The sequence below is a fragment of the Triticum aestivum genome, chromosome 6A (assembly GCF_018294505.1).
Source record: "Triticum aestivum cultivar Chinese Spring chromosome 6A, IWGSC CS RefSeq v2.1, whole genome shotgun sequence".
NCBI lineage: Eukaryota > Viridiplantae > Streptophyta > Magnoliopsida > Poales > Poaceae > Triticum > Triticum aestivum.
In genome coordinates, this window is record NC_057809.1 from 52926304 (window position 1) to 52998392 (window position 72089).

General features: G+C 42.9%; 1 protein-coding gene and 1 non-coding gene across 2 annotated transcripts; both read left to right on the plus strand.

The window, feature by feature from the left end:
* The first annotated feature begins 13480 nt into the window (after nucleotides 1-13480).
* Nucleotides 13481-13567, plus strand: TRNAS-GGA (transfer RNA serine (anticodon GGA)). Its single transcript has one exon. It is a non-coding gene; the product is annotated as a tRNA-Ser (tRNA).
* A 10571-nt stretch (nucleotides 13568-24138) lies between these two features.
* On the plus strand, nucleotides 24139-25380 carry LOC123130241 (peroxidase 5-like). Its single transcript, XM_044550186.1, has 2 exons — nucleotides 24139-24389; nucleotides 24482-25380. The coding sequence occupies exons 1-2, from the start codon at nucleotides 24156-24158 to the stop codon at nucleotides 25238-25240; spliced, it is 993 nt and encodes a 330-aa protein (XP_044406121.1). The 5' UTR covers nucleotides 24139-24155; the 3' UTR covers nucleotides 25241-25380.
* The last annotated feature ends 46709 nt before the right edge of the window (nucleotides 25381-72089 follow it).

Below are 72089 nucleotides of genomic sequence, written 5' to 3' on the forward strand. Positions count from 1 at the left end.
CTCGAGAATAGTCTTATTCATCCCTTGCATATTATAGTTCATCACGAAGCTCTTGTAGCTTGGTGGCAGTGATTGGAGAATTCTGTCAATGACGCAATCATCTGCAAGATTAACTCCCATCTGAATCAAGTGATTATTATACCCAGACATTTTGAGTATATGCTCACTGACAGAACTGTTCTCCTCCATCTTACAGCTATAGAACTTATTGGAGACTTCATATCTCTCAATCCGGGCATTTGCTTGAAATATTAACTTCAACTCCTGGAACATCTCATATGCTCCATGACGTTCAAAAACATCGTTGAAGTCCCGATTCTAAGCCGTAAAGCATGGCACACTGAACTATCGAGTAGTCATCAGCTTTGCTCTGCCAGACATTCATAACATCTGGTGTTGCTCCAACAGCAGGCCTGGCACCCAGCGGTGCTTCCAGGATGTAATTCTTCTGTGCAGCAATAAGGATAATCCTCAAGTTACGGACCCAGTCCGTGTAATTGCTACCATCATCTTTCAACTTTGCTTTCTCAAGGAACGCATTAAAATTCAACGGAACAACAGCACGGGCCATCTATCTACAATCAAATATACATAAGCAAGATACTATCAGGTACTAAGTTCATGATAAATTTAAGTTCAATTAATCAAATTACTTAAAGAACTCCCACTTAGATAGACATCCCTCTAATCCTCTAAGTGATCACGTGATCCAAATCAACTAAACCATGTCCGATCATCACGTGAGATGGAGTAGTTTCATTGGTGAACATCACTATGTTGATCATATCTACTATATGATTCACGCTCGACCTTTCGGTCTCCGTGTTCCGAGGACATATCTGCATATGCTTGCCTCATCAAGTATAACCTGAGTATTCCGCGTGTGCAACTGTTTTGCACCCGTTGTATTTGAACGTAGAGCCTATCACACCCGATCATCACGTGGTGTCTCAGCACGAAGAACTTTCGCAATGGTGCATACTCAGGGAGAACACTTCTTGATAATTAGTGAGAGATCATCTTAAAATGCTACCGTCAATCAAAGCAAGATAAGATGCATAAAAGATAAACATCACATGCAATCAATATAAGTGATATGATATGGCTATCATCATCTTGTGCTTGTGATCTCCATCTCCGAAGCACCGTCGTGATCACCATCGTCACCGGCGCGACACCTTGATCTCCATCGTAGCATCGTTGTCGTCTCGCCAATCTTATGCTTCCACGACTATCACTACCGCTTAGTGATAAAGTAAAGCATTACAGCGTGATTGCATTGCATACAATAAAGCGACAACCATATGGCTCCTGCCAGTTGCCGATAACTCCGTTACAAAACATGATCATCTCATACAATAAAATTTAGCATCATGTCTTGACCATATCACATCACAACATGCCCTGCAAAAACAAGTTAGACGTCCTCTACTTTGTTGTTGCAAGTTTTACGTGGCTGCTACGGGCTTAAGCAAGAACCAATCTTACCTACGCATCAAAACCACAACGATAGTTTGTCAAGTTGATGCTGTTTTAACCTTCGCAAGGACCGGACGTAGTCACACTCGGTTCAACTAAAGTTGGAGAAAATGTTACCCGCAAGCCACCTATGTGCAAAGCACGTCGGGAGAACCGGTCTCGCGTAAGCGTACGCGTAATGTCGGTCCGGGCCGCTTCGTCCAACAATATCGCCGAACCAAAGTATGACATGCTGGTAAGTAGTATGACTTATATCGCCCACAACTCACTTGTGTTTTACTCGTGCATATAACATCAACACATAAAACCTAGGCTCGGATGCCACTGTTGGGGAACGTAGTAATTTCAAAAAAATTCCTACGCACACGCAAGATCATGGTGATGCATAGCAACGAGAGGGGAGAGTGTGATCTACGTACCCTTGTAGATCGACAACGGAAGCGTTTGGTTGATGTAGTCATACGTCTCCACGGCCCGACCGATCAAGCACCGAAACTACGGCACCTCCGAGTTATAGCACACGTTCAGCTCGATGACGATCCCCGGACTCTGATCCAGCAAAGTGTCGGGGAAGAGTTCCATCAGCACGACGGCATGGTGACGATCTTGATGTACTACTGTCGCAGGGCTTCGCCTAAGCACCGCTACAATATTATCGAGGACTATGGTGGAAGGGGGCGCCGCACACGGCTAAGAATATGATCACGTGGATCAACTTGTGTGTCTCTGGGGTGCCCCTGTCTCCGTATATAAAGGTTCAAAGGGGGGAGGCCGGCCGGCCATCATAGGGCGCGCCAGGAGGAGTCCTACTCCCTCCGGGAGTAGGACTTCTCCCCCAATCCTAGTTGGAATAGGATTCGGGAGGTGGAAAAGAGAGAGAGAGAGAGAGAGAGAGAGAGAGAGAGAGAGAAGGAGGGGGGCACCGACCCCCTCTCTCCTTGTCCTATTCGGACTAGGGGGGAGGGGCGCGCGGCCCAGCCCTGGCTGCCTCTCCTCTTCTTCCACTAAGGCCCACTAAGGCCCATATAGCTCCCGGGGGGTTCCGGTAACCTCCCGGTACTCCGGTAAAATCCCGATTTCACCCGGAACACTTCCGGTATCCAAACATAGGCTTCCAATATATCAATCTTTATGTATCGACCATTTCGAGACTCCTCGTCATGTCCGTGATCTCATCCGGGACTCCGAACAACCTTCGGTACATCAAAACGTATAAACTCATAATATAACTGTCATCGAAACCTTAAGCGTGCGGACCCTACGGGTTCGAGAACAATGTAGACATGACCGAGATATGTCTCCGGTCAATAACCAATAGCAGGACCTGGATGCCCATATTGGCTCCTACATATTCTACGAAGATCTTTATTGGTCAGACCGCATAACAACATACGTTGTTCCCTTTGTCATCGGTATGTTACTTGCCCGAGATTCGATCGTCGGTATCCAATACCTAGTTCAATCTCGTTATCGGCAAGTCTCTTTACTCGTTCCGTAATACATCATCCCGCAACTAACTCATTAGTTGCAATGCTTGCAAGGCTTAAGTGATGTGCATTACCGAGAGGGCCCTGAGATACCTCTCCGACGATCGGAGTGACAAATCCTAATCTCGAAATACGTCAACCCAACATGTACCTTTGGGACACCTGTAGAGCACCTTTATAGTCACCCAGTTACGTTGTGACATTTGGTTGCACACAAAGTGTTCCTCCGGCACACGGGAGTTGCATAATCTCATAGTCATAGGAACATGTATAAGTCATGAAGAAAGCAATAGCAACATACTAAACGATCGGGTGCTAAGCTAATGGAATGGGTCATGTCAATCAGATCATTCAACTAATGATGTGATCCCGTTAATCAAATGACAACTCTTTGTCCATGGTTAGGAAACATAACCATCTTTGATTAACGAGCTAGTCAAGTAGAGGCATATTAGTGACACTCTGTTTGTCTATGTATTCACACATGTATTATGTTTCCGGTTAATACAATTCTAGCATGAATAATAAACTTTTATCATGATATAAGGAAATAAATAATAACTTTATTATTACCTCTAGGGAATATTTCCTTCAGGAAGAAACATCATAGGATCCAAATATAATAGCAAAGCTCGCGATACATCAAGATCGTATCACCTCAAGAACACGAGAGAGAGAGAGAGATCAAACACATAGCTACTGGTACATACTCTCAGCCCCGAGGGAGAACTACTCCCTCCTCGTCATGGAGAGCACCGGGATGATGAAGATGGCCGCCGGAGAGGGGTTGCCCCCTCTGTCAGGGTGCCGAAACGGGTCTAGATTGGCTTTCGGTGGCTACGGAGGCTTCTGGCGGCGGAACTCCCGATCTATTGTGCTCTCGGATGTTTTTAGGTATATGGAGATATATAGGCCGAAGAAGTATGTCAGGGGAGCCACGAGGGGCCCACGAGGGTGGAGGGCGCGCCCAGGGGGGTGGGCGCACCCCCCTGCCTCGTGGCCTCCTCGTTGATCCCTTGACGTGCACTCCAAGTCTTCTGGGCCTCTTATGATCCAAAAATAAGTTCCGTGAAGTTTCAGGTCAATTGGACTCCGTTTGATTTTCCTTTTCTGTGATATTCTAAAACAAGGAAAAAACAAAAACTGGCACTGGGCTCTAGGTTAATAGGTTAGTCCCAAAAATAATATAAAAGTGTCTAATAAAGCCCATAAACATCCAAAACAGATAATATAATAGCATGGAACAATCAAAAATTATAGATACGTTGGAGACGTATCAGCATCCCCAAACTTAATTCCTACTCGTCCTCGAGTAGGTAAAGGATAAAAATAGAATTTTTGATGTGGAATGCTACCTAACATATTTCTCATGTATTTCTCTTTATTGTAGCAAGAATATTCAGATCCATAAGATTCAAGACAAAAGTTCATATTGACATAAAAATAATAATACTTCAAGCATACTAACTAAGCAATCATCTCTTCTCAAAATAACATGGCTAAAGAAAGCTATCCATACAAAATCATATAGTCTGGCTATGCTCCATCTTCACCACATAAAGTATTTAAATCATGCACAACCCCGATGACAAGCCAAGCAATTGTTTCATACTTTTGATGTTCTCAAACTTTTTCAATCTTCACGCAATACATGAGCATGAGCCATGGACATAGCACTATAGATGGAATAGAATGGTGGTTGTGGAGAAGACAAAAATGAGAAGATAGTCTCACATCAACTAGGCATATCAACGGGCTATGGAGATGACCATTAATAGATATCAATGTGAGTGCGTAGGGATTGCCATGCAACGAATGCACTAGAGCTATAAATGTATGAAAGCTCAACAAAAGAAACTAAGTGGGTGTGCATCCAACTCGCTTTCTCACGAAGACCTAGGGCATTTTGAGGAAGCCCATCATTGGAATATACAAGCCAAGTTCTATAATGAAAGATTCCCACTAGTATATGAAAGTGACAACATAGGAGACTCTCTATCATGAAGATCATGGTGCTACTTTGAAGCACAAGTGTGGTAAAAGGATAGTAGCATTGTCCCTTCTCTCTTTTTATCTCATTTTTTTATTTGGGCCTTTCTCCCTTTTTTATGGCCTCTTTTTTTGGGCTTCTTTGGCCTCTTATTTATTTATTTATTTTCGTCCGGAGTCTCATCCCGACTTGTGGGGGAATCATAGTCTCCATCATCCTTTCCTCAATGGGACAATGCTCTAATAATGATGATCATCACACTTTTATTTACTTACAACTCATGAATTACAACTCGATTCTTAGAACAAAATATGACTCTATATGAATGCCTCCGGCGGTGTACCGGGATGTGCAATGATGCATGAGTGACATGTATGAAAGAATTATGAACGGTGGCTTTGCCACAAATACGATGTCAACTATATGATCATGCAAAGCAATATGACAATGATGGAGCGTGTCATAATAAACAGAAGGGTGGAAAGTTGCATGGCAATATATCTCGGAATGGCTATGAAAATGCCATAATAGGTAGGTATGGTGGCTGTTTTGAGGAAGGTATATGGTGGGTGTATGATACCAGCGAAAGGTGCGCGGTATTAGATAGGCTAGCAATGGTGGAAGGGTGAGAGTGCGTATAATCCATGGACTCATCATTAGTCATAAAGAACTCATATACTTATTGCAAAAATCTATTAGTTATCGAAACAAAGTACTACACGCATGCTCCTAGGGGATAGATTGGTAGAAAAAGACCATCACTCGTCCCCGACCGCCACTCATAAGGAAGACAATCAATAAATAAATCATGCTCTGACTTCATCACTTTACGGTTCACCATACGTGCATGCTACGGGAATCACAAACTTCAACACAAGTATTTCTCAAATTCACAACTACTCAACTAGCATGACTCTAATATCACCATCTTCATATCTCAAAACAATCATCAAGTATCAAACTTCTCATAGTATTCAACACACTCATAAGAGAATTTATTATTCTTGAATACCTAGCATATTAGGATTATTTAAGCAAATTACCATGCTATTTAAGACTCAAAATAATCTAAGTGAAGCATGAGAGATCAATAGTTTCTATAAAACAAATCTACCACCATGCTCTAAAAGATATAAGTGAAGCACTAGAGCAAATGACAAACTACTCCGAAAGATATAAGTGATGATCAATGAGTAGTCGAATAATTATGCAACTATGTGAAGACTCTCTAACATTTAATAATTTCAGATCTTGGTATTTTATTCAAACAGCAAGCAAAGCAAAATAAAATGACATTCTAAGAATAGCAAATATCATGTGAAGAAGAAAAAACTTGGATCAACCGATACTAACCGATAGTTGTTGAAGAAGAAAGGTGGGATGCCAACCGGGGCATCCCCAAGCTTAGACGCTTGAGACTTCTTGAGATATTATCTTGGGGTGCCTTGGGCATCCCCAAGCTTGAGCCTTTGTGTCTCCTTAATTCCTCTCATATCACGGTCTTCCTAAATCTCAAAAGCTTCATCCACACAAAACTCAACAAGGACTCGTGAGATAAGTTAGTATAGACCATTGCAAAAACCTTATCGTACTCTACTGTAGAAAATCACTAAAATTATTATTCAACATTGCATACTAAATGCCTCTGCATATTTAATAGTCCTATCCTCAAATAGAATCATTAAAGAAGCAAACATATGCAAACAATGCAAACATAACAGCAATCTGCCTAAACAGGACAGTCTGTAAAGAATGCAGCAACATCCATACTTCCCTAGCTCCAAAAATTATGAAAGAAAATTCCCACTGTAGTAAATTTATCAGATCTTAACATGCAAAAGGTTTCAACATTTTATCACATTCTGACTTTTCTAGGGAATTATTGCAACATCGGTAAACTTTCTGTTTTCAAACAACAACGTGTATACTTCTAACATAGGCATAGTAAAGGCTATCAATGCCACTTTTATTGAAATAAAAGATGCAAAACATTGTTCTAAATAACAGCAAGCAAATCTTAACAAAATAAATTGACGCCCCAAGCAAAACACATATCATGTGGTGAATAAAAATATAGCTCCAAGTAAAGTTACCGATGAACGAAGACGAAAGAGGGGATGCCTTCCGGGGCATCCCCAGTCTTAGGCTCTTGGCTATACTTGAATATTACCTTGGGGTGCCTTGGGCATACCCAAGCTTAGGCTCTTGCCACTCCTTATTCCATAGTCCATCGAATCCTTACGCAAAATTTCAAAACTTCACAACACAAAACTTAACAGAAAACTCGTAAGCTCAGTTAGTATAAGAAAATAAATCACCACTTCAAGGTACTGTAATGAACTTATTATTTATTTATATTGGTGTTAAACCTACTGTATTCCAACTTCTCTATGGTTTATAAACTATTTTACTAGCCATAGATTCATCAAAATAAGTAAACAACACATGAAAAACAGAATCTGTCAAAAACAGAACAGTCTGTAGTAATCTGGATCAAACGTATACTTCTGGAACTCATAAAATTCTCAAATAAATTGATGGACGTGAGGAATTTATCTATTAATCATCTGCAAAAATAATTAACTCAATAGCACTCTCCAATAAAAACTAGCAGCAATTCTCGTGAGTGCTAAAGTTTCTGTTTTTTACAGCATGATCGTAAAGACTTTCCCCAAGTCTTCCCAAAGGTTCTACTTGGCACAAACACTAATTAAAAGCATAAAACCACATCTAAACAGAGGCTAGATGGATTATTTATTACTAAATAGGAACAAAAAGCAAGGAACAAAAATAAAATTGGGTTGCCTCCCAACAAGCGCTATCGTTCAACGCCCCTAACTAGGCATGATGATTTCAATGATGCTCACATAAAGGATAAGAATTGAAACATAAAGAGGGCATCATGAAGAATTTGACTAGCACATTTAAGCCTAACCCACTTCCTATGCATAGGGATTTTGTGAGCAAACAACTTATGGGAACAATAATTAAATAGCATATGAAGGTAAAGCAAGCAAAACTTCAAAACTTTAAGCACATAGAGAGGAAACTTGATATTATTGCAAGTCCTACAAGCATATGTTCCTCCCTCATAATAATTTTCAGTAGCATCATGAATGAATTCAACAATATAACCAACACCTAAAGCATTCTTTTCATGATCCACAAGCATAGAATTTTTATTACTCTCCACATAAGCAAAATTCTTCTCATGAATAGTAGTGGGAGCAAACTCAACAAAATAACTATCATGTGAGGCATAATCCAATTGAAAGTTAAAATCATGATGACAAGTTTCATGGATATCATTATTATTTATAGCATACAAGTCATCACAATAATCGTCATAGATAGGGGGCATGCTCTCATCATAATAAATTTTCTCATCAAAACTTGGGGGACAAAAAATATCATCTTCATCAAACATAGCTTGCCCAAGCTTGTGGCTTTGCATATCATTAGCATCATGGATATTCAAGGAATTCATACTAAAAACATTGAAATCATGCTCATCATTCAAATATTTAGTGCCAAACATTTTATAGATTTCTTCTTCTAGCACTTGAGCACAATTATCCTTTCCATCATACTCATGAAAGATATTAAAAAGGTGAAGCGTATGAGACAATCTCAATTCTGTATTTTTGTAGTTTTCTTTTATAAACTAAACTAGTGCTAAAACAAGAAACAAAAAGATTCAATTGCAAGATCTAAAGATATACCTTCAAGCACCCACCTCCCCGACAACGGCGCCAGAAAAGAGCTTGATGTCTACTACACAACCTTCTTCTTATAGACGTTGTTGGGCCTCCAAGTGCAGAGGTTTGTAGGACAGTAGCAAATTTCCCTCAAGTGGATGACCTAAGGTTTATCAATCCGTAGGAGGCGTAGGATGAAGATGGTCTCTCTCAAGCAACCCTGCAACCAAATAACAAAGAGTCTCTTGTGTCCCCAACACACCCAATATAATGGTAAATTGTATAGGTGCACTAGTTCGGCGAAGAGATGGTGATACAAGTGGTATATGGATGATAGATATGAGTATTTGTACAAAACGGACAATCTTTTTCAAAGTATCGGGGTTTCATAGGGAAACTCGTCTGTTATAAAGGGATTTCATTTTTTAAAACTTAATTTAACTCCATACTTTTTCTGTGTTCAAAATGCACCATTCAAAGCCACATCATCAATTTTCAACCCTTTCTGACTTTATTTGTTATTTTTCATGCATTTACTGATTATTTTGAGCTATAAGACCATGAAATTGAAAAGCACTACAAATGACCTCTGAAAAGGTTGAAAGTTGGCATGGTATCATCATTTCACCCACATAGCATGTGCAAGAAAGTAGAGAGGCTTACGGCAAAAACTGGATGCACTTCGTGTACAAAACGGACAATCTTTTTCGAAGTATCGGGGTTTCATACGGAAACTCGTCTGTTATAAAGGGATTTCATTTTTTTAAACTTATTTGAACTCCATACTTTTTCTGTGTTCAAAATGCACCATTCAAAGCCACATCATCAATTTTCAACCCTTTCTGACTTTATTTGTTATTTTTCATGCATTTACTGATTATTTTGAGCTATAAGACCCTGAAATTGAAAAGCACTACAAATGAACTCTGAAAAGGTTGAAAGTTGGCATGGTATCATCATTTCACCCACATAGCATGTGCAAGAAATTAGAGAGGCTTACGGCAAAAATTGGATGCACTTCGTGTACAAAACAGACAATCTCTTTGAAAGTATCAGGGTTTCATACGGAAACTCGTCTGTTACAAACGGATTTCATTTTTTTAACTTATTTCAACTCCATACTTTTTCTGTATTCAAAATGCACCATTCAAAGCCACATCATCAATTTTCAACCCTTTCTGACTTCATTTGTTATTTTTCATGCATTTACTAATTATTTTGAGCTATAAGACCCTGAAATTGAAAAGCACTACAAATGAACTCTGAAAAGGTTGAAAGTTGGCATGGTATCATCATTTCACCCACATAGCATGTGCAAGAAATTAGAGAGGCTTACGGCAAAAACTGGATGCACTTCGTGTACAAAATGGACAATCTCTTTTGAAGTATCAGGGTTTCATACGGAAACTCGTCTGTTACAAACGGATTTCATTTTTTAACTTATTTCAACTCCATACTTTTTATGTGTTCAAAATGCACCATTCAAAGCCACATCATCAATTTTCAACCATTTCTAACTTTATTTGTTATTTTTCATGCATTTACTGATTATTTTGAGCTATAAGACCCTGAAATTGAAAAGTACTACAAATGAACTCTAAAAAGGTTGAAAGTTGGCATGGTATCATCATTTCACCCACGTAGCATGTGCAAGAAATTAGAGAGGCTTACGGCAAAAACTGGATGCACTTCGTGTACAAAATGTACCGTTCAAAGCCACATCATCAATTTAGTATATATAGCTCTCATGAATAGATAAGTGACCAAATTAATAGAAGTTCATCATCACATTAAAAAAAAGTACATACATAGTTCTCATTGAACAACATATAGCTCTCCAAAGCATCTAGTTAAACCATACATTAAAACTATGTAAAACCTTTCAATGCAACATCAAATGCGATCATAATCACAACCAAGGTAAAAATTGATCCAACGGCATAATGATACCAAGCCTCGGTATGAATGGCATATTTTCTAATCTTTCTAATCTTCAACTGCATTGTATCCATCTTGATCCTGTGATCATCGACGACATCCACAACATGCAACTCCAATATCATCTTCTCCTCCTCAATTTTTTTTATTTTTTCCTTCAAGTAATTGTTTTCTTCTTCAACTAAATTTAACCTCTCGACAATAGGGTCGGTTGGAATTTCCGGTTCAACTACCTCCTACATAAATAAAATCTATGTCAACTTGATGGGCATAATTGTCATAAACAATAAATGAACCAAATAGTTATAAAAGATAATATATACCACATCTGAATCATAGCCAGGACGAGGGCCGACGGGGGCGGATGCCAAAACCATCGCACTATATAATAACAAGCAATAATAAAAGTAAGAAAATTAGACAAGTATCTATCTAAAGTTAGATTTTTTTTCTTTCGGAAGAAGATAAGAGGCTCACCACAATGGTGCAGGCGACGAGATCGGCGCGGGCGATCGACGGCGGTGAGACGGGAACGGGACGTGACGGACCGCTAAACCTAGACAAATCTCAGGGAAAATGGAGCTTGGAGGTCGAGCTTCGAGAGGAGAAAGCTTAACTAGCATGGCTTGGGCATTTTATCGAACACCTCATGTGCATAGGAGGTGAGCTAGAGCACCCAAATGCCCTCTCCTCGCCAGCCAGAAAAAACAGAGCACTGTGGAGTGCTCTGCTGCGGCGACGGGGTATATATAGGCAACTCATTTGCCCTGGTTCGAGGCTGGAACCGGGACTAAAGCCCAGCCTTCTGTCCCGATTCGAGCCAAGAACCGGGACCAATGTTTGTGGGCCAGGAGTGAGGCCCATTGGTCCCGGTTCGTGCCTAGAACTGGGACAAATGGGTCCATATGAACCGGGACCAATGCCCACGAGGCCCCGGCCGGCCCCCTGGGCTCACGAACCGGGACGAATGCATCCATTGGTCCCGGTTTGTGGAAGAACCGGGACTAATGGGCTGGCCAGGCCCGAACGAAAGCCCCTTCTTCTACTAGTGTCCCAACATGTAGGAGGCGTCCATGATGGATGGAGTAATCAATGTATGATTGGTCGAAGGGTTATAGTATGTAGCATTGTTGTAGCTTTCATACGCCAACAACTCCATACTATCGGGTGGAGTCGAAAACGAAGATGAAGGAATGTTCCGATCTGATGGTGTGAATTCCCCATGGTTGTGCTAGTTGTTGGTGATAATTTCATCGATACCTGACAATAATACACTAGTCACATGTAATTTTTTGTCTTGGAAGCGTCACCTTGGTCACTAATCACCATGGTATCTTGGACATGATTTGAGAATAGAGACACAATTTACCCAATATCGCCCCCTTGGTTGTGGCTAATAGCATGTAACGCCCTCGGACTAGCTATCGGGTATAAGGCCACTACCACCCAAGATCTATATTGGCCCTGCAGATCAACAATTGTCTTTTCTACGTGTTTTGTCGTCACTCATGTGCACCCGGGATCATTTCCAGTCAATCACCCATCCTCAAATAACCTAGGCCATGCACACTTAACTTGGATGTTCTTTGGAGATGAGCTTCTGAAAAATAAGGTGTGTCTTGTTGATATGATTTCTCTATCAATCATATTAATCTGAATGTTATAGTGCCCCCTCCCCATTATATGATGTCCTCGTCGACCCAACAAGAACGCTTTCTCTTAACACATGTCTATGTACACCAGTGCCGCACATGCACATGTGACATGTCGTGTTCCACAACGACCCACATGTGCCATATAGATGTCTGTGTCACTAGCCCACACACACTCGAGTAAGTGCAAGGGTCCGCTCTAATACCATTATGTAACATCCTTGGGCTGGCTGGCGGGTATAAGGCCAATATGGCTAGCCCTCACCTTGGATCTAGATTGTCCCCATAGACTAACTCTAGTCTTTCCTGGGCACTCCCTCCTCACTCATGCGCACTTTGGATTTTCAGTTGATCACCCATTCTTAAATTATCCAAGCCCAAGAACACTTAACCCGGAGGTTCTTTCAAGATGAGCTTCTCGAAATGAAGGTGCATATCTCAAGTACACACGACAATCCAAATCTAAGGACATAGCATACACATTGCAACTGACAACGAAAATCATTCTCGATATGCCTCAAGTTGGGTTTGTCCAACCTCATGTTCATAACTTGTCTTCACTTTATTGATTCGACATATCCATGTATGACATGCGAAACATGGTCACCAACCAGTATATGCGCTAGTATAATATTCATATGTGTCCTCGCTGTTGGGTTTCGTAGTAATTTCAAATTTTTCCTACGCACACGCAAGATCATGTGATGCATAGCAATGAGGGGAGAGTATTGTCTACGTACCCAACGCAGACCGACTGCGGAAGTGATGACACGACGTAGAGGAAGTAGTCGTACGTCTTCTCGATCCAACCGATCAAGCATCGAAACTACGGCACCTCCGAGTTCGAGCACACGTTCAGCTCGATGACGATCCCCGGACTCCAATCCAGCAAAGTGTCAGGGAAGAGTTTCGTCAGCACGACGGCGTGGTGACGATCTTGATGAACTACAGCAGCAGGGCTTCGCCTAAACTCCGTTACAGTATTATCGAGGAATATGGTGGCAGGGGGCACCGTTGCATAACGTGTATACGCCACGCCATACAATCGAAATAGAAACATGGGACGATTCCAGAATTTTGAATAGATCCGTGGGGATGAGAGAAGTTGTTGTTGAGAAATATGAAATTGGAAAGGAAGTCAAACTCCCTATGGAACCTGTGATCGGTTGTACCTGTACTTTAGTGATACGAAAACTCGCTATTCACTCAGTTTCTGGTCAATAATAAGATTATGTAGGAGAGATGGCCGAGTGGTTCAAGGCGTAGCATTGGAACTGCTATGTAGGCTTTTGTTTACCGAGGGTTCGAATCCCTCTCTTTCCGTTTCTGTTAATTCACCAACGTTACCGACCACAATGAAATTTCTAGTAAGAGGAAAATCCGTTGGTGTGATCATGTTTTGCTTGTGAGATAATTTTAGTCAACGGGTCTGTCACATACAGATCTGTAAGTATTTTGCGAATTTCTATGTCAACAATGCTCTGCACGGAGCTATTCTAGCTAATTGCTCCCACTTTCAATATGTATCCAGATTGAGACTTAGAATCATCTGGATCAGTGTCAAAAACTTGCATCGACGTAACCCTTTACGACGAACCTTTTTGTCACGTCCATAATCGAGAAACATATCCTTATTCCACTAAGGATAATTTTGACCGCTGTCCAGTGATCTACTCCTAGATCACTATTGTACTCCCTTGCCAAACTCAGTGGTAGGGCATACAATAGATCTGGTATACATCATGGCATATTTTATAGAACCTAAGACTGAGGCATAGGGAATGACTTTCATTCTCTTTCTATCTTCTGTCGTGGTCAGGCTTTGAGTTTTACTCAACTTCACACCTTGTAACATAGGCAAGAAACCTTTTTCTTTGACTGTTCCATTTTGAACTACTTCAAAATCTTGTCAAGGTATGTACTCATTGAAAACTTATCAAGTGTCTTGATCTATCTCTATAGATCTTGATACTTAATATGTAAGCAGCTTCACCGAGGTCTTTCTTTGAAAAACTCCTTTCAAACACTCCTTTATGCTTTGCAGAATAATTCTACATTATTTCCGATCAATAATATGTCATTCACATATACTTATCAGAAATGTTGTAGTGCTCCCACTCACTTTCTTGTAAATACAGGCTTCACCGCAAGTCTGTATAAAACCATATACTTTGATCAACTCATCAAAGCGTATATTCCAACTCCGAGATGCTTGCACCAGTCCACAGATGGATCGCTGGAGCTTGCATATTTTGTTAGCACCTTTAGGATTGACAAAACCTTCTGGTTGTATCATATACAACTCTTCTTTAATAAATCCATTAAGGAATGCAGTTTTGTTTATCCATTTGCCGGATTTCATAAAATGCGGCAATTGCTAACATGATTCTGACAGACTTAAGCATAGATACGAGTGAGAAACTCTCATCGTAGTCAATACCTTGAACTTGCCGAAAACCTTTTTGCGACAAGTTGAGCTTTGTAGACAGTAACATTACCATCAGCGTCAGTCTTCTTCTTAAAGATCCATTTATTCTCAATTGCTTGCCGATCATCGGGCAAGTCAACCAAAGTCCATACTTTGTTCTCATACATGGATCCCATCTCAGATTTCATGGCTTCAAGCCACTTTGCGGAATCTGGGCTCACCATCGCTTCTTCATAGTTCGTAGGGTCATCATGATCTAGTAGCATGACCTCCAGAACAGGATTACCGTACCACTCTGGTGCGGATCTTACTCTGGTTGATCTACGAGGTTCAGTAGTATCTTGATCTGAAGTTTCATGATCATTATCATTGGCTTCCTCACTAACTGGTGTAGGTGTCACTGAAACAGTTTTCTGTGATGAACTACTTTCCAGTAAAGGAGCAGGTACAGTTACCTTGTCAAGTTCTACTTTCCTCCCACTCACTTCTTTCGAGAGAAACTCCTTCTCTAGAAATGATCCATTCTTAGCAACGAATGTCTTGCCTTCGGATCTGTGATAGAAGGTGTACCCAACAGTTTCCTTTGGGTATCATATGAATACATATTTCTCCGATTTGGGTTCGAGCTTATCAGGTTGAAGCTTTTTCACATAAGCATCGCAGCCCCAAACTTTAAGAAACGACAACTTTGGTTTCTTGCCAAAACACAGTTCATAAGGCGTCGTCTCAACGGATTTTGATGGTGCCCTATTTAACGTGAATGCAGCTGTCTTTAATGCATAACCCCAAAACGATAGTGGTAAATCGGTAAGAAACATCATAGGTTGCACCATATCCAATAAAGTACAATTATGACGTTCGGACACACCATTGTGGTGTTCCAGGTGGCATGAGTAGTGAAACTATTTCACATTGTTTTTTTAACTGAAGGCCAAACCCGTAACTCAAATACTCTTCTCTATGATCAGATCGTAGAAACTTTATTTTCTTGTTACGATGATTTTTCACTTCACTCTGAAATTCTTTGAACTTTTCAAATGTTTCAGACTTGTGTTTCATTAAGTAGATATACTCATATCTGTTCAAATCATCTGTGAAGATCAGAAAATAATGATACTTGCCATGAGCATCAACACTCATTGGATTGCATACATCGGTATGTATTATTTCCAATAAGTCAGTAGCACGTTCCATTGTTCTGGAGAACGGAGTTTTAGTCATCTTGCCCAAAAGGCACGGTTCGCAAGCATCAAATGATTCATAACCAAGTGATTCCGAAAATCCATCTTTATGGAGTATCTTCATGCGCTTTACACTGATATGACCCAAACGGCAGTGCCACAAATAAGTTGCACTATCATTATTAACTTTGCATCTTTTGGTTTCAATATTATGAATATGTGTATCACTACGATCGAGATCCAATGAACCATTTTTCATTGGGTGTGTAACCATATAAGGTTTTATTCATGTAAACAGAACAACAGTTTATTCTCTTACTTAAATGAATAACCGTATTGCAATAAACATGATCAAATCATATTCATGCTCAACGCCAACACCAAATAACACTTATTTAGTTTCAACACTAATCCCGAAAGTATAGGGAGTGTGCGATGATGATCATATTAATCTTGGAACTACCTCCAACACTCATCGTCATTTCCCCTTCAACTAGTCTTTGTTTATTCTGCAACTCCCGTTTCGAGTTACTAATATTAGCAACTGAACTAGTACCTAATACTAAGGGGTTTGCTATAAACACTAGTAAAGTACACATCAATAACATGTATATCAAATATACTTATGTTCACTTTGCCATCCTTCTTATCCGCCAATCACTTGGGGTAGTTCCGCTTCCAGTGACCAATCCCTTTGTAGCACTTAGTCTCAGGCTTAGGACCAGACTTGGGCTTCTTCACTTGAGCAGCAACTCGCTTGCCGTTCTTCTTGAAGTTCCCCTTCTTCCCTTTGCCCTTTTCTTGAAACTAGTGGTCTTGTCTACCATCAACACTTGATGTTTTTCTTGATTTCTACCTTCGTCGATTTTAGCATCACGAAGAGCTCGGGAATTGTTTACGTCATCCCTTGCATTATAGTTCATCACGAAGTTCTACTAACTTGGTGGTGGTGACTAGAGAATTCTGTCAATCACTATCTTATCTGGAAGATAATCTCCCACTTGATTCAAGCGATTGAAGTACCCAGACAATCTAAGTACATGCTCACTAGTTGAGCGATTCTCCTCCATCTTTTAGCTATAGAACTTGTTGGAGACTTCATATCTCTCAACTCGGGTATTTGCTTGAAATATTAACTTCAACTCCAGGAACATCTCATATGGTCCATGACGTTCAAAACGTCTTTGAAGTCCCGATTCTAAGCCGTTTAAGCATGGTGCACTAAACTATCAAGTAGTCATCATATTGAGCCAGCCAAACGTTCATAACGTCTGCATCTGCTCCTGCAATAGGTCTGTCACCTAGCGGTGCATCAAGGACATAATTCTTCTGTGCAGCAATGAGGATAAACCTCAGATCACGGATCCAATCCGCATCATTGCTACTAATATTTTTCAACACAATTTTTCTCTTAGGAACATATCAAAATAAACACAGGGAAGCAACAACGCGAGCTATTGATCTACAACATAATTTGCAAAATACTATCAGGACTAAGTTCATGACAAATTTAAGTTCAATTAATCATATTATTTAAGAACTCCCACTTAGATAGACATCCCTCTAATCCTCTAAGTGATTACGTGATCCAAATCAACTAAACCATGACCGATCATCACGTGAGATGGAGTAGTTTTCAATGGTGAACATCGTTATGTTGATCATATCTACTATATGATTCACGCTCGACCTTTCGGTCTCCGTGTTCCGAGGCCATATCTGCATATGCTAGGCTCGTCAAGTTTAACCTGAGTATTCTGCGTGTGCAAAAACTGGCTTGCACCCGTTGTAGATGGACGTAGAGCTTATCACACCCGATCATCACGTGGTGTCTGGGCACGACGAACTTTGGCAACGGTGCATACTCAGGGAGAACACTTCTTGATAATTTAGTGAGAGATCATCTTATAATGCTACCGTCAATCAAAGCAAGATAAGATGCATAAAAAGATAAACATCACATGCAATCAATATAAGTGATATGATATGGTCATCATCATCTTGTGCTTGTGATCTCCATCTCCGAAGCACCGTCATGATCACCATCAACACCGGCGCGACACCTGGATCTCCATCGTAGCATCGTTGTCATCTCGCCAATCTTATGCTTCCACGACTATCACTACCGTTTAGTAATAAAGTAAAGCATTACATCGCGATTGCATTGCATACAATAAAGCGACAACCATATGGCTCCTGCCAGTTGCCGATAACTTGGTTACAAAACATGATCATCTCATACAATAAAATTCAGCATCATGCCTTGACCATATCACATCACAACATGCCCTGCAAAAACAAGTTAGACGTCCTCTACTTTGTTGTTGCATGTTTTACGTGGCTGCTACGGGCTTAAGTAAGAACCAGTCTCACCTACGCATCAAAACCACAACGATAGTTTGTCAAATAGACTCCGTTTTAACCTTCGCAAGGACCGGGCGTAGCCATACTTGGTTCAACTAAAGTTGGAGAGACAGTCTCCCGCAAGCCATCTCTGTGCAAAGCACGTCGAGGAAACCGGTCTCGCGTAAGCGTACGCGTAAGGTTGGTCCGGGTCGTCTCGTCCAACAATACCGCCGAACCAAAGTATGACATGCTGGTAGGCAGTATGACTTGTATCGTCCACAACTCACTTGTGTTCTACTCGTGCATATAACATCAACATAAATAACCTAGGCTCTGATACCACTGTTGGGTTTCGTAGTAATTTCAAAATTTTCCTACGCACACGCAAGATCATGTGATGCATAGCAACGAGGGGAGAGTATTGTCTACGTACCCAACGCAGACCGACTGCGGAAGTGATGACACGACGTAGAGGAAGTAGTCGTACGTCTTCTCGATCCAACCGATCAAGCACCGAAACTACGGCACCTCCGAGTTCGAGCACACGTTCAGCTCGATGACGATCCCCGGACTCCGATCCAGCAAAGTGTCGGGGAAGAGTTTCGTCAGCACGACGGCGTGGTGACGATCTTGATGAACTACAGCAGCAGGGCTTCGCCTAAACTCCGCTACAGTATTATCGAGGAATATGGTGGCAGGGGGCACCGCACACGGCTAAGGAATAGATCACGTGGATCAACTTGTGTCAACTTGTGTGTTTAGAGGTGCCCCTGCCTCCGTATATAAAGGAGGAGAGGAGGGGAGGCTGGCCGGCCAAGGGGGGGGAGGCGCAGGAGAGTCCTACTCCCTCTGGGAGTAGGATTCCCCCTCCAATCCTAGTCCAACTAGGATTCCTCGGAGGGGAAAAGAGGAGGAGGGGGCCGGCCACCTCTCCTAGTCCTAATAGGACTAGGGGAAGGGGGGGCGCGCAGCCCATATAGGGCAACCCCTTCTCTTTTCCACTAAGGCCCACTATGGCCCAAATAGCTCCCGGGGGGTTCCGGTAACCCTCCCAGTATTCCGGTAAAATCCCGATTTCACCCGGAACACTTCCGATATCCAAATATAGGCTTCCAATATATCAATCTTTACGTCTCGACCATTTCGAGACTCCTCGTCATGTCCGTTATCACATCCGGGACTCCGAACAACCTTCGGTACATCAAAATGCATAAACTCATAATATAACTGTCATCGTAACCTTAAGCGTGCGGACCCTACGGGTTCGAGAACAATGTAGACATGACCGAGACACGTCTCTGGTCAATAACCAATAGCGGGACCTGGATGCCCATATTGGCTCCTACATATTCTACGAAGATCTTTATCGGTCAGACCGCATAACAACATACGTTGTTCCCTTTGTCATCGGTATGTTACTTGCCCGAGATTCGATCGTCGGTATCCAATACCTAGTTCAATCTCGTTACCGGCAAGTCTCTTTACTCGTTCCGTAATACATCATCTCACAACTAACATATTAGTTGTAATGCTTGCAAGGCTTATGTGATGTGTATTACCGAGAGGGCCCAGAGATACCTTTCCGACAATCGGAGTGACAAATCCTAATCTCGAAATACGCCAACTCAACATCGACCATTGGAGACACCTGTAGTACTCCTTTGTAATCACCCAGTTACGTTGTGACGTTTGGTAGTACCCAAAGTGGTCCTCCGGCAAACGGGAGTTGCATAATCTCATAGTCATAGGAACATGTATAAGTCATGAAGAAAGCAATAGCAACATACTAAACGATCATGTGCTAAGCTAATGGAATGGGTCATGTCAATCAGATCATTCAACTAATGATGTGACCTCGTTAATCAAATAACAACTCATTGTTCATGGTTAGGAAACATAACCATCTTTGATTAACGAGCTAGTCAAGTAGAGGCATACTAGTGACACTTTGTTTGTCTATGTATTCACACATGTATTATGTTTCCGGTTAATACAATTCTAGCATGAATAATAAACATTTATCATGAAATAAGGAAATAAATAATAACTTTATTATTGCCTCTAGGGCATATTTCCTTCACTCGCATCATGAATTTCAACTAGGGCCCAATTTAGAATAATCATTCAAGTATATTAAAGTTTCACAAACAAGTCACATACTTGCCAATCAATGCAAATGGAATTATTCAAGGAAAACTTAATAATTTATTGATATAATGAAATATAATTGTCACTAATAATTGCATCTATGGCATATTTCTAACAATTTTTACATGTTCGCCACAGCTATGCACACTTTCTTAGTTCACACATGATACTAGGGGTTTATTTGGTTTTTGCCTATGGTGGCCATGCCAGCCATCAGCTCGCCAAAAACGTGGTGCGGGATTCCGTTGGTAGGCTATTGCAAATAAATTTGACATGGAATGAACGAGAGAAGTGATGGGCATATGGTGCTAATTAATTGTAGCTCATGCAAACAATCACCGATGCTCACATGAACGCCAATTCTTTGGCTGGGCAGTTCTAGGATGCAATCCAAACAACCCTTAAGTAGGGATGAAAACGGCGCAGAAATGAACGGAACTGGGTTCTACCATATTTGTTTTGTATTTTTTTTACAGAAGTGGAAATGAATACAAAAACCCCGGAAACGAATACGGAAACATACACTACCGGAAACAAACACGGAGCGAATACAGAGCAGACACGGAAACAAAACTGTGTGTTGACCGGAACTTAAAACCCCCTTGAATCATAGAGAAATACAGACAAAAAATAAACAAATTGATGGAATTCTTAACATGGCTACAAAATGATATGGTTGTGTTCGTAACATATGGTAGTATTGTAGTAGTACATGACAATTCCGTATAGAGTCTAGCTGAGTATGTGTGTGGCAGTAAAAATTGGTACTCAAATGATACATTCTGCTCATTCTACTCATTCTACTCATTGTGTCATTGTGTGTTGTTTTGTAGTTGGGCTGCAAAGCATCCATGGGCCTATAGTAGAAACAGAAATTCCATATTAACAGAAACGGAAAGTTTCATTTCCACGTGTGTTCTACCGGAAAACGCCATTCCAATTTTGTTTGGGTTTCCGCATAAAAAATTCCATTTCCATTTCCATTTTCATATTTCCTCTCCGTTTCCATATTTCCTCCGGAAAAGCGGAAACTTTCCACTCCATTTTCATCCCTACCCTTAAGACAAAAGCATTCTTGATACTGAGGTCCAGACTTAGGATGCTCTTCTCATGGATGCCAACTTCATAAAGCAAATTCAGGAGGTATCCGAGCACCACATGGTCTTGGGCAAGCCAAATCGTGTATAACGAATTATGGATTTTTTTCTCAATTTTTATCACCCTCATGACCTCAAGGGTTGTGGATGCACTAGTGTAGTCTCATCGATATAACCAGCGAGCTAAGCACCGCGGATGAGAAGAAGGCCTTGAGTCTTCCAAAGAACGTAGTTGTCATGCGTGAGCTTCTAAAAGATGGTCAGCTCGAGGGTTTGAGAGGTTGAGGTAGATGAGTTGATGACGCCATGGTTAAATGTGGATGGAAGAGGCAAACTCCGATATCATGAAAAATTTATTGAAACATATCTACACCCTATTGGATGTCATGTTGATATATATTTGTTGGGCATAATCATGTGGGGTTACATGGTTGTTGCTTTAAACCTCAACCTCTTATAGACACATGCAACTTGTTACATGTGCAATGCACAAACTCTATGAAGCTCGGAAATCAACTCTCAAACAACACTATTAACCCGAAGTCCTCTAATGATGTTGTTACCACTCGCTCTGAGGTTGCACCGCTATATATACATCTATACCTCTAGCGTTGGTAAACTGTAGAAGGACAAGAACGTTGAAAATGTCTCAAACGTCTCAAGAGTAGACACATCACACTAACTCGGAAGCGAGAAGGACAATGGGCCCGCGAGCATGAGATCCAAGGTAGACATCTAAAGAGGACCACAAGGTTCCACAATATTGGCATGTCCGCTAGTGGAACAAAGATGAATATAGCTTAACATATATCGACACACCCAACACGAGTGTCAACTCCTAAAAAATACCCTATGGAAGCTTGTTGCTAACCACCAAGTTTTTGTACCATTGATGTAGCATTTGGCGTCTCGGAAAGAACCTCTTCATTGATGTCTCAAAGAACGTAGCTAGCCAGTTGCTGGTGAACCCGAAAAACCTCACTGCGAGAGGAGTACATAATCGAGGAAGGGCCTCATCGCTTCCTCCCATGCTAGCAAGGAAGGAGGGACGAATGGATGAGGGAGTGGGGTGTGGTGATGGAGATTTGGGAGTGTGAGAGTGATAGTCCGGAGCAGTACCTGTGTGCCTCCAAGGATTTTCTCACAAGCAAAAGAGACAACTCCCACAATATACATGTTTTTTTAGTGAAAAGCTTCAGATTTGTAATAAAAGTTCACAAGGAATACAAAACATCTCAAATACACAATAAAATTACATTGATGTCTATAGACTATTGTATGACCACTACTGCCGTTAGAACCTTTGAATAGATCTAATGACCATCAAAGCGGCTGTACTTCTCGATCCTCCTTCCTGGTGGGTTGAGCACCATGGCACTTTCATCTCTGCAGGTTTCAATTCACGACTCGCTGCTGGATCTGGAGCAGACGGAGGTTTGGTGGTATAGGATGGGGACTGGAGGAACTTTGGTCGGCTGGTTCGGCCTGACATCGACGACGTCCCTCGACGCCGTTACCCTCTCTGAAGGCGAAGTCGAGGTCCCTCCTATCCACCTTCGAACCCCTCCCGGACGAAAGTCCAAAATTCCGTCTGGATTGGGCGGCGGCGGCGTCTTGCGCGTCGTACCCTTCATGGAGGCGCCGTCTTGGGAGGCTCAGGTGTTCGAGGAAGAGTTGCTGTGGGTGGTGGGTTCCGCGTAGCTCCAGCATCGGCGACGGTGTGGAGGTTGGCAGGAGGAGCGGCGTTGTATCTACCGCGTCGATGACGACGAGTATTGGCGGTATGGTGCAGTTAGATCTCGACGACGGATGTGTCTGATGGATGAGCGCAGGGCGGTGGTGCCGTTTGGTACCGTGACGGCGCCGCCGACAGGCCTAACAAAGTCGATGCATCAGTACATGCTCTGAAGATGGATCGGTGGAAGACTGTGACGACAACCTATATATGAGAGTGTGTCGGACCGATCTGTGCCCCAGACCCGGTATGTGGCTTGGATGGGGCCTCCGGATTTAGATGTTAGGCTTACGTAAGAGGTCAGGGTATTCGGCTCAGTATTTCTGCATCCCTTCATCAAGTTGTTAGGAGTAGCGACACATGTTGCCAAGATAACGGATTCACATATATTGATGCAATACTTTGTAAGGCCTTTGTGAATAATTGATAAAATTATTGCATGCATCTCCCAAATACAGAGGCCAAGGGTCCTCCTTATTTTCTAAAGAAAAAAGAAAAGAAAGATGAGTCCATAGCCTCCCCACGGTGAAGTATGGTGGGAAAGAGTTTGCCCTATCCGCGGAGGGAAAACACGTCCACTTCGTCCCAAGGCTGATCTACCCAACGGTAGCCGGCAGGGCGGTAGATACTGCAGTAAACGTGGCACAACTGTCAATGGCGCAACGACTAGTAATGTCAGTTTGACCCGACAAACTGCGCGGAACACTAGCACTAGAAGAGCTCGCAGCACAGAAATGCAAATAAACAATGAGATTACAGCTTTGACTCACTGATTAGTGTAGCTTGTGGACGCCCTTCCACGCGAATCCATAGGTCAACTCTGTTCTTCTCGTCGCTCCATGCACATCTACTACCAGCTCAGTGCTCCGGTTCACCCTGTTGCCGTTGGTCCCGGGAGATCGACGCGTATAAATAACCGCCATGGCCACACTGTCCTCTATGAGCTCACAGAAATCAAAACATCGAACTCAGAGACATGAGCGGAGGACGCGTCCTTCACTGGGGATCTCCTTCCCATCTCCTTCTGGCCTTGGCATGGGCAGTGCTTTTCGTCCCATTGTCTGACGCGCAGCTGGAGGTCGGGTTTTACGACTACACCTGCCCGAGAGCGGAGCAGCTCGTCCGCACCGTCGTCCGCGCCGCCATCCGCCGCGACCCCGGCATCGGCGCCGGGCTCGTGCGCCTCTTCTTCCACGACTGCTTCGTCAGGGTCAGCATCTCTCTGGCTTATCCGTCATGTATATTCGGTGTCAAGAGCTTAATGCCAACGTTATCGCCCTGTTTTTTTGGTGCACTGTACAGGGGTGTGATGCGTCCGTGCTCCTGGACGCGGTCCCTGGCAGCGACGACGCCGTGGAGAAGGCGTCGCAGGCGAACAGCCCGAGCCTCAGGGGCTACGGCGTCATCGAGCGCGCCAAGCGCGTGGTCGAGCGGCGGTGCCGGCGCACCGTATCCTGCGCCGACATCGTGGCCTTCGCCGCGCGCGACGCCAGCGGCCTCCTGGGGGGCATCGACTACGACGTGCCGGCGGGGCGGCGCGACGGCCGCGTCTCCAACGCGTCGGAGGTGCTCAACAGCCTGCCCCCGCCCTTCTCCAACGCCTCGCGTCTCGTCGACAGCTTCGCCGCCAAGGGCCTCACGGCCGACGACATGGTCACGCTCTCCGGCGCGCACTCCTTCGGCCGCACCCACTGCTCCGCCATTGCCTTCCGGCTCTACCCGCTGGTCGCGGCGGACATGGACGCCGCCTACGGCAGGTCCCTCCGGACGCGGTGCCCGGCGGCGACGGGGCGCCGGGACCGGGTGGTGCACCTGGACCCGGTCACGGGGCTCCGGCTCGACAACCAGTACTACAGGAACGTGCAGACGCGCGAGGTGCCGTTCACGTCGGACGTGACGCTGCTGACGCGGGATGACACGGCGGCGCTCGTAGACCTCTACGCGCGCAACAGGACGGTGTGGATGTCGCGGTTCGCGGCCGCGATGGTGAAGATGGGCAACCTCGACGTGCTCACCGGCACCCAAGGAGAGATCAGGAGGTTTTGCAACAGAGTTAACTAGTGCATTCGATCTGCAGCTGCTTCGGTGAATAGTGACCTGCTGCAACCATGGAAGTAAACTGCTAGTAGTTCATCTACAATATTTTCATTCTATTTATATATATTTATTCAAACGATTCATTATAGTAATGCCTTTTGGTGCTCGGGCTCCATGGAGCTGTTAATTCTAAAAAATGTTTCAATTATTCAAAAATCTGAAGAAAAAATCCACATTATTACAAATGTACTCCCTCTGCCCAGAAATATTTGTCAGAGAAATGGATGTATCTAGACATATTTTAATTCAAATAATTCTGCATGGAGGGAGTAGTATATATTAACAACAAAGTCCTCACAAGGATCTATTCCTCATCGATTGGGATTACAACCATGGATTGATGAAGTTCTAACCATTATAGGGGAGGAGAAAAACAATATAGGAGGAAGAGACACAAACATAGGAGGCCGAAGCAGTGGCGTGGAGCCAGGAAAATCCTATCAGGGCGGCCAAGTGCTCTTAAAACTGATTGGGAAGGGCCAACTAATTGAAAAGTTGATTTTGAGCAGCAAATCTTCACTAATTGTACATTGTTCATTAGCAAAAATGCAGCAAATCCAGTTCCTAGCCAAGTTGTTCGTAGAAATCCCTTGTGTATTTGTAGTCCTCTCGAGGCCTCATTGCAGCCCAAGCCTAGCAGCACATGTCCCATCCCAGGCGAGAGTAGGTTGGTCGCTAACAGTATATTGTATGTGTGTAAATTTTCATGACGATATACAATATACGATATACTATATGTGTGTAAATTTTCCTTATCAGTCGAGCGGGGTTGAGGCGCTCGAGGATGTGCTCTTGCTCGAGGCGGAGCGCATCCGTTTCTAGCTCGGACCTCGGAGATCCTCATCACCTTAAACCCTAAATCCTAAACAAACAAAAAAGAAAAATGTATCAAAAAAAGAGAAAGATGAAGTATGACTTGCCGCAACTCGCACTGCCCAAATGGTATCAAACTAAGGCTCAAAAGAGTGAAAAGCAGAAAAAGATAAGGCCTCACTTAAACAAAGGCACAGACTCATATCAGCCCAACTCAAATAAAAATTTAGGAAGCCTAAAAATGATTGAAAACTACTCAAAGAAGAAAACGGGGGCGAAGCAGGGGAGCTCCTATTCCAGACCCACGTGCGAATATAGGTGTTGCCGCAAGCTGGCGCACCCCACCCCACCCCCGCGTGTTTTGATCGTTGCCCTGTGGGTCGCCCCATTTAAAGGTAGTCGTGGGTGTTGGGGCGCTGATTTTGGGAAGCTTCCAACTGTTTTTTTGTTTGTTTCAGGTCCATCTGCTTTATTTGTTTTTTTCTGTTTTCCTATTTCTTTATTTTTTTCCTTTTCAAATGCGTGAACTTTTTTTGGGTTTTTAAAACTATTTTCATTCCCATTTTTTTGCTAATCTTTGAATTTGCTTCCAAAATCGATGATTGTTTTTAAATTTCTGAACTTTTTCCAAAATCTATGAACATTTTTCAAATTTCATGAATTTTTCATAAAATTTCAAGAAAGTTTCTTCTTAATTTCCATAAGTTTTTATTATTTTTTGCAAATTTTAAAAAATATACGATTTTTTTCTTCAAATTTGATGAACTTTCTTCAAATTCGTGAACCATTTTTTTTCAAAATCTATGAACTGTTTTCAAAATTGATGAAATTTTTTCACCTACATGGACTTTTTTCAACATACATGAACTCGTTTCAAATTGCATGAACCTCTTCTCATCTTCGTGATTTTTTTGCAAAATCTATGAATATTTTTTAAAAATCATTAACATTTTTTTTCTATATCTACGAACTTTTTTCAAATTTCATGATATTTTTCAATTTTTGAACATTCTTCATTTCATAATTTTTTGCAATCTCTGGACATTTTTTAAATCAATTTTATTTTCATTTTTAAGAACAAAAAATTTAAAATGGTCTACAGTTGACCGGTCAACAGTTTTCAGCTCAATGGTTGACCGGCAAATGATTGACTGATCGGCTTTCTATCGAGCGAAACCGAGAGAGGTGCGACCCCTTTTGATCGAGAGTTTTTGGGTCACAACCATGCGTAACTAGCCTGGAGCTGCGAGGAGCATTTTTGAAACCGAAGGCGCCAAAGAGGAACACTCTTAACTCACACCCCTCGCTCGCCTAGGCGCGACTTTGGGCTGGCCCATGTGGGGGCAAGGTGCCCCTGATTTTTCCTTTCTTTTTGTTTCCTTCTTGTTTTTTTTTGCTGCATTAGAAAATGTTCATGATTTCAAATAAAATCAATTTCGAAATCTTCATGAATTTAACTAGTGCTTACGATCTACTGCTGCTTCGACGAATAGCGACCTGCTGCAACTGTGGAAGTAAACTGCTAGTAGTTTATCAGCTACAAGATTTTTTTATTTATATATGTTTATTCAAACAATTCATTATAGTACCTATATGCCTTATGGTGCTCGGGGTCCATGGAGCTGTTACTTTTAGAAATTCAAAAAACGTTTTACTTATTCAAAATTCTGAAAAAAATCACATTATTAGGGATGTAGTATATGTTTACAGCACACTCCTCACAAGGATCTATTCCTCACCAATAGGGATTATAGCCATGGATTGATCAAGTTCTGACCATTATATGGGAGGAGAACATGAGAGGAAGAAGATACAGAAATAGATGAGGTCAAAGTCGTCCAGTTCCTAGCCAAGTTGTTAGTAAAATCTCCTGTGTATTTATAGTCCTCTCGAGGCCTCATTGCAGCCCAAGTCCAGCAGCATATGGCCCATTCCAGGCAAGCGTAGGTTGGTCGCAAACCGTATGCTACATGTGTGTAAATTTTCATGATGAAATCCATTGACAGACGCTACACAGAATAACTGATGATTTTGAATACAGTGAACAATATGTGCACTGTTCACTATATAAAAGCAATGGGTTTCACAATTTTGTGTAGCTCGTGAATCATTGTACTTTTCTATACTGCTATATAGTGTATCAATTTTGAAATTTTGAGTTATACGCCTGCCGTTGATTGACGTTGATCCAATGGTCTAGGTGGCTGGGATTCGCATCTATAATAACCTAATTGTACCTAGCCGTGTCTATATTTTTCTAGCACCAGAAACACGTTAGTGTGATTAATCCACACAACAAACGCACAACAACACCTCAGATGTGCACGTGGCCTCATGGATGCCCCTCACACCATATTATTCACAACATATTGACTAAAAAGAGAAAAATCAGACCCAACAAGATCTTGCCCATATTGAATGGGATTATCAGTCGGCGCATGAACGAGACGAAAGGATGGGCAAGGCTCTACTGAACAAAACCCGGTGTGGGACATTTTATGGAATCTAAAAATCCCAAGAAAGATTAAGGTGTTCCTATGGAAGGCTCTACATGGTACAATCCCGGGAAAGGCGATTCTTGCATCACGACACATACTCGTCTCGCCGCAATGTCCTATTGTCAGTCGGGTCCGGAAAATATGTGTCATCTATTATTTACTTGCAAGCGTGCACGGAGTGTTTGGTCTGCTCTAGGACTCCTTATTGTCATTGAGGATGCACTAATTTCAGGCTTATCAGGGTCAGTAGTACTTGAGCATATTATCTGTAACCCGAACAGGAAGTCACCAGGTTTGGGTATGTTAGGACTACAGGAGTCAGTTGCCGTTGCATGTTGGTATATATGGTGGCAAAGGAGGGAGGCGCTGTGGCGGATCCTCCCCGGAAGGCCTTTGCGATTTAGGCACTTATTTCAAATTTTGGAGTTGTCTCCTATTCCAGCAAACCACGTGAAATATTGTGGGAAAAGCCAAGCCGAGGATGCTATAAACTAAATGTTGATGCTACTTTCCATCAAGACGGTACGGGTGTTGTTGGCGCTGTTATAGGTAACAGCGCAGGTGAGGCTGTTGTAGGAGCAGCCAACCTTATTAAGATGATCTTAGATGCTGCCTCGGCGGAGGCCCTCGCCCTGCTAAAAGGTCTAGAGCTAGTTGAGAAGTTGGGCTATACCCATATCACATGTGAGTCTGATTGTTTGGAGTTAATCAACGCATGCAATGGGAAGATGGAGTCTTTGGTCCTTATGTTGCAACCTTAGCTGACTGTTTTGTAAGAGCTAAGATGATCAATGAAGTTACTTTCAAACACAGCCCGAGGGAAGCCAATCGAGTTGCTCACCATCTAGCTAAGCACTCTTATGATACTCAATCTTCTTTTGAATGGGATGGAGATCCACCCAATTTCATTCTTCCTTATGTAATAAATGATGTAACTCTTTTGGCTGAGAAATAAAATACCGAGAGGCTTTCCCTTAAAAAAGATCTTGCCCACATGTTGTTCCTACGAAGTTGTGTCGTGTAATTGAAATACTAACTTACATGGAAAGGTTTTCAGAACTTTTTGAATCTATTGAATTGCGATATTTGAATGTTTCGATGAAAAGGCTCCATGTAGCTCGAGCACCAAAACAATGCACTCGTACTATAGTTGTTTTAATATTGCAGGCACAACACAGTAGGGTGCCAAAGTTTCTTTTCTCCTCCATCCACCAGTAGCACGCCAAAAGCAAAACTCGTTTCCGCCTTTGAGCTTTCGTCTTAGCGGAGCAAACTTATAAAAACTCAGGAGCTTATAAAAGTTGCGTCCATGAAGTTAGTGATGTAGATCAGAAGATCCCAGCGTCCGCAATCTGTGTAACAAATCATTGCCTCGAATGTAAAACCGACAAAGAGGGCGTGTATAACACCTTAGGTCCCACCATATGGAGTAGCCAAACACAACTCTCACACGCCCCCAATGGGGCCGAAACTACCCAACCTTTGTGATTCAAAACTAGAGTTGGAGAATAAAGACGTACCACCGTGCCATCCACTCTGCATGACAACGCCAACAAGACAAAACTCTAGAAGAAAACCCCAAACTCAGAGAACTAGATTTAGGAACACACCACCCGGCCTGACATGCCTCCCAATGATGCCAAGGAGGACAGAGGACGAGGCAAGGAGGACTTATTCCTTGCCATCGCCACACCGACAACTGGGCACCAAAACCTAAACTAAAAACCTCACCCAACCATTGTCAGTCCAAAACAATAGGATCTCCGCTCCCTCCTGTCGATGAGCAGTGAACGAACAGAGAGGATGTCCCTTGATCTTGCCTAGGAGGAGGTAGATTGGTGGTGGTACCTAGCTCATAGAGCTTCATGGGAGGAAGGAAGGAGGGACGAAAACTTGAACTTGTGTCACCGCCGATTCCTTGTATAGCAACAAGATCATGTAAAAAGGATTTTCTCCAAGAAAAACGCCAAAACTTGCTACCAAAGGATCAAATACACCACTAACAAAAAAATTAATACACGGTGACCACAAGAGGCACATTAAAGATACATGAAGATGTCCAACCCAGCTTACAGCAATTTTAGTAGGTTCACCATATCGCACATGAAGCATGCTTCGTATATATATGGAGGCTGTTGGGCGTGTGCACAAACATAGTCACGAAACAACCGCCATCATAAAAATTGTCTTCTTTTTGTTTTTTGGCACCCCTTCAAATTTGTAAGGGAAATTTGAGCACATTTTAATCTATGTAAACACATGTATCAGTATGATAGTTACCAAGTATATTAGTTAGGAACTAGATTACTGATGTCTACTACATAACCTTCTTCTTGTAGACGTTGTTGGGCCTCCAAGTGCAGAGGTTTGTAGGACAGTAGCAAATTTCCCTCAAATGGATGACCTAAGGTTTATCAATCCGTAGGAGGCGTAGGATGAAGATGGTCTCTCTCAAGCAACCCTGCAACCAAATAACAAAGAGTCTCTTGTGTCCCCAACACACTAAATACAATGATAAAATTGTATAGGTGCACTAGTTCGGCGAAGAGATGGTGATACAAGTGGTATATGGATGGTAGATAATAGTTTTTGTAATCTAAAAATATAAAAACAGCAAGGTAACTAATGATAAAAGTGAGCGTAAACGGTATTGCAATGATAGTAAACAAGGCCTAGGGTTCATACTTTCGCTAGTGTAAGTCCCTCAACAATACTAACATAATTGGATCACATAACTATCCCTCAACATGCAACAAAGAGTCACTCCAAAGTCACTAATAGCGGAGAACGAACAAAGAGATTATGGTAGGGTACGAAACCACCTCAAAGTTATTCTTTCCAATCAATCCGTTGGGCTATTCCTATAAGTGTCACAAACAACCCTAGAGTTCGTACTGGAATAACACCTTAAGACACAAATCAACCAAAACCCTAATCTCACCTAGATACTCCAATGTCACCTCAAGTATCCGTGGGTATGATTATACGATATGCATCACACAATCTCAGATTCATCTATTCAACCAACACAAAGGACCTCAAAGAGTGCCCCAAAGTTTCTACCAGAGAATCACGACGAAAACGTGTGCCAACCCCTATGCATAGGTTCCCAATGTCACGAAACCCGCAAGTTGATCACCAAAACATACATCAAGTGGATCAATAGAATAACCCATTGTCACCATGGTTATCCCACGCAAGACATACATCAAGTGTTCTCAAATCTTTAAAGACTCAATCCGATGAGATAACTCCAAAGGGGAAACTCAATTCATTACAAGAGAGAAGAGGGGGAGGAGAAACATAAGATCCAAATATAATAGCAAAGCTCGCGATACATTAAGATCGTATCACCTCAAGAACACGAGAGAGAGAGAGATCAAACACATAGCTACTGGTACATACCCTCAGCCCCGAGGGAGAACTACTCCCTCCTCGTCATGGAGAGCACCGGGATGATGAAGATGGCCACCGGAGAAGGATTCCCCCTCCGGCAGGGTATCAGAACAGGTCTAGATTGGTTTTTGGTGGCTACGGAGCCTTCTGGCGGCGGAACTCCCGATCTATTCTCCTTTTTGGAAGTTTTAGGATACGTGGGTATATATGGGTGAAAGGAGTACGTCGATGGACCGAAGGGGGGGGCACGAGGCAGGTGGGCGCGCCCCTACCCTCGTGAGCTCCTCCTCCATCTTCTGACGTAGGGACAAGTCTATCCGGTAGGTTTCCTTCCAAAAATAAGTTCTCCAGTTGATTTCGCTCCGTTTGGACTCCTTTTGATATTCCTTTTCTTCGAAACACTGAAATAGGCATAAAACAGCAAATCTGGGCTGGGCCTCCTATTAATAGGTTAGTCCCAAAAATAATATAAAAGTGGAAAATAAAGCCCAATATTGCCCAAAACAGTAGATAATATAGCATGGAGCAATCAAAAATTATAGATACGTTGGAGACGTATCAAGCATCCCCAAGCTTAATTCCTGCTCGTCCTCGAGTAGGTAAATGATAAAAAAGATAATTTTTGATGTGGAATGCTAGTTGGCATAATTTCAATGCAATTCTTCTTACTTGTGATATGAATATTCAGATCCGAAAGATTCAAGACAAAAGTTCATATTAGCATAAAAATAATAATACTTCAAGCATACTAACTAAGCAATTATGTCTTCTCAAAATAACATGGCCAAAGAAAGTTCATCCCTACAAAATCATATAGTTTAGTCATGCTCCATTTTCGGCACACAAGAATGCTCTCATCATGCACAACCCTGATGACAAGCCAAGCAATTGTTTCATACTCTAGTAATCTCAAACTTTATAAACCTTCACGCAATACATGAGCGTGAGCCATGGATATAGCACTATGGGTGGAATAGAATAATTATAATGGAGGTTATGTGGAGAAGACAAAAAGGAGAAAGTCTCACATCAACGAGGCTAATCAATGGGCTATGGAGATGCCCATCGATTGATGTTAATGCGAGGAGTAGGGATTGCCATGCAACGGATGCACTAGAGCTATAAATGTATGAAAGCTCAACAAAAGAAACTAAGTGGGTGTGCATCCAACTTGCTTGCTCACGAAGACCTAGGGCACTTGAGGAGGCCCATTGTTGGAATATACAAGCCAAGTTCTATAATGAAAAATTCCCACTAGTATATGAAAGTGATAACATGAGAGACTCTCTACTATGAAGATCATGGTGCTACTTTGAAGCACAATATATGAGACTCGCTATATCATGGTGCTACTTTGAAGCACAAGTGTGGAAAAAAGGATAGTAGCATTGCCCCTTTTATTTTATTAATTTTTTTGGGCCTTCTTTTTTTTGGCCTTTCTATTTTCTCTTTTTTTGGGACAATGCTCTATTGAATGATGATCATCACACTTCTATCTATTTACAACTCAATGATTACAACTCGATACTAGAACAAAGTATGACTCTATATGAATGCCTCCGACGGTGTACCGGGATATGCAATGAATCAAGAGTGACATGTATGAAAGAATTATGAATGGTGGCTTTGCCACAAATACTATGTCAACTACATGATCATGCTAAAGCAAAATGACAATGATGAATGTGTCATGATGAACAATATGGTGGAAAGTTGCATGGCAATATTATTGGGGAACGTAGTAATTTCAAAAAATTTCCTACGCACACGCAAGATCATGGTGATGCATAGCAACGAGAGGGGAGAGTGTGATCTACGTACCCTTGTAGACCGACAGTGAAAGCGTTAGCACAACGCGGTTGATGTAGTCGTACGTTTTCACGACCCGACCGATCAAGCACCGAAACTACGGCACCTCCGAGTTCTAGCACACGTTCAGCTCGATGACGATCCCCGGACTACGATCTAGCAAAGTGTCGGGGAAGAGTTCCGTCAGCACGACGGCGTGGTGACGATCTTGATGTACTACCATTGCAGGGCTTCGCTTAAGCACCGCTACAATATTATCGAGGATTATGGTGGAAGGGGGCACCGCACACGGCTAAGAATATGATCATGTGGATCAACTTGCGTATCTAGGGGTGCCCCCTGCCCCCGTATATAAAGGAGCAAGGGGAGGTGCGGCCGGCCAGGAGGAGGGCGCGCCAGGAGGAGTCCTACTCCCATCGGGAGTAGGATTCCCCCCCTTTCCTAGTTGGAATAGGATTCGGGAGGGGGAAAGAGGAGAGAGAGAAGGAAGGGGGGCGCCGCCCCCCTCTCCTTGTCCTATTCGGACTAGGGGGGAGGGGCGCGCGGCCCAGCCCTGGCCACCTCTCCTCTCTTCCACTAAAGCCCACTAAGGCCCATATACCTCCCGGGGGGTTCCGGTAACCTCCCAGTACTCCGGTAAAATCCGGATTTCACCCGGAACACTTCCGATATCCAAGTATAGGCTTCCAATATATCAATCTTTATGTCTCGACCATTTAGAGACTCCTCGTCATGTCCGTGATCACATCCAGGACTCCGAACTAACTTCGGTACATCAAAACTCATAAACTCATAATATAACTGTCATCGAAACCTTAAGCGTGCGGACCCTACGGGTTCGAGAACAATGTAGACATGACCGAGACACTTCTCCGGTCAATAACCAATAGCGGAACCTGGATGCTCATATTGGCTCCTACATATTCTACGAAGATCTTTATCGGTCAGACCGCATAACAACATACGTTGTTCCCTTTGTCATCGGTATGTTACTTGCCCGAGATTCGATCGCCGGTATCTCAATACCTAGTTCAATCTCGTTACCGGCAAGTCTCTTTACTCGTTTTGTAATACATCATCTTGCAACTAACTCATTAGTTGTAATGATTGCAAGGCTTATGTGATGTGCATTACCGAGAGGGCCCAGAGATACCTCTCCGACAATCGGAGTGACAAATCCTAATCTCGAAATACGCCAACCCAACATTCACCTTTGGAGACACCTGTAGAGCTCCTTTATAATCACCCAGTTATGTTGTGACGTTTGCTAGCACACAAAGTGTTCCTCCGGTAAACGGGAGTTGCATAATCTCATAGTCATAGGAACATGTACAAGTCATGAAGAAAGCAATAGCAACATACTAAACGATCGGGTGCTAAGCTAATGGAATGGGTCATGTCAATCACATCATTCTCCTAATGATGTGATCCCATTAAGCAAATGACAACACATGTCTATGGTTAGGAAACATGACCATCTTCGATTAACGAGCTAGTCAAGTAGAGGCATACTAGTGACGTTTGGTTTGTCTATGTATTCACACATGTATTATGGTTTCCGGTTAATACAATTCTAGCATGAATAATAAACATTTATCATGAAATAAGGAAATAAATAATAACTTTATTATTGCCTCTAGGGCATATTTCCTTCAGTCTCCCACTTGCACTAGAGTCAATAATCTAGTTCACATCGCCATGTGATCTAACATCAATAGTTCATATCTTTATGTGGTTAACACCCATAGTTCACATCGATATGTGACCAACACCCAAAGTGTTTACTAGAGTTAGTAATCTAGTTCACATTGCTATGTGATTAACACCCAAAGAGTACTAAGGTGTGATCATGTTTTGCATGTGAGAGAAGTTTAGTCAACAAGTCTGCCATATTCAGATCCGTAAGTATTTTGCAATTTTCTATGTCTACAATGCTCTGCACGGAGCTACTTTAGCTAATTGCTCCCACTTTCAATATGTATCCAGATGAAGACTAAGAGTCATCCGGATCAGTGCCAAAACTTGTATCGACATAACCCTTTTACGACGAACCTTTTGTCACCTCCATATCGAGAAACATATCCTTATTCCACTAAGGATAATTTTGACCGTTGTCCAGTGATCTACTCCTAGATCACTATTGTACTCCCTTGCCAAAATTAGTGTAGGGTATACAATAGGTCTGGTACACAGCATGGCATACTTTATAGAACCTATGGCCAAGGCATAGGGAATGACTTTCATTCTCATTCTATTTTCTACCGTGGTCGCGCTTTGATTCTTACTCAATTTCACACCTTGTAACATAGGCAAGAATTCTTTCTTTGACTGTTCCATTTTGAACTACTTCAAAATCTTGTCAAGGTATGTACTCATTAAAAAAATTATCAAGCGTCTTGATCTATCTCTATAGATCTTGATGCTCAATATGTAAGCAGCTTCACCGAGGTTTTCTTTGAAAAAATCCTTTCAGACACTCCTTTATGCTTTGCAGAATAATTCTACATTATTTCGGATCAAGAATATGTCATACACATATACTTATCAGAAATGCTGTAGTGCTCCCACTCACTTTCTTGTAAATACAGGCTTCACCGCAAGTCTGTATAAAACTATGTGCTCTGATCAACTTATCAAAGCGTATATTCCAACTCCGAGATGCTTGCACCGGTCCATAGATGGATTGCTGGAGCTTGCATATTTTGTTAGCACCTTTAGGATTGACAAAACCTTCTGGTTGCATCATATACAACTCTTCTTTAAATCCATTAAGGAATGTAGTTTTGTTTATCCATTTGCCAGATTTCATAAAAATGCGGCAATTGCTAACATGATTTGGACAGACGTAAGCATCGCTACGAGTGAGAAAATTTCATCATAGTCAACACCTTGAACTTTGTCAAAAACCTTTTTCGACAAGTCTAGCTTTGTAGATAGTAACACTACTATCAGCGTCCGTCTTCCTCTTAAAGATCCATTTATTTTCTATGGCTTGCCGATCATTGGGCAAATCCATCAAAGTCCATACTTTGTTCTCATACATGGATCATATCTCAGATTTCATGGCCTCAAACCATTTCGCGGAATCTGGGCTCATCATCGCTTCCTCATAGTTCGCAAGTTCGTCATGGTCTAGTAACATGACTTCCAGAATAGGATTACCGTACCACTCTGGTGCGGATCTCACTCTGGTTTACCTACGAGATTCGATAGTAACTTGATCTGAAGTTACATGATCATCATCATTAGCTTCCTCACTAATTGGTGTAGTAGTCACAAGAACAGATTTCTGTGATGAACTACTTTCCAATAAGGGAGAAGGTACAATTACCTTATTAAGTTTTCTACTTTCCTCCCACTCACTTTTTTCGAGAGAAACTCCTTCTCTTAGAAAGGATCCATTCTTAGCAACGAATGTCTTGCCTTCGGATCTGTGATAGAAGGTGTACCCAACAGTCTCCTTTGGGTATCCTATGAAGACATATTTCTCCGATTTGGGTTTGATCTTATCAGGATGAAACTTTTTCACATAAGCATCACAACCCAAAACTTTAAGAAACGACAACTTTGGTTTCTTGCCAAACCATAATTCAGACGGTGTTGTCTCAATGGATTTAGATGGTGCCCTATTTAATGTGAATGTAGTTGTCTCTAATGCATAACCCCAAAACGATAGTGGTAGATCGGTAAGAGACATCATAGATCGCACCATATCAAGTAAAGTACGATCACGACGTTCGGACACACCATTACACTGTGGTGTTCCAGGTGGCGTGAGTAGTGAAACTATTTCACTTTGTTTTAACTGAAGGCCAAACTCGTAACTCAAATATTCGTCTCTGCGATTAGATCGTAGAAACTTTATTTTCTTGTCATGATGATTTTCCACTTCACTCTGAAATTCTTTGAACTTTTCAAATGTTTCAGACTTATATTTCATCAAGTAGATATACTCATATCTGCTCAAATGATCTGTGAAGGTCAGAAAATAACAATACCCGCCGCGAGCCTCAACACTCATTGGACTGCATACATCAGTATGTATTATTTCCAATCAAGTTTGTTGCTCGCTCCATTGTTCCGGAAAACAGAGTCTTAGTCATCTTGCCCATGAGGCATGGTTCGCAAGTACCAAGTGATTTATAATCAAGTTGTTCCAAAAGTCCATTAGTATGGAGTTTCTTCATGCGCTTTACACCGATATGACCTAAACGGCAGTGCCACAAATAAGTTGTACTATCATTATTAACTTTGCATCTTTTTGCTTCAATATTATGAATATGTGTAACACTACGATCGAGATCCAACAAACTATTTTCATTGGGTGTATGACCATTGAAGGTTTTATTCATGTAAACAGAACAACAATTATTCTCTGACTTTAATGAATAACCGTATTTGCAATAAACATGATCAAATCATATTCATGCTCAACGCAAACACCAAATAACACTTATTTAGTTTCAACACTAATCCCGAAAGTATAGGGAGTGTGCGATGATGATCATATCAATCTTGGAACTACTTCCAACACACATCGTCACCTCACCCTTTACTAGTTTCTGTTTATTCTGCAACTCCCGTTTTGAGTTACTACTCTTAGAAACTGAACCAGTATCAAATGCCGAGGGGTTGCTATAAACACTAGTGAAGTACACATCAATAACATGTATATCCAATATACCTTTGTTTACCTTGCCATCCTTCTTATCCGCCAAATACTTGGGGCAGTTCCACTTCCAGTGACCAGTCCCTTTGCAGTAGAAGCACTTAGTCTCAGGCTTAGGATCAGACTTGGGCTTCTTCACTTGAGCAACAACTTGCTTGCCGTTCTTCTTGAAGTTCCCCTTCTTCCCTTTTCCCTTTTCTTGAAACTAGTGGTCTTGTTAACCATCAACACTTGATGTTTTTCTTGATTTCTACCTTCGTCGATTTCAGCATCACGAAGAGCTTGGGAATTACTTTCCTCATCCCTTGCATATTATAGTTCATCACGAAGTTCTACTAACTTGGTGATGGTGACTAGAGAATTCTGTCAATCACTATTTTATCTGGAAGATTAACTCCCACTTGATTCAAGCGATTGTAGTACCCAGACAATCTGAGCACATGCTCACTGCTTGAGCGACTCTCCTCCAAATTTTAGCTATAGAACTTGTTAGAGACTTCATATCTCTCAACTCAGGTATTTGCTTGAAATATTAACTTCAACTTCTTGGAACATCTCATATAGTCCATGACGTTCAAAACGTCTTTGAAGTCCCGATTCTAAGCCGTTAAGCATGGTGCACTAAACTATCAAGTAGTCATCATATTGAGCTAGCCAAACGTTCATAACGTCTGCATCTGCTCCTGCAATAGGTCCGTCACCTAGTGGTGCATCAAGGACATAATTCTTCTGTGCAGCAATGAGGATAAACCTCAGATCACGGATCCAATCCGCATCATTGCTACTAACATCTTTCAACACAATTTTCTCTTGGAACATATCAAAATAAACACAGGGAAGCAACAACGCGAGCTATTGATCTACAACATAATATGCAAAATACTACCAGGACTAACTTCATGATAAATTTAAGTTCAGTTAATCATATTACTTAAGAACTCCCACTTAGATAGACATCCCTCTAATCCTCTAAGTGATCACGTGATCCAAATCAATTAAACCATGTCCGATCATCACGTGAGATGGAGCAGTTTCATTGGTGAACATCACTATGTTGATCATATCTACTGATTCACGCTCGACCTTTCGGCCTCCGTGTTCCAAGGCCATATCTGTATATGCTTGGCTCGTCAAGTATAACCTGAGTATTCCGCGTGTGCAACTGTTTTGCACCCGTTGTATTTGAACGTAGAGCCTATCACACCCGATCATCACGTGGTGTCTCAGCACGAAGAACTTTCGCAACGGTGCATACTCAGGGAGAACACTTCTTGATAATTAGTGAGAGATCATCTTATAATGCTACCGTCAATCAAAGCAAGATAAGATGCATAAAAGATAAACATCACATGCAATCAATATAAGTGATACGATATGGCCATCATCATCTTGTGCTTGTGATCTCCATCTTTGAAGCACCGTCGTGATCACCATTGTCACCGGCGCGACACCTTGATCTCCATCGTAGCATCGTTGTCGTCTCGCCAATCTTATGCTTCTACGACTATCGCTACCGCTTAGTGATAAAGTAAAGCATTACAGCGTGATTGCATTGCATACAATAAAGCGACAACCATATGGCTCCTGCCAGTTGCCGATAACTCGGTTACAAAACATGATCATCTCGTACAATAAAATTTAGCATCATGTCTTGACCATATCACATCACAACATGCCCTGCAAAAACAAGTTAGACGTCCTCTACTTTATTGTTGCAAGTTTTACGTGGCTGCTACGGGCTTAAGCAAGAACCAATCTTACCTACGCATCAAAACCACAACGATAGTTTGTCAAGTTGGTGTTGTTTTATCCTTCGCAAGGACCGGGCGTAGCCACACTCGGTTCAACTAAAGTTGGAGAAACTGTCACCCGCTAGCCACCTTTGTGCAAAGCACGTCGGGAGAACCGGTCTTGCGTAAGCGTACGCGTAATGTCGGTCCGGGCCGCTTCGTCCAACAATACCGCCGAACCAAAGTATGACATGCTGGTAAGCAGTATGACTTATATCGCCCACAACTCACTTATGTTCTACTCGTGCATATAACATCAACACATAAAACCTAGGCTCTGATACCACTGTTGGGGAACGTAGTAATTTCAAAAAATTTCCTACGCACACGCAAGATCATGGTGATGCATAGCAACGAGAGGGGAGAGTGTGATCTACGTACCCTTGTAGACCGACAGCGGAAGCGTTGGCACAACGCGGTTGATGTAGTCATATGTCTTCATAACCCGACCGATCAAGCACCGAAACTATGTCACCTCCGAGTTCTAGCACACGTTCAGCTCGATGACGATCCCCGGACTCCGATCCAGCAAAGTGTCGGGGAAGAGTTCCGTCAGCACAACAGCGTGGTGATGATCTTGATGTACTACCGTTGCAGGGCTTCGCCTAAGCACCGCTACAATATTATCGAGGATTATGGTGGAAGGGGGCACCGCACACGGCTAAGAATATGATCACATGGATCAACTTGCGTATCTAGGGGTGCCCCTGCCCCCGTATATAAAGGAGCAACGGGAGGTGCGGCCGGCCAGGAGGAGGGCGCTCCAGGAGGAGTCCTACTCCCATCGGGAGTAGGACTTCCCCCTTTCCTAGTTGGAATAGGATTCGGGAGGGGGAAAGAGGAGAGAGAGAAGGAAGGGGGGCGCCGCCCCCCTCTCCTTGTCCTATTCGGACTAGGGGGGAGGGGCACGCGGCCCAGCCCTGGCCACCTCTCCTCTCTTCCACTAAAGCCCACTAAGGCCCATATACCTCCCGGGGGGTTCCGGTAACCTCCCGGTACTCCGGTAAAATCCGGATTTCACCCGGAACACTTCCGATATCCAAACATAGGCTTCCAATATATCAATCTTTATGTCTCGACCATTTCGAGACTCCTCGTCATGTCCGTGATCTCATCCGGGACTCCGAACAACCTTCGGTACATTAAAATGTATAAACTCATAATATAACTATCATCAAAACCTTAAGCGTGCGGACCCTACGGGTTCGAGAACAATGTAGACATGACCGAGACACTTCTCTGGTCAATAACCAATAGCGGAACCTGGATGCTCATATTGGCTCCTACATATTCTACGAAGATCTTTATCGGTCAGACCGCATAACAACATACGTTGTTCCCTTTGTCATCGGTATGTTACTTGCCCGAGATTCGATCGTCGGTATCTCAATACCTAGTTCAATCTCGTTACCGGCAAATCTCTTTACTCGTTTCGTAATACATCATCTTGCAACTAACTCATTAGTTGTAATGCTTGCAAGTCTTATGTGATGTGCATTACCGAGAGGGCCCAGAGATACCTCTCCGACAATCGGAGTGACAAATCCTAATCTCGAAATACGCCAACCCAACATTCACCTTTGGAGACACCTGTAGAGCTCCTTTATAATCACCCAGTTACGTTGTGATGTTTGGTAGCACACAAAGTGTTCCTCCGGTAAACGGGAGTTGCATAATCTCATAGTCATAGGAACATGTATAAGTCATGAAGAAAGCAATAGCAACATACTAAACGATCGGGTGCTAAGCTAATGGAATGGGTCATGCAATCACATCATTCTCCTAATGATGTGATCCCATTAATTAAATGACAACACATTTCTATGGTTAGGAAACATAACCATCTTCGATTAACGAGCTAATCAAGTAGAGGCATACTAGTGACGTTTGGTTTGTCTATGTATTCACACATGTATTATGTTTCCAGTTAATACAATTCTAGCATGAATAATAAACATTTATCATGAAATAAGGAAATAAATAATAACTTTATTATTGCCTCTAGGGCATATTTCCTTCAAATATATCTCGGAATGGCTATGGAAATGTCATAATAGGTAGGTATGGTGGTTGTTTTGAGGAAGATATAAGGAGGTTTATGTGTGAAAGAGCGTATCATATCACGGGGTTTGGATGCACCGGCGAAGTTTGCACCAACTCTCAATGTGAGAAAGGGCAATGCACGGTACCGAAGAGGCTAGAAATGATGGAAGGGTGAGAGTGCGTATAATCCATGGACTCAACATTAGTCATAAAGAACTCATATACTTATTGCAAAAATCTACAAGCCATCAAAAACCAAAGCATTACGCGCATGCTCCTAGGGGGATAGATTGGTAGGATAAGACCATCGCTCGTCCCCGACCGCCACTCATAAGGAGGACAATCAAAGAACACCTCATGTTTCAAATTTGTTACATAACGTTTACCATACGTGCATGCTACAGGACTTGCAAACTTCAACACAAGCATTTCTCAAATTCACAACTACTCAACTAGCACGAATTTAATATTACTACCTCCATATCTTAAAACAATCATCAAGCATCAAACTTCTCTTAGTATTCAACACACTCATGAGAATTTTTACAAATCTTTTATGCTTAGCATATTAAGATTAAGCACATTACCATGCTATTTAAGACTCTCAAAATAATATAAGTGAAGCATGAGACTTCATCTATTTCTTCAAAATAAAACTACCACCATGCTCTAAAAAGGTATAAGTGAAGCACTAGAGCAAATGACAAACTACTCCGAAAGATATAAGTGATGATCAATGAGTAGTCGAATAATTATGCAACTATGTGAAGACTCTCTAACATTTAATAATTTCAGATCTTGGTATTTTATTCAAACAGCAAGCAAAGCAAAATAAAATGACATTCTAAGAATAGCAAATATCATGTGAAGAAGAAAAAACTTGGATCAACCGATACTAACCGATAGTTGTTGAAGAAGAAAGGTGGGATGCCAACCGGGGCATCCCCAAGCTTAGACGCTTGAGACTTCTTGAGATATTATCTTGGGGTGCCTTGGGCATCCCCAAGATTGAGCCTTTGTGTCTCCTTAATTCCTCTCATATCACGGTCTTCCTAAATCTCAAAAGCTTCATCCACACAAAACTCAACAAGGACTCGTGAGATAAGTTAGTATAGACCATTGCAAAAACCTTATCGTACTCTACTGTAGAAAATCACTAAAATTATTATTCAACATTGCATACTAAATGCCTCTGCATATTTAATAGTCCTATCCTCAAATAGAATCATTAAAGAAGCAAACATATGCAAACAATGCAAACATAACAGCAATCTGCCTAAACAGGACAGTCTGTAAAGAATGCAGCAACATCCATACTTCCCTAGCTCCAAAAATTATGAAAGAAAATTCCCACTGTAGTAAATTTATCAGATCTTAACATGCAAAAGGTTTCAACATTTTATCACATTCTGACTTTTCTAGGGAATTATTGCAACATCGGTAAACTTTCTGTTCAAACAACAACGTGTATACTTCTAACATAGGCATAGTAAAGGCTATCAATGCCACTTTTATTGAAATAAAAGATGCAAAACATTGTTCTAAATAACAGCAAGCAAATCCTAACAAAATAAATTGACGCTCCAAGCAAAACACATATCATGTGGCGAATAAAAATATAGCTTCAAGTAAAGTTACCGATGAACGAAGACGAAAGAGGGGATGTCTTCCGGGGCATCCCCAAGCTTTGGATCTTGGCTATCCTTGACTATTACCTTGGGGTGCCTTGGGCATCCCCAAGCTTAGGCTCTTGCCACTCCTTATTCCATAGTCCATCGAATCCTTACCCAAAACTTGAAAACTTCACAACACAAAACTTAACAGAAAACTCGTAAGCTCCGTTAGTATAAGAAAGTAAATCACCACTTCGAGGTACTGTAGTGAACTCATTCTTTATTTATATTGGTGTTAAACCTACTGTATTCCAACTTCTCTATGGTTTATAAACTATTTTACTAGCCATAGATTTATCAAAATAAGTAAACAACACATGAAAAACAGAATCTATCAAAAACAGAACAGTCTGTAGTAATCTGGATCAAACGTATACTTATGGAACTCATAAAATTCTCAAATAAATTGCTGGACATGAGGAATTTATCTACTAATCATCTGCAAAAGGGCAGCCCCAGTGCATGTAGCTCCCGCTTGCGCAGGGTCTGGGGAAGGGTCCGACCACTTTGGGTCTATTGTACGCAGCCTTTCCCTACATTTCTGTAAGAGGCTGTTTCCAGGACTTGAACCCGTGACCTGGTCACAAGGCAGCAGCTTTACCACTGCGCTAAGGCTCCCCTTCTATTAATCATCTGCAAAAGGAATTAACTAAATATCACTCTCCAAATAAAAATGGCAGCAATTTTCTTGACCGCTAAAGTTTCTGTTTTTTTACAGCATGATCAACAAGACTTTCCCCATGGCTTCCCAAAGGTTCTACTTGGCACAAACACTAATTAAAAGCATAAAACAACATCTAAACAGAGGCTAGATGATTTATTTATTACTAAAAAGGAGCAACAATTAAGGAACAAAAATAAAGTTGGGTTGCCTCCCAACAAGCGCTATCGTTTGACGCCCCTAGCTGGGCATGATGATTTCAATGATGCTCACATAAATGATAAGAATTGAAACATAAAGAGAGCATCATGAAGAATATGACTAGCACATTTAAGTCTAACATGCTTCCTATGCATAGGGATTTTATGAGCAAACAACTTGTGGGACCAATAATCAACTAGCATAGGAGGGCAAAACAAGCATAACTTCAAAACTTTAAGCACATAGAGGGGAAACTTGATATTATTACAATTACTACAAGCATATATTACTCCCTCATAATAATTTTTAGTAGCATCATGAATGAATTCAACAATATAACCAGCACCTAAAGCATTCTTTTCATGATCTACAAGCATAGAAAACTTACTACTCTCCACACAAGCAAAATTCTTCTCATGAATAATAGTGGGAGCAAACTCAACAAAATAACTATCATGTGATTGAAAATTAAGATCAAGATGACAAGTTTCATGGTTATCATTATTCTTTAAAGCATACGTGTCATCACAATAATCATCATAGATAGGAGGCATGCTCTCATCATAATAAATTTGCTCATCAAAACTTGGGGGACAAAAATTATCATCTTCATCAAACGTAGCTTCCCCAAGCTTGTGGCTTTGCATATCATTAGCATCATAGATATTCAAGGAATTCATACTAACAACCTTGCAATCATGCTCATCATTCAAATATTTAGTGCCAAATATTTTATAGATTTCTTCTTCTAGCACTTGAGCACAATTATCCTTTCCATCATACTCACGAAAGATATTAAAAAGATGAAGCGTATGAGACAAACTCAATTCCATTTTTTATAGTTTTCTTTTATAAACTAAACTAGTGATAAAACAAGAAACTAAAAGACTCGATTGCAAGATCTAAAGATATACCTTCAAGCACTCAGCTCCCCAGCAACGGCGCCAGAAAAGAGCTTGATGTCTACTACACAACCTTCTTCTTGTAGACGTTGTTGGGCCTCCAAGTGCAGAGGTTTGTAGGACAGTAGCAAATTTCCCTCAAGTGGATGACCTAAGGTTTATCAATCCGTAGGAGGCGTAGGATGAAGATGGTCTCTCTCAAGCAACCCTGCAACCAAGTAACAAAGAGTCTCTTGTGTCCCCAACACACTCAATACAATGGTAAATTGTATAGGTGCACTAGTTCAGCGAAGAGATGGTGATACAAGTGGTATATGGATGGTAGATAATAGTTTTTGTAATCTGAAAATATAAAAACAGCAAGGTAACTAATGATAAAAGTGAGCGTAAACGGTATTGCAATGATAGTAAACAAGGCCTAGGGTTCATACTTTCGCTAGTGTAAGTTCCCTCAACAATACTAACATAATTGGATCACATAACTATCCCTCAACATGCAACAAAGAGTCACTCCAAAGTCACTAATAGCGGAGAACGAACGAAGAGATTATGGTAGGGTACGAAACCACCTCAAAGTTATTCTTTCCAATCAATCCGTTGGGCTATTCCTATAAGTGTCACAAACAGCCCTAGAGTTCGTACTAGAATAACACCTTAAGACACAAATCAACCAAAACCCTAATGTCACCTAGATACTCCAATGTCACCTCAAGTATCCGTGGGTATGATTATACGATATGCATCACACAATCTCAGACTCATCTATTCAACCAACACAAAGGCCCTCAAAGAGTGCCCCAAAGTTTCTACCGGAGAATCACGACGAAAACGTGTGCCAATCCCTATGCATAGGTTCCCAATGTCACGAAACCCGCAAGTTGATCACCAAAACATACATCAAGTGGATCAATAGAATAACCCATTGTCACCATGGTTATCCCACGCAAGACATACATCAAGTGTTCTCAAATCTTTGAAGACTCAATCCGATGAGATAACTCCAAAGGGGAAACTCAATTCATTACAAGAGAGAAGAGGGGGAGGAGAAATATAAGATCCAACTATAATAGCAAAGCTCGCGTTACATCAAGATTGTATCACCTCAAGAACATGAGAGAGAGAGATCAAACACATAGCTACTGGTACATACCCTCAGCCCCGAGGGAGAACTACTCCCTCCTCGTCATGGAGAGCACCGGGATGATGAAGATGGCCACCGGAGAAGGATTCCCCCTCCGGCAGGGTGCCGGAACGGGTCTAGATTGGTTTTCGGTGGCTACGGAGGCTTCTGGCGGCGGAACTCCCGATCTATTCTCCTTTTGGAAGTTTTAGGATACGTGGGTATATATGGGTGAAAGGAGTACGTCGGTGGACCGAAGGGGGGGCCACGAGGCAGGTGGGCGCGCCCCTACCCTCGTGAGCTCCTCCTCTATCTTCTGACGTAGGGTACAAGTCTATCCGGTAGGTTTCCTTCCAAAAATAACTTCTCCCGTTGATTTCGTTCCGTTTCGACTCCGTTTGATATTCCTTTTCTTCGAAACACTAAAATAGGCATAAAACAGCAAATTTGGGTTGGGCCTCCGGTTAATAGGTTAGTCCCAAAAATAATATAAAAATGGATAATAAAGCCCAATATTGCCCAAAACAGTAGATAATATAGCATGGAGCAATCAAAAATTATAGATACGTTGGAGACGTATCAATTACATATATTCAGTGGCCAAAAAACCCTGGTTACATATAATTTGCAACTTATAACGTCATGAAGCAATATTATCAAAATATGCAATGTCCCTATTCGACATTGCTACTACTAATACCTAGACTATAGTCCCTTGGTGGTGCTATCTAGTCACCGTCCTCCTCCTCCTCGTCCTCCTCATCTCATTCGAATTGAGGTCACTGAGGTTGGCGTAGGAGTCGGATCGACGAGACTGTGAGCCGTGGTGCCTGCTCCTCGTCGATCCTTGCGTGGTTGGGGCGTTTGATGATGTGCTCCTCCTCGAGTCAAGGCGCATCTACTTCAAGCTCAGAGTGCCTCATCATGATGGCTGCTGGATCCTCGACTTCTGTCTCCTCGACGTTGAGTTAGGCAACAATAAAAACAAACAACAACAACAACAACAACAACAACAATAATAAACATAAGAAGAAGAAATATGTATAAAAAAGAGAAAGGTGAAGCACGACTTGCCGCGACTCGCACTGCCCAAAAGGTATCAAAACTATGACTCAAAAATGAGAAAAGCAAAAAAAGAAAAGGCCGCACTTAAAAAAAGACACACTCATATCAACCCAACCCAAGTAAAAATTTATAAAGCCGAGAAAAGGCTGAAAACTTCCGAAGGACGAAAACAGGGCCGAAGCAGGGGAGCTCCTATTCCCGACCGACCCATGTGCTGGAGAGCCAGGTAATGAACACCACTCGCTCGTCCCACGCGTGACTTTGGGATGGCCCATCTAGGGGCGGAGTGCCACCTGTTTTTTCCTTTTCTTTTCATTTTGTTTTTCTTTATGTAATTTTGCTGCATTAGAAAATGCTCAAGATTTCAAACAAAATCAATTTCAAAGTCTTCATGAATTTAAAAAAAATCAAATTCAAAAAATACCGTGAGTTCAAAAAAATGTTCTCAAACTTGAAAAATAATCGCAAATTAAAAAGTAACTTCATTGTTCATGATTTTGATTTTTTTTGTGAATTAAAAAAATGTTCCTAATTTTCAAAAAAATATTTATCAATTCAAAAATTTTCCTGCATTTGTATAAAATGTTCATGAAATTCAAAAAATGTTTGTGAATTCAAAAAATATCTAGGAATTCCAAACAATCTTCACTATTTTGAAAAAAGGCAGGATTTCAAAAGGTGTTCGTGGCTTGTTAAATTGTTCGTAGAGTTGAAAAATGTTCATGAGTTCATATTTTTCACGAATTTTAGAAGCGTTCATTTTTTTTATTTTTTTGTGAATCTGTAAAAAAAATGTCCACACATTTTAAAAATATTCATGATTCTAAAAATGTTTACAGATCTTCACACACGATTAAGCGCATAGAAAACCCAAAAATAGCGATGGTTGGATAGTTAGAAGAACAGTGGTATCCCGGCCCACCTGATTAAGTCATAGACTTGACACTGATGCTCGCATCTTTCAGAGCATGTCCAACAGCCGCGCTAAACTAGCGCCACGCCGCAAATTAGGCCGTTTTAGCGCGCGCGCAACGCGGCGGGTCGCTCCAGCGGGCGCGCAAAAACGGCGCGCATGCTATAACGGGTTGGGCGCGCGGTTGAAAACACTTACCCGCGCGGCGTATTTGGGGCGCCAGCTACAGCGCGCGGCACACTCGAGCGCTCGCGCCGCACTCTCTCCTCTCCTCGTCCTACGCCCCGCGCGCACCGGCGTCGGCGCCCTGCCACCCACCCATGGACGCATGCACCGGCGCCTCGCTCACCCCGCTGTATAGCCGCGACCCCCCCACCGCCGCCGCCGCCGCCGCCCGAAACCCTAGCGCGGGAAGCGCTGGCGTCGCCACTGCCAGAGCTCCATCGAGCGTCGGCCTCGCGCGCAGCCTCTTCTTGCCGCCACGGATGACCACCGCGCCGGGTGGCGTCGCGCCGGCGCCGTCCCGTGCCGCCACCGCACCGTCGAAGAAGGTCCCCAATGCGGCGCGGACGAAGAAGGGCAAAACATCCGCGAAGAAAAACAAGGCGGCGGACGGCTCCGGCACCACGAAGGCGAGGGGAAAGAAGCTTGCAGGGAGTTCGACGGCCGCAGTGGCTACCAAAGCGCCGGCGAGCTCACTCGTTGAGCCGGCCGCCGACGCGCACCACGTGTTCAACGAAATGCCCCCAAGGTGAATTTTTTCCAACTTTTCTTTTCTTCTTATTTTTTCAATGCATTATCATCACATATAGATAGCTTATTTGCATTGTTCAAAAAACTTTGTAGTCTCAACGATGATGCATACATGTCCACTATGGGTGTTGGGTCCAACAATTCGCATTGGTCTCAAACCAATGACATCCATTTCGAAGACCATGAGTTTGAGGTGGACGAGGAGGGTGAGGGAATTGTCGAGGCACCGAAAGGAAGAGCGGGCAATTACTCAACCAACGATGACAAGTTACTATGCCATACTTATTTGCAAGTGTCGAGGGATCCATCCATTGGAGGTGATCAAAGTAGAGACGCGTATTGGGGGCGAATGAAAGAACACTTTGATGCTCACAACTTGAGTGGAATTGACCGCTCCGAGAGATCACTTCGATCCCGATGGTCGACAATCAACTCGGATTGTCAAAAGTGGGCGGCCGTACAAAAGGCAGTTGACAAGATTAACCCAAGTGGCACAAATGAGGATGATCGAGTAAGTGGCATCTCATATATGTTCATCATACTTGTTTTTGGTGACCAAAGTGCTAACTTGTTTTGTTTTTCTTGTAGTACAACATTGCACAAAACTTGTTCAAAGAAGAGATAAGGACAACCAAGAAGGGGAAGATCAAGAAAGGCAGGGTCTTTACCTTGCCTCATTGCTATGAAGTGTTAAAGGATGATGAGAAATGGAAGAAGCGTGATGGTTTGGAGGATTTGCATTTGAGCAACAAACGGAAGCGAGCAATTGAGATGAATGATGATGATGAGGAGGATGATGCATCAAGTGATGACAGCAAGAGAAGCCCCACACCCAACCCGGTTTCATACTCGAAGCCAAAACGACCGGATGGGTGCAAGAAAGACAAAACCGAAAAGAAGAAGAGGAAAGGAGATGATGAGCTCAAAAATGCTATGGAAGCTATTGTGAAGGAAAGGGTTGAAGCCAATGAGGTGAGGAAAATGGCAAGGAACCAAGATGCCGTGGCCGAGGAGAGGAGGTTGGCGGCCGAGGAGAGAAGGGTGGCGGCCGAGGAGAGAAAGGTGGCTTTGGAGGAGAGGAAAGTGAGCAATGAGGAGCGAGCTAATGAAAGTGCAACTATCCCTAGGTGGTTTTGGTAATTCATAACAACATATAGCTCATTGAGCTAATGCTATTCCAAGATGATTATTTCAGGAAAGCTCAATGATTGGCATGGCATGGATGTTGAAAGTGGATCCCTCAAAATGCTAAGGACAAAGGATTGGCTCAAGCTCAAAAGCTCAAGACTCTTTATTTTATATTTTAGTGATCCAAGATCACATTGAGTCTTTAGGAAAAGCCAATACTATCAAGGAGGGATGAGGTGTTGCTTAATGAGCCTCTTGCTTCATGTGGTTAGTGATATGCTCCAAAACCCTCAACTACTTTTCCATATCCACATTTGACCTAAACCCAAAGCCAAACTCGGTCCTACCGATTCTTTCAACCCAGCGCCACCGAGTTTCACTTGTCATAGCCATTGCCAAACCCTAGCAAATTGGTTCTACCGATAGGGATCTCGGTCTCACCGAGATGGGATTGCAAACTCTCTGTTTCCCTTTCGTAACTTTTCGGTCTCATCGAAAGAGCAGATCGGTCCCACCGAGATTGCAATGTAAACTCTCTATTTCCTTTTTGTAACTTTTCGGTCTCACCGAAAGAGCAAATCGGTCCCACCGAGTTTGCCTGACCAACTCTCTGGTTAGCTAATTACCAAAATCGGTCTCACCGAGTTTGTGTAATCGGTCTCACCGAGATTACGTTATGCCCTAACCCTAACAAAATCGGTCCTACCGAGTTGCATGTCAGTCCCACCAAAAATCTCTAACAGTCACTAGGTTTACTATTTCGGTCTGACCGAGTTTGTTGATTCGATCCCACCGAGATTGGTAAATTGTGTGTAATGGTTAGATTTTGTGTGGAGGCTATATATACCCCTCCACCTCCTCTTCATTCGTGGAGAGAGCCATCAGAACACATCTACACTTCCAACCCATATGTTCTGAGAGAGAACCACCTACTCATGTGTTGAGACCAAGATATTCCATTCCTACCATATGAATCTTGATCTCTAGCCTTCCCCAAGTTGCTTTCCACTCAAATCTTCTTTCCACCAAATTCAAATCCTGTGAGAGAGAGTTGAGTGTTGGGAAGACTATCATTTGAAGCACAAGAGCAAGGAGTTCATCATCAACACACCATTTGTTACTTCTTGGAGAGTGGTGTCTCCTAGATTGGCTAGGTGTCCCTTGGGAGCCTCCGACAAGATTGTGGAGTTGAACCAAGGAGTTTGTAGGAGTTTGTAAGGGCAAGTAGATTGCCTACTTCGTGAAGATCTACCGCTAGTGAGGCAAGTCCTTCGTGGGCGATGGCCATGGTGGGATAGACAAGGTTGCTTCTTCGTGGACCCTTTGTGGGTGGAGCCCTCCATGGACTCGCGCAACCGTTACCCTTCGTGGGTTGAAGACTCCATCAACGTGGATGTGGGATAGCACCACCTATCCGAACCACGGGAAAAACATCCGTGTCTCCAATTGCGTTTGAATTCTCCAAACCCTTCCCTTTACATTCTTGCAAGTTGCATGCCTTACTTTCCGCTGCCAATGTACTCTTTGCATGCTTGCTTGAATTGTGTGATGATTGCTTGACTTGTCCTAAAGTAGCTAAAATCTGCCAAGAACTAACATTGGGAAAAGGTTAAGTTTTTATTTGGTCAAGTAGTCTAATCACCCCCCCTCTAGACATACTTTCGATCCTACAAGTGGTATCAGAGCTTTGGTCTCCATTTGCTTTGATTTCCATAGCTTTTGGTGGTCATAGCCTTGGTTTCACAACCTAGTAGTGTATGGCACCTAGCGAGGGAAATTATCACCGTAGAGGTCCTTACTTTGATGGTAAAATTTTTGCTAGTTGGAAGCATAAAATGAAAATGCATATTCTTGGACATAACCCCGCCGTTTGGGCTATTGTGTGTGTTGGTTTGCAAGGTGACTTCTTTGATGGGAGAGAACCAAACCGTGAAGCTACCGCGGATGAGCTGAAGATGTTGCAATACAATGCTCAAGCTTGTGATATTCTCTTCAACGGATTGTGCCCCGAAGAATTCAACAAAATCAGCCGTCTTGAGAATGCAAAGGAAATTTGGGACACTTTGATTGATATGCACGAAGGTACCGACTCCGTCAAGGAATCCAAATTGGATGTGCTTCAAAGTCAACTTGACAAGTTCAAAATGAAGGATGGTGAAGGTGTCGCTGAAATGTACTCTAGGCTTGCTCTCATCACAAATGAGATTGCCGGCTTAGGGAGTGAAGAAATGACCGATAGATTCATCATCAAGAAGATTCTAAGAGCCTTGGATGGAAAATATGATACTGTGTGCACATTGATCCAAATGATGCCCAATTACAAAGATCTCAAGCCAACGGAGGTAATTGGAAGAATTGTTGCTCATGAGATGTCACTTAAGGATAAAGAGGAACTTCACAACAAATCAAGTGGTGCCTACAAAGCCTCATGTGAAGCCCCTACATCATCAAGTGAGAAACAAAACTTCAATGAAGAATTGAGCTTAATGGTGAAGAACTTCAACAAGTTCTACAAGAGTAGAAGCAAAGATAGAAGCTCCAAGTCAAGGTCCTACAATGACAAAAGATCTTCTAGTCAAGAGCGAAACTGTACAATTGTGGAAGACCTGGACACTATTCCAATGAGTGTACGACTCCCTACAAGAGAAGAGAAGACTCTCCAAAAAGAAGAAGCAAAAGAGAAGAATCACCACCAAGAGAGAGAAGGAGTAGAGATGATCGTTATGAATTAAGATACTCACGGAGAAGCAAGGATTCGGAAAGGAAGGAAAAATCATCAAGGAGCTACATAAAACGAAGACATCAAGCTCATGTGGTGAATGGGTATCCGGCTCCGACTCCGACGACCACTCCGAGAGAAGTTATCACTCCGACTCCGAATATACTCTAGATGAAGGTGTTGCCGGTCTAGCACTTGTGACAACCAACTCCTATGATATATTTGACTCACCAAATGAAGGAATTGGAAGATGCTTCATGACCAAAGGTCCTAAGGTAACACACCCCGAGTATGTCGATTTTAATAGTGATGAAGATGACTTGTTAGGTGCTGATGATTTACTTGTTGACAACTCTAGTGATGAATACTATGATGAAACATCAATTAATCATGCTAATCAAGATAAAACGAATGACAATGATAAGGAGAAGATTGAGGCTCTAACTAAAGAACTAAACACTCTTAAGTTAGCTCATGAAACTATCTTCGAAGATCATTGAGAACTTTTAAGAGCTCATGAGAAGTTACGCTTTGAAAAGCTCAATCTTGAGCAAGAGCATGAGTTTTTAAAGGCAATCAATGATGATCTCCGCAAGAAAAGTTCTTCTTACATTGCCAAGCGTTTAATCTTATCCACTTACATGCCTCAAGTCAAGTCTAGTAACAAGAACAAGAAAGATTCTTCCTCTAGTAGTAACAATGATCATGCTAATTTCAATATTGTTGCTTCTAGTAGTTCTCTTGATTCCACTAATGATTCTCTTAGCCAAGTTACACTTGAGCAAGAAAATAGCTTATTGAAGGGAATTATAGAGAAAGGAGTGTACAAAAGCCTTGCCGGGAGTAAGCAATTCGGGGAAATTGTACGCAAGCAAGGAATGCACCAGAAGAATCAAGGTGTTGGTTTTGAACAAAAGTTCAATGCCAATGGAGTTGAGTGGGAAGAAGATCAATACCCCAAGACAAAGTTTGTTCCTCAACAAGAGAAGTATGACACTTCCTTCAAGGGGACACAAGCTCAAGATGATCTTCCACCACAAGACTACAAGCAAAAAGGCAAGGACAAGCTTCAAGAGGAAATTGATGCATTTGAAGAAGCTCCTAAGACCTTAGTCAAGTGGGTTCCCAAGACCACTCCAAGTTCCACTTTGAAAGTGCGTTATATCGACTAGAGGGGGGGGGGGTGAATAGGCAATTTTTATGAAACTCTTCAAAACATGGAAGTTTTGAAGACAAACGATAGAAATAAACCTATTACCATGCAGCAGAAGTTGGACTACACTAGATAAACCATAGTCATGTATTCAATGAAGTGAAAGGACAATGACTGATAGTAGCTAGGTAGTAAGGATTAGGCAGGAAGATATTAAGAAGCCAAACAGATCACACAGTCACTCAGTGAAGACAAAAGATTGAGCAAACATACAATGACTTCACGCAGAGTAACAGTAAGTAAAGAGAAGTGAAGGATGAAACCAGTGACTCGTTGAAGACAAAGGTTTGTTGGACCAGTTCCAGTTGCTGTGACAACTATACGTCTGGTTAGGGCGGCTAGGTATTTAAACCAAAGGACACATAGTCCCGGACACCCAGTCCTGAACACGCAGCTCAGGACACCCAGTCCTCACCGTATTCCCCTTGAGCTAAGGTCACACAAACCTCGCCCAATCACTCTGGTAAGTCTTCAAGGTAGACTCCCAAACCTTCACAGACTTCGTTCACCGGCAATCCACAATGTCTCTTAGATGCTCAGAACGCGAGGCCTAACCGGCTGGAGGATGCACAGTCCTCAAGTGTAATAAGTCTTCAGATCACTCAAACAAGAATACTTAAGTGATGCCTAATTCTCTTTGGCTCTGGGTGGTTAGGGCTTTATCCTCGCAAGGAATTCTCTCTCAAAGGCTTCGAGGTGGGTTGCTCTCAAACGACAAAAGCCGTACTCTGAATCTGAGCAGCCAACCGTTTATGGTTGTAGGGGGTGGGCTATTTATAGCCACTAGGCAACCCGACCTGATTTGTCCGAAATGACCCTGGGTCACTAAGGAACTGACACGTGTTCCAACGGTCAGATTTCAAACTCACACGACAACTTTACTTGGGCTACAAGTAAAGCTGACTTGTCCGACTCTGGACAAGATTCGCTCTCATAGTCTTCATTTGAAGACATAGGTTTTTGGTTAGGCATCACTTCATTCATTCCGACTGGTTCTTTTGGACCCCACTTAATAGTACGGTGGTTCCTATGACTCAACACAAATGAAAAAGAACTACGAAAGATCTAAGTCTTCGAGCTCCATAGGCTTCATGTGGTGTCTTCTCTTGTCATAGTCTTCAATGTGAATATCTTCATATACCACCATTGACTTCAATGTCTTCATACATTTTTAGGGGTCATCTCTGGTAGGAAAACCGAATCAATGAGGGACTTCTACCTGTGTTATCCTGCAATTCTCACAAACACATTAGTCCCTCAACTAGGTTTGTCGTCAATACTCCAAAACCAACTAGGGGTGGCACTAGATGCACTTACAATCTCCCCCTTTTTGGTGATTGATGACAAACTAGTTGAAGTTTTCAACGGGGAATATAATCTGTGAAATTTTAAAGGATAAGGAATTGTCTTCATAAGTTGCAAGGGCTCCCCCTGAAGATGTGCATATAAGTAATTTGCTTTTGGAATGCAAATGCACATGGCAAGTTGTACTTGTGGAGATCCACTTCAACTTATGATGACAATCCACTATGCATGTGAAAGTATATATAGATAATGACATGCATAATGAAAAATGGACGTCTGCAGAATGATCTAAGTGCGGAATTTATCGTCGCACATGCGGAATTTATCATCGCAAAACAAGTTGGCAAATAAGTAGCAGACGACCATCGAGTTTAAGTGTTACAACTCAAAGAACCAAATGTAGCAAAACGAGAGTTGTAAGCACGAAGCAAAATATAAAGCACCCGCCCATATGGACCCGCTTGAAGACTATCAACCTCATGCTTCTCCCCCTTTTGTCAGTGAGGACCAAAAAGGTTTGAAGACATAGAGCATCTACTCGTTCCCATGAGGAGTAGGTGAAGTAGCAGGGTCTTCGGTTGTGTTTTGCAGTGCAGAAGAGCTTGGAGAAGATTTGAAGTGTGCTGAAGGAGGTGGCGGTGAAGTAGCATCATCTTCATCCTCGATAACTCTGGCAGTCACTATTGCAGCAGAGGAAAAGAACTCAGAGTCTTCAAGGGATGGTGTTCCTCGCAGCACAACCCTTCTAGGAGGTGTGGAGTCAAACTTGAATCGCTCAGTGAAGCCATCCTCTTGAAGATCAGCTTTAGAACACATCATCGTTAGCCCTTTCCATGTGCGGCGACATGTTTCATGGGTAACGAAAGCATTCTTGGTGGCAAGATTTCGAATGCGATTAACATCCACCAAGAGGCTTTTCATCTGACGCTTCAGCCAGTCATGATGCCTATCCTGTTTTTGATGAAGGGCCACAAGAAGCTCTCGGTCATTGAGAACACGAGTGCGCTTCTTGGGTCTTGGAGCAGTTGTACTATCAGTTGCTTCAGTGGAAGCAGGTTGTGGTGCACGTGTAGTGCCAGCCAAAGGATACACCTGAGTGACTGCTTTAACGCCTTCAATGTTCTGCGTGAAACTCTGATGCTCTGCATTCTGAAGACTTAGAGGTTCCTTGGAAGGCTCAGGATAGATGGCTTCAATTGAGATATCCACATCAGGCAGAAAAATGCGATGATTGTGAGCTGATGGCTGATATAAGATATCGGAGTGAAGTTTGATTAGCCGCATTACCCATGGGGCATAGAACTTCAAGCCAAACAGATCAGTGCCTGATGCAGCAAGTTGGCGAATGAATAAATCCTGTGCATTGAAGCATTTTCCATGAAGAATACAGAAGACCAATGTATTCATTGCACCCTCAAGCTTGGCATGTGGAGAGTGCCCTTTGATGGGCCAGAGAGTCCGCCTGAGAATGTGATAGATGGTTCTTGGAAGATACTCAAGGTCTTCAACGAAGAACTCCGAGGGATAAGCAGCATCTTGGGGCAATGGCTTCATCATGCTGAGCATCTGACTCATATTAGGTTCAGGCTTCTTGAAGATGCTCTCAATAGCTTCACTATGCAGCTGACAGCCATGCTCGAAGAGATCGCCAGGAGTGGGCAAGCCAGTGAGCTCAACGATGTCAAAGGCTTTTGCTTCGTGATGAACATTTCCAGTCATCCACTCCAGGACCCAAGTCTTCGGATCTCTACTATCCCCTCGAATGTGAAGTGTGGCATAGAATTGGAGGAGCAGCTCTTCATTCCAATGCTCTTGGTCAGTAACGAACGGCAGCAGTCCAACTTCCTTGAAGCAATCCAAAGCTTCTTTCAGACAGGGCAGACCAGCTATAGCTTCAATGTCAAGGCGCTTGTGTGGGAAGATGTGACCTTGGTTATAGAGAATGCATGAGTAATAGCTTCGCTGAGGATAGCTCCAGAACCGATCAGATGATATCGTGTCCCTTGAGTAGGGGTTCCTGGAGCTTTTGAAGAATGTGTTGTCTGCTCTGAAGCCATTGATGTTGAAGGAGCCAGGTGCTGATGCAGGACCTGGGAACCTTGGCAATCTTGGGATTGGCTTCTGGACCTGAGGCCTGTGCTCAACATGATAGTCAAACTGAGGACCGGCAGCAGACTCAGGAACAGAAGTGTCAGGATCAGTGGCTTCACTGTCTTTTGATGCTTTTGGTGGGGAGGGCTCCACATTAGCTTCATTGGTGGTTGTGGCAGCCTCAAGATTTTCATCCTCCACTTGACGAGCTGGAGGGTCGGTCGCAAGCACGTTCTCCTCGAGAACTGCTTCTTGATGGGACAGGGGGTTGGGAACTTGTGGAGCTTCTTCTTCTGCGGCTGATGCTGCCGGAATATCTTCAGCAGAGACTTGAGGCCTTGGACCTTTGCGAAGCCTGCGCAACGCAGGCGACGCATGTGAAGATGGAGTTGGCTGGGCCTCATTGTCTTCTTCCACTTGTGGGCGATCCACCCATGAAGCATCCTGAGCGATTGGCGTCAGAGGACGACCAATGCTGATGAGTTCGCTGTTCTTGAACTAAGGAAGGACTGCACCATCTTCTACATTGTCATGTTGACCAATGTCTTCAGCAGCGATGGGATCAGCTGCTGGAATGTCTTCAGCTTCATGAGCCTCTATGAAAGCAGGCACATGGATGGTCAGTTGGCGTTCTTGTGGATTGGCGTCGGGGTGAACCATGGAAATGGGTTCAACAACGAAGGGCTCTGTGGGAGCAGCCCTATCTTTCTTGGTCTTTCTCTTTTTCTTGGAGGGGGCAGTAGGAGAGGCTTCAGGATATTTCCTTTTCCTCACTTCAGCCTCAGCAGTCCTCGTCTTCTTGAGCTCTGAAGCTGTTGACTGGCTTTTTGGCTTCGAGCCAGTCATTCTTGTGGGGAAGACAATCGGAACTGCTTCCTGCCTTGGTGCATCGGGTTCAGCCGTAACAGGCTTCTTCTTCTTCTTTGCGGCCATCCTGGGGTCGATGCCAGGACGCCCAAGTGCCTTGCGCTTCTCAGCCTCATTGTAGGCTTGCACACATCTGTCAGCCAGAGTCTTCATGCGCTCATGCGAACCCTGAGCTTCTGCACGTTTCTTCAGAAAGGCTTCCTTGAGCTCATGCATCATGATCTTGAAGTTCTTCACATCTTGCACGCTGAGCTTGGCCATATGCTTCTTGAACTGAGCCTTTTCATAGTCAATCTTCTGCTTCAGTTCAACAACGCGCTGGGCGATGGCTAGTTCTGAAGCAATGGCGCCATGGAAGGCGATACTGAGGCCAATGGGTAGCTGCAGATCATTAAAGCTGATGTTTGGCATGTCAAACCATTCATCAATGAAGTTGTGAATGATTGTGACATCAAAGAGTGGCAGGTCATTGAAAATTTCTGCTTCTTCCTTGCTCTTGATGAGTTGCTCAAGAGCGTCATCTGCGAGATCTTCGTCACTTGACAGATCAATGTCATCATTGCGCAGAATGGCAGCAGCTGTGAGCTCTTGGCCGGTGTGTGGCAGAGACATCTTGCTCTTTTGGGGCTTAGAGATGTATGAAAAGTCTTCAGACTGCACACTGTCTTCAGGAGGTGCAGTTGCCAGTGGCCTTTCCCATGAGATTTTTGGTGAAGGGGCAGGCTTTGAAGCCTTGGGCTTCTTCAACTTCTTTGGCGTTGGCGCTGCAGGTGCTTCATCTGATTCAGCGTCAGCAACAGGCTCGTTCACAGCTATCCCTTGAACCAAGATATGGGTGATGAGACCTGCCAGATTGTAGAAAGGACCGACGACATTGGGTTCTGCATCGCGTCTGCCGTCAGCCCTTGGAGCAGAAGGACCAGGGTTGAAGTCTAACCCAAAAGACTTCTTGTTCTGCTTTGCTGAGTTCTTGGCAAATTGGAAGTTGCGCTTGAACAGATTGTCGCCACGACACCAGAGTAGTGATGATGGGTGTGCATCTACAGGCTGTGGCCCACGGACCATGCAGGGATAGAAGCATTGCTCAATGGCTTCTTCTCTGGACCTGGGTTGAAGATTCTTGTACAGGATATCTTCCCACGGTCTCTTGATGGCATTTTTCTCAGCATATTCCTGGGTCACAAACTGGTATTTGAACCACTGTTCTGCCCAATATCTTCGAATCCATTGGATTCGGGTCTTGCGCTGATTATAATCCTCTTCAGGATCTGTTTTGTACAGCTCTGAGAGGTCATCAGGCAAATCTCTTGATGTTTCCCCACGACGCTGTCTGCCACCCTTCCTTACTGACTTCTCTGCAGCCATGAACTTCAAACTGAAAGGCTTCAAAATGTTCAAAGGCTTCAAAGGTTTTCTCTTGCTGGACAAACAGGAACTGGCTTAGGGAGAATTTATATGATGCTGTAAGAATTCTGCAAATGAATGCAGACTATGAGAACCAAGGGATTCTCCCACGAACATGTACCTGTGACAACATTAAGGTGCGAGGGAAGGGGAAGAGGTCATATGCATTCTCAGAAGATTTTGAAGATAAATCAGTTTAGAAGACATTGACCTCATCATGCGAAGACATTCACTCATAGATAAGGAGTTGGTTCCAGATTTGTACGAATCCAGAGATCAGTACAAGTGAGGAATCTAACTACTTGTGAGCATAAGTGAATATACTAGGCATGTTTTGAGATGCAGTAGGAAAGAGATCTAACTTGTGTGAATAGAAACTTCTTATTGTAGAAAGTGACAAAGTCATAGGATCAAAAGGGGCCGTAAAAAGAAGTTTTATTTACCACACTGGGAACTGCTAGATGGAGTGGAAGAGAAGGCCGAGCAGTTTGATCTTCCGTGCCCTAACTTGGTGATGGAGGACACCTACAGCGACGGCGGAGAGGACGATGTCCGCGGTCGGCGTGAAGACGGCGTTGGAGAGGTTGCGGCAGTGAAGCGCTTTGTTGCCGGCGTCGTCGAGGGCTAGCGGTGGCGCTAGGGTTCGTGCGAGAGTGGAAGAAGAGATAATGACCGCTGTGAAGGGTGTATTTATAGGTACAGGGGCGGCACTACGTTATTACACAGGTGCCCCTGGCGATTCATATCTGAGGAACACGTGGCCATCATGCAGTTTGCTCCACGTCCCACGCACGCCTGGATTGTCGGGTGGTCGTTCCTACTTCTCCGGGTTTCATGTGGAGGAATGAGCATTGAAAACGGACTTAATGTTTGTCTCTGTATCTTCAGCTGACAAGGACGCAGAGAAGACATTCGACAGTTTCAATAGAATGCATATGACTTGGAGAGATAGAGTTTGAGATAGAAAGCACAGAGAGGTTAGGGTCCGATCACATTCACTTAGATCAAAAGATTCAACAGGAAGACATAGCTATAAGTGAATGTTGTAGAGGACAGAACACTAGTATATATATAATCAACATAGTGAAGATAATCATGAAAACGTGTTGAGATTGAAACCAAACCAAATGTGAAGACATAGCAAGGTAACGCCTTGAGTGAAACACTTCAAATTGAACATTTGGTGGTGGCGTTACCCACCGTATAGGAAGTATTAGACCCAGACATGGCGCACAATTATCGTTGGCGCTCCGAAGTCAAATTCCACTTTAATGTATTCACACTTAGAATGTATGTCTTCATTAATTGAAGATATACTTTACTTCGTGTGTTGCACATCTAAGTCATCAATATGCATAAGGGTTAGGATGTGTGCCTGATCACATGACATTTGAGGATTCCAGGATATTTAGCTCACACCGTAACTTGCAAAATCTCTTCTCATCCAAGGGCTTGGTGAAGATATCTGCCAATTGCTCTTCAGTGTTGACGTGTATGATATCAATATCTTCCTTCACAACATGATCTCTGAGAAAGTGATGACGAATTTCAATGTGCTTTGTCTTCGAGTGCTGAACAGGGTTGTTGGCAATCTTGATGACGCTTTCGTTGTCGCAGTAGAGTGGCAGTTGCTTCAGATGAATGCCATAGTCCTTGAGGGTTTGCTTCATCCACAGAAGCTGAGCGCAGCAAGATCCATCAGCAATGTATTCAGATTCAGCAGTGGAGAGAGATACACAGTTCTGCTTCTTTGAAGACCAACAAACAAGTGATCATCCCAGAAAATGACATGTGCCTGATGTAGACTTGCGATCCACCTTGCCACCAGCATAATCAGCATCCGAGAATCCAACCAGATCAAACTCTGAGCCCTTTGGATACCATAATCCTAGAGTTGGGGTGTGAGCCAAATATCGAAGAATTTGCTTCACAGCTAAGTGATGCGACTCCTTTAGTGCCGCTTGAAATCGAGCACACATGCAAACACTAAGCATAATATCTGGCCTAGATGCACATAGATAAAGCAAGGAACCAATCACGGAGCGGTATACCTTTTGATCGAACTCTTTACCATTGTCGTCAGGACCCAGATGATGCTTGGCTGGCATTGGCGTCGTGAACCCTTTGCAGTCTTGCATACCGAACTTCTTAAGGAAATCTTTGAGATACTTCTCTTGAGATATGAAGATGCCGTTGCGTTGCTATCGTATTTGAAGACCGAGGAAGAACTTCAGCTCTCCCATCATGGACATCTGATATTGCTCTTGCATCATGTATCCAAACTCTTCACTGTACTTCTGATTGGTGCAGCCGAAGATAATGTCATCCACATATATTTGGCACACAAACAGTTCATCATCATATGTCTTCGTGAAGAGAGTGGGGTCGAGGGAACCAAGTATGAAGCCTTTGCTCTTCAGGAAGTATTTGAGTGTGTCATACCAGGCCCGAGGGGCTTGTTTGAGGCCATACAGTGCCTTGTTGAGCTTGTATACCATATCAGGATGTTTTGGATCTTCAAAGCCAGGTGGTTGTGCAACATACACTTCTTCTTCAATCTTGCCATTGAGAAAGGCGCTCTTCACATCCATTTGATAAAGAAGTATGTTATGATGATTTGCATAGGCCAGCAGTATGCGTATGGCTTCAAGTCTAGCCATAGGAGCAAATGTTTCATCAAAGTCAATGCCTTCCACTTGAGTATATCCTTGAGCAACTAGACGAGCTTTGTTTCTGACAACTTGACCATGCTCATCTTGCTTGTTGCGGTATATCCATTTTGTGCCTATTATGTTGTGCTTCCGAGGATCGGGACGCTTAACCAGTTCCCATACATTGTTCAGCTCAAACTGTTGAAGCTCTTCTTGCATAGCTTGAATCCATTCAGGTTCCATGAAGGCTTCTTCCACTTTCTTGGGTTCTGTTATTGAGACGAATGCGAAGTGCCCATAGAAATTTGCCAGCTGAGTTGCCCTAGATCGAGTGAGCGGACCAGGTGCATTGATGCTGTCAATTATTCTCTCAATCTGCACATCATTGGCAACACGAGGATGTATAGGGCGAAGACTTTGCTCTTGCTGATCATTGTCGTTATTGGAGGGATTGTCTTCAGGTTGAGCATTGTCTTCAGGTTGATCTGGTGCGGAGATGATGAGTTCCTCTTCAGGATGAGCTTCAGAAGGTATGATTTCTCCAGTTCCCATTAGCTTGATTGATTCACTGGATGGAACTTCATCTAGCACATTTGGCAGGTGCTCTCTTTGTGAACCGTTAGTCTCATCGAACCGCACATCCACTGTTTCAACCATAATGAAAGAGGTTGAAGACTCTGTAGGAGTGCGAATCCTTTCCATATCCAAGCATAAAACCCTCATGTGCTTTTGGGGCAAACTTTGAAGTGTGATGTGGGTCCTTGATCCAGCACCTTGCACCAAATACTCTGAAGTAACTGACATTTGGCTTCTTGCCAGTGAGGAGCTCATACGATGTCTTGTTCAGAAGCTTGTGAAGATAAACACGATTGATTGTGTGGCATGCATTATCAATGGCTTCAGACCAGAATTTTCTTGGAGTCTTGTATTCATCTAGCATTGTTCTGGCCATCTCAATGAGTGTTCTATTCTTGCGTTCGACGACGCCATTCTGCTGTGGCGTGTACGGGGCTGAGAATTCATGTGTGATGCCCAAGGTATCAAGATATGTATCAAGGCCAGTGTTCTTGAATTCAGTGCCATTGTCACTTCTGATGTGCTTTATCTTGGCGCCATAGTTGTTCATTGCTCGATTGGCGAAGCATTTGAAGACATCCTGCACTTCAGTCTTGTAAAGCATTATATGCACCGAAGTGTATCTAAAATAATCATCAACAATGACGAAGCCATAGAGACAAGCAGTAGTAGTAAGAGTTGAGTAATGAGTAGGACCGAAAAGATCCATGTGAAGCAGCTCGAAGGGTCGAGTAGTAGTCATGATTGTCTTCGAGGGATGTTTGGCCCTCATCATCTTTCCTGCTTCACAGGCACCGCATAAGTGATCTTTCTTGAACTTGACGCCCTCGATGCCTATGACATGCTTCTTCTTTGCAAGGGTATGGAGGTTCCTCATGCCAGCATGCCCAAGCCTTCGATGCCAGAGCCAGCATTCTGAAGCTTTTGCTAGAAGACATACGGCAAGCTGTGGTCCTGCTGAGAAATCTACCACGTACGGATCATCTTTTCGATACCCTTCAAACACTAGAGACTTGTCAGATTCCATTAGTATAAGGCAACGATATTTTCCAAACATTACGATCATGTTCAAATCGCAAAGCATTGAGACAGACATTAAGTTGAAGCCAAGGGATTCAACAAGCATGACTTTATCCATGTGTTGATCCCTTGAGATTGCAACACTACCTAGACCCAATACCTTACTTTTACCAGTGTCAGCAAATGTGATGTGGCTCTTGTCGAATGGACGTAAGGTTGAGTCCATAAGAAGACATCTTTTGCCGGTCATGTGATTTGTACACCCACTGTCAATAATCCATTATGAAGACGCTGGTGTCGTACCCTACAATGCAGTTAGGGGGATATGCTTCACCAAGAGCATTGTGAAGCAAAAACATTTGACGAACCAGTGGGTTATGAAAGCTTAGATCCAGGTTAGGACTAATAGGGAGAGTAGCAAGCGATTCAGGTACGAAGTACATAGTAAGACCATTTGGGCATTTGATCTTGCACCCTACAAGATGTTTAAGGTCCCCAGCAATAGTGTCAGACGATTTTGGTTTTCTGCTGGAGACCTTTCCCTGCAAAAGAGAGTTAAGCCTTCTTAACCACCCACATCTTCAAGGGTGGCTTAGAAGCAACAAGTCTAAGTGCAGCATCTGAGAATTTTGGCTTTGAAGCCTTAGCAAACAGTCTTGCAGGCGGACAATAGTACTCATAAGAATAAGCAGAATAGTTCTTGGTCTTATAAACATGGCGGTTTGATGAACCGCTCTCATATTCATATGCTTGAGTATGATTTTCCTGCAAAACATTTGTGTTAGTGCAACTCAGGTGAGTCCTCTGTCTGTATGAAGCCTTTGGACCATATGAAGCCTTTGGTCTGAGGTTTGTCTTCTTCACGTGAGGTATCATGATGACATTCACAGGAAGACTCTCCAGACACCTTTTCGGAACCCAGATCTTCTTCATAGGCGGTCCATTCCTGCAGTTAGTACCAATGTACCTGGCAAACACTTCACCATTCTGATTCTTAAACAGTATATAGTTTGCATCAAAGGATTCATCAATGATAATGGGGTTAGCACAAGTGAAGCCACACAGATTGGATGGATCTGCTGAAGGTTCCTTTGCAGCAACCCACATGATTTTGGGGTACTGCTCAGGTTTCCAGTAAGAGCCATCTGCATTCATTTTCCTTACGAACCCTACACCCTCTTTCCTAGGGTTTCGGTTCAGAATCTGCTTTTTCAGGACATCACATAGCGTCTGATGCCCTTTAAGACTTTTGTACATCCCTGTTTCAAGCAATGTCTTCAACCTAGCATTCTCATCAGCAATAGCGGTGGTATCCTCAGTAGAGGGGTTAGTTACCGCATCAATAGTTGAAGATATTGCAACAGCAGTAGCAGTAGAACATTCAGCAACAGAAGTAGCATTATCACGCTCAATGCATTTAAGACATGGTGGTTCAAATCCTTCCTAAGCGGGACTGATCTGTTTGGCGCGAAGTGACTCATTTTCCGTTTGAAGATCTTCATGAACCGCTCTCAATTTCTCAAGATCTTGCTTCCTTTGAAGATAATCATAGGAAAGCTTTTCATGAGTTGTTGAGAGAGTTTCATGACGACTTTCAAGTTCCTGATACTCAACGTGAAGATTTTTTATGTCTTCAATTAAGGATTCAGATTGAGTCATTTTAGCACCTAACAGATCATCGCTTCTGTCTAACAGTTTTTAAATATGTTCCATAGCTTTCTGTTGTTCAGTTGCAATTTTAGCAAGTGTTTTGTAGCTAGGTTTTGAACCACAATCAGAGTCATCGTCACTAGATGTTTGATAGTGAGTAGTGCGTGTGTTTACCTTGGCACCGCGTGCCATGAAGCAGTAGGTAGAAGCGGAGTAGTCCTTGTCATTTGCATCAGTGTCGGTGATGAAGTCATTGTCTTCAGTGTTGAAGATGGACTTGGCAACGTATGCTGTAGCCAGACTTGCGACGCCTGAGTCAGATTCCTCCTCAGACTCCACCTCCGCCTCCTCAGAAGCAGACTCCTCCTCTGAATCCATTTCTTTGCCAACAAACGCACGTGCCTTGCCAGATGAGCTCTTCTTGTGTGATGAAGACTTTGAGGAAGACTTGGAAGAAGACTTTGAGTATTTCTTCTTCTTCTTCTTGTCGTTAGAGTCATATTCCTTGCTCTTCTTCTTCTTTTTGTTCTCATTGTCCCACTGTGGACACTCAGAGATGAAGTGGCCAAGTTTCTTGCACTTGTGACATGTTTTCTTCTTGTAGTCATGAGCAGGAGCTTCATCATTCCTAGAACTTGATCGGGAAGACTTTCTGAAGCCTTTCTTCTTGGTCAATTTTTGGAACTTCTTGACAAGCATAGCAAGTTCCCTTCCAATGTCTTCAGGGTCATCAGAACTGCTTTCAGATTCTTCTTCAGGTGAGGAGACAGCTTTTGCCTTCAAGGCACGAGTTCGCCCATAGTTTGGACCGTAGATCTCTCTTTTCTCCGAAAGCTGAAACTCATGTGTGTTGAGCCTCTCAAGTATGTCAGACGGATCGAGTGTCTTGAAATCAGGACGTTCTTGAATCATCAGGGCCAGGATGTCAAACGAACTATCAAGTGATCTCAGCAGCGTCTTGACGACTTCGTGTTTGGTAATCTCAGTGGCGCCGAGGGCTTGAAGCTCATTTGTGATGTCAGTGAGTCGGTCAAATGTGTGCTGGACATTCTCATTGTCATTTCGCTTGAAGCGGTTGAAGAGGTTGCGAAGGACACTGATTCTCTGATCTCTCTGGGTTGAGATGCCTTCATTGACCTTGGAGAGCCAGTCCCAGACCAGCTTGGATGTCTTCAACGCACTCACACGGTGATATTGTCCTTTGGTCAGATGACCACAGATGATATTCTTGGCAGTAGAGTCCAGTTGAACGAATTTCTTGACATCAGCAGCAGTGACACCTTCTCCAGCCTTGGGAACGCCGTTCTCGACGACATACCATAGGTCGATGTCAATGGCTTCAAGATGCATACGCATCTTATTCTTCCAGTAGGGATATTCAGTTCCATCGAAGACGGGGCACGCAGCGGAGACTTTAATTATCCCTGCAGTCGACATAGCTAAAACTCCAGGTGGTTAAACCGAATCACACAGAACAAGGGAGCACCTTGCTCTGATACCAATTGAAAGTGCGTTATATCGACTAGAGGGGGGGTGAATAGGCGATTTTTATGAAAGTCTTCAGAACATGGGTGTTTTGAAGACAAACGATAAAATTAAACCTATTACCATGCAGCGGAAGGTAGGCTACACTAGGTAAACCATAGTCAAGTATTCAATGAAGTGAAAGCACAAGACTAATAGCAGCTAGGTAGTAAGGATCAGGTAGGAAGATATTGTGAAGCCAAATAGAACAAGCAGTCACTCAGTGAAGACAAATGATAGAGCAAACATACAATGACTTCACAAGCAGTAACAGTAAGTAAAGTGAAGTGAAGATGAAACTAGTGACTCGTTGAAGACAATGATTTGTTGGACCAGTTCCAGTTGCTGTGACAACTATACGTCTGGTTGGAGCGGCTAGGTATTTAAACCTTAGGACACACAGTCCCGGACACCCAGTCCTGAACACGCAGCTCAGGACACCCAGTCCTCACCGTAATCTCCTTGAGCTAAGGTCACATAGACCTCGCCCAATCACTCTGGTAAGTCTTCAAGGTAGACTCCCAAACCTTCACAGACTTCGTTCACTGGCAATCCACAATGTCTCTTGGATGCTCAGACCGCGACGCCTAACCGGCTGGAGGATGCACAGTCCTCAAGTGTAATAAGTCTTCAGATCACACAGACAAGAAGACTTAAGTGATGCCCAATTCTCTCTGGCTCTGGTGGTTAGGGATTTTATCCTCGCAAGGAGTTCTCTCTCAAAGGCTTCGAGGTGGGTTGCTCTCAAACGACAAAAGACGTACTTTCAATCTGAGCAGCCAACCATTTATGGTTGTAGGGGGTGGGCTATTTATAGCCACTTGGCAACCCGACCTGATTTGTCCGAAATGACCCTGGGTCACTAAGGAACTAACACGTGTCCCAACGGTCAGATTTCAAACTCACACGGCAACTTTACTTGGGCTACAAGCAAAGCTGACTTGTCCGACTCTGGACAAGATTCGCTCTCATAGTCTTCACTCGAAAACATAGGTTTTTGGTTTAGGCATCACTTCAGTCATTCTGACTGGTTCTCTTGGACCCCACTTAACAGTACGGTGGTTCCTATGACTCAACACAAAAGAAAAAGAACTACGAAAGATCTAAGTCTTCGAGCTCCATTGGCTTCATATCGTGTCTTCTCTTGTCATAGTCTTCAATGTGAATATCTTCATATACCACCTTTGACTTCAATGTCTTCATACATTTTTAGGGGTCATCTCTGGTAGTAAAACCGAATCAATGAGGGACTTCTACTTGTGTTATCCTGTAATTCTCACAAACACATTAGTCCCTCAACTAGGTTTGTCGTCAATACTCCAAAACCAACTAGGGGTGGCACTAGATGCACTTACAGTAACAGTAAGTAAAGAGAAGTGAAGGATGAAACCAGTGACTCGTTGACGCCAAAGATTTGTTGGACCAGTTCCAGTTGCTATGACAACTGTACGTCTGGTTAGGGCGGCTAAGTATTTAAACCAAAGGACACACAGTCCTGGACACCCAGTCCTGAACACGCAGCTCATGACACCCAGTTCTCACCGTATTCCCCTTAAGCTAAGGTCACACAGACCTCGCCCAATCACTCTGGTAAGTCTTCAAGGTAGACTCCCAAACCTTCACAGACTTCGTTCACCGGCAATCCACAATGTCTCTTGGATGCTCAGAACGCGACGCCTAACCGGCTGGAGGATGCACAGTCCACAAGTGTAATAAGTCTTTAGATCACTTAGACAAGAAGACTTGAGTGATGCCTAATTCTCTTTGGCTCTGGGTGGTTAGGGCTTTATCCTTGCAAGGAATTCTCTCTCAAAGGCTTCGAGGTGGGTTGCTCTCAAACGACAAAAGCCGTACTCTGAATCTGAGCAGCCAACCATTTATGGTTGTAGGGGGTGGGCTATTTATAGCCACTAGGCAACCCGACCTGATTTGTCTGAAATGACCCTGGGTCACTAAGGAACTGACACGTGTTCCAACGGTCAGATTTCAAACTCACACGGCAACTTTACTTGGGCTACAAGTAAAGCTGACTTGTCCGACTCTGGACAAGATTCGCTCTCATAGTCTTCATTCGAAGACATAGGTTTTTGGTTAGGCATCACTTCAGTCATTCTGACTAGTTCTCTTGGACCCCACTTAACAGTATGGTGGTTCCTATGACTCAACACAAATAAAAAAGAACTACGAAAGATCTAAGTCTTCGAGCTCCATAGGCTTCATGTGGTGTCTTCTCTTGTCATAGTCTTCAATGTGAATATCTTCATATACCACCATTGACTTCAATGTCTTCATACATTTTTAGGGGTCACCTCTGGTAGGAAAACCGAATCAATGAGGGACTTCTACCTGTGTTATCCTGCAATTCTCACAAACACATTAGTCCCTCAACTAGGTTTGTCGTCAATACTCTAAAACCAACTAGGGGTGGCACTAGATGCACTTACACACTTCATCAAGTACGACTACAACTCCAAGGATTCCCATCAAGATGGTGTGGATCCAAAAGAAGAAGAACTAGAGAGTTCTTGAGGGTGACTCCGCCAACATACTTCACTCTTATCATTTTGGCAAGAACAAGTGCAATCAACTTCCACATCTTGCACTAGTTCAAGGAGTCACAAACCCTCTTGTTGGTAAGACAAGGGACAAGGTAACCTAAAAGTTTTCATGGACATTATCTTGTGTGTGCATCACTCTATGTCTATGGATATCCTTGTTTGTTTCTTGTGGGACTAACCCATGTACGTATTGAAAGTGCAATTCACTCAAATGGATAGCTCCAAGTGATCTACATCAACATTGAGCATCCACATCTTCAACATCTACATGAAGTCATCACCGACAAAACCCAAGGTTAGTTCATCCCTCTTAGGGGGGATATCACATCTAGGGGGAGCTTTACTCTAAGACTTGAGCTAAAGCAACTCTGAAGATGTGAACACAACAATGCTTTATGTAAAAGTGGTAACCCCACTTGAGCTTAAACGATGAGTATGACCTATGATCAAGTGTTCTCACTTGACTCCTAAGTCAATATACTCATATATAGATGACCTAGTCATCGCCAATTGCTTGATAGATGCTAGAATTGGTTGTGCATGCTTTGTCACATATTTCAATTGCCATTTTATTGTGTGAGCATGTTGGTTGCATATTTTACTCATTCGAGGACATCCACTTGTTGTTTTGCTTGTTTGGTTTTATTTCCTTTTGCCAAGTGGATGGACAAGAATGCCTAAGAATCTCCTCTAGCTATCTATGCTTTTCTCGTGTCAAACTCTATTCATGCTACATCAAAAAATTTGATCAAGTCAGATTCAAACCACTCTGTGTGAGGAGCACTCGGAGTCCCCGATTCATCATAGACTTAAACTTCCAAAACCTCTTTATGATTCTCGGTCTGACCGATATCCTACTTTCAGTCCTACCGAGATCATTAAGTTGATCTGAATTTTCGATCTCGGTGCAACCGATTTGAACCATTCGGTCACACCGAGTTGCAATAACTGTATATAGTTTTGCATGTCGGTGCCACCGAGTTGTTCCACTCGATCACACCGACAGGGTCGGGCTATATATAGTCACGGGCAAAAATTTGGAAATTTCTCCGAACCCCTTCGCCCGCGTGATAGCTCGCTCTGCCAACGTGGTCTCCGGATCGTCTCCTCACCGCCAGCCGCCTCCAGTCGCTGGTCTCCATCACCGTTAACGGAATTCAACCCCGCCGTTGCCGCCATAGCGAGTCTCCGCCGAACTAGGGTATGGACTCGATCACAGTGCTATTCCCCGTCCGATTCCTAGCACATTGTGTTCTTAATGATTCTTGCCACGATTGAAACACTCCTATCCAGTCAATGCATTTGTAGATTAGTCTTGATTCGAAAATTTTAGGGTTAGGTTTCCACCGAAACCATCTCGGACCCACCGAGTTGAAAAACTCGGTCCCACCGATTTGGCTCATGCCATTGCACAAGTAAGACTCGGTCTGACCGAGAATTACTAATCAGTGTGACCGATTTTGGAACTTTGTGAAACCCTAGCAGTCTCGGTGCCACCGAACTGTGACTCGGTCTGACCGAGTTCACTAGTTTAGGTTCCAAAACTGCTTCTGTATCACCGAGTTTAAAAATTGGTAGATCCGAGATGATTTCTGTGGGAAACTAAAACTAAGATTTTGAGTCATTCTTTTGCAAAAATCTCTGCATTTTGTGATGCTCATCTATTCTACCTCATCTATAAACTATTCACAGGGTCAGCAGACAGCTTGTTCATCATGTTAGATCAGAGTGACAGCCAGAATGTGTCAGAACAACAAGTGCACATGAGTGAGGGCACTAGTCCCTCCAGTTCTTCTGATGA

Excerpts from the sequence above, each read along its gene's own strand:
- LOC123130241 (XM_044550186.1), top strand. The coding sequence starts at position 24,156 with ATGAGCGGAGGACGCGTCCTTCACTGGGGATCTCCTTCCCATCTCCTT. Across the intron at positions 24,390-24,481 it reads TCCACGACTGCTTCGTCAGG|GGGTGTGATGCGTCCGTGCT; the intron begins GTCAGCATCTCT and ends TGCACTGTACAG.